The sequence below is a fragment of the Stegostoma tigrinum genome, chromosome 38 (genome assembly GCF_030684315.1).
Source record: "Stegostoma tigrinum isolate sSteTig4 chromosome 38, sSteTig4.hap1, whole genome shotgun sequence".
Taxonomy (NCBI): domain Eukaryota; kingdom Metazoa; phylum Chordata; class Chondrichthyes; order Orectolobiformes; family Stegostomatidae; genus Stegostoma; species Stegostoma tigrinum.
In genome coordinates this window covers 20,353,169-20,423,427 of record NC_081391.1, presented here as the reverse complement: position 1 = coordinate 20,423,427, position 70,259 = coordinate 20,353,169, and the positions used below count along the sequence as shown (strand labels likewise).

At 45.1% G+C, this 70,259-nt stretch overlaps 5 protein-coding genes across 5 annotated transcripts; all 5 read left to right on the top strand.

Moving 5' to 3' along the window:
• Positions 1 to 3,135: 3,135 nt before the first annotated feature.
• Positions 3,136 to 9,353, top strand: LOC132206530 (ferritin heavy chain, oocyte isoform-like). Its single transcript, XM_059640722.1, has 4 exons — positions 3,136 to 3,198; positions 7,576 to 7,710; positions 8,854 to 8,979; positions 9,207 to 9,353. Exons 1-4 carry the CDS (start codon positions 3,136 to 3,138, stop codon positions 9,351 to 9,353), a joined length of 471 nt encoding a protein of 156 aa, XP_059496705.1.
• Positions 9,354 to 19,371: 10,018 nt separating this feature from the next.
• On the top strand, positions 19,372 to 22,180 carry LOC132206529 (ferritin, heavy subunit-like). The gene is made up of 4 exons (XM_059640721.1): positions 19,372 to 19,473; positions 21,099 to 21,245; positions 21,752 to 21,877; positions 22,034 to 22,180. The coding sequence occupies exons 1-4, from the start codon at positions 19,372 to 19,374 to the stop codon at positions 22,178 to 22,180; spliced, it is 522 nt and encodes a 173-aa protein (XP_059496704.1).
• Positions 22,181 to 40,241: 18,061 nt separating this feature from the next.
• On the top strand, positions 40,242 to 42,376 carry LOC132206455 (ferritin, heavy subunit-like). Its single transcript, XM_059640634.1, has 4 exons — positions 40,242 to 40,343; positions 41,244 to 41,390; positions 41,860 to 41,985; positions 42,230 to 42,376. The coding sequence occupies exons 1-4, from the start codon at positions 40,242 to 40,244 to the stop codon at positions 42,374 to 42,376; spliced, it is 522 nt and encodes a 173-aa protein (XP_059496617.1).
• A 2,740-nt stretch (positions 42,377 to 45,116) lies between these two features.
• On the top strand, positions 45,117 to 47,350 carry LOC132206555 (ferritin, middle subunit-like). The gene is made up of 4 exons (XM_059640772.1): positions 45,117 to 45,218; positions 46,030 to 46,176; positions 46,659 to 46,784; positions 47,204 to 47,350. Exons 1-4 carry the CDS (start codon positions 45,117 to 45,119, stop codon positions 47,348 to 47,350), a joined length of 522 nt encoding a protein of 173 aa, XP_059496755.1.
• A 10,866-nt stretch (positions 47,351 to 58,216) lies between these two features.
• On the top strand, positions 58,217 to 60,406 carry LOC132206416 (ferritin, heavy subunit-like). Its single transcript, XM_059640535.1, has 4 exons — positions 58,217 to 58,321; positions 59,049 to 59,195; positions 59,981 to 60,106; positions 60,260 to 60,406. Exons 1-4 carry the CDS (start codon positions 58,220 to 58,222, stop codon positions 60,404 to 60,406), a joined length of 522 nt encoding a protein of 173 aa, XP_059496518.1. The 5' UTR covers positions 58,217 to 58,219.
• Positions 60,407 to 70,259: the final 9,853 nt, after the last annotated feature.

The window sequence follows — 70,259 nt, the reverse complement described above, 5'->3', positions numbered from 1 at the left end:
AATCATTTCAAAAACACTTGCTCCAAGGCCGATATATCAGAACTGAATACTGTTCTCCAGGTGGGGTTCACCCTACACTTTCCACCAGAGTAGCACAACCTTTCTGGTGGCTCGGTGATTTGTACTACTGCCCCGGAGCGCCGCAGACCTGGGTTCAATCCCATCTTCGAGTGGCCGTTTGTGCATTCTCCCTGGGGCTGTGTGGGTCCGCTCTGGGAGCTCCGGGTTCTTCCCACAGTCTAAAGATGTGCACATAAGGTGGACGGGCCGTGCTATGTTGCCTTTAGCAAGCAGGTTAGCCATGGGGAAATGTGGGGTTAGCCTGGGTGCAATGCTCTTCAGAGGATCAGTATGGGCTGAATGGCCTAGTTCCACACTGTAGGGATCCAATGATTTATATTCCAGCTCCACAGCCTTGCAATGAACATTAAAATGCAATTAGCATTTTAATTGCATCTCCCTTCCTCTCTACAAGAGATTAAAAATTTCTGCATGCAGATCCCCAAACACACTCTGCGCCTATTTAGCTCCTTGCTCTCCATTATTTCAGAACACACTGCTTTCTGTGTCTTGGTCTGAAGTACTCTTCCTCAGATTAAATTCTGCTGGTCAATATTGTCTATTTGCTTTATTAGTGCCATCTGGTTTCGGTGTGGCAGAGGGAGGTTTATTGGCAGTGTTCAAGAGGCACTGGGCAATTAAACAGGAACAACTTGCCAGTTTATTGGGAAAGGTAGAATATTCACAGAAAGGGTAAGTGCTGAGAGACTTTGTGCAAATAAGACAGTCTGATTGGCCATCTTCTACAGTATGACAATTCTGTTGCGCTGGCATCAGGATGTACTGGCTCACCTCATCAGGAAACATGGAAAAGTGGCGATAACCAAAGTGAATGAATTAACTACCACTGGAGCAAGGACAGACCTTGAGACAAACCAGGACATCTCTCCCCTTTCCTACTAGCTCCAGATTTAACCAGTAGTTGAAAAAACCCCCACCCTCTGACCTTCTAACAACAGACTTGCAGAGTAGAAGCTGTTATCTTTTTAAATTAAGGCACAAGTGAGTGATATAAGTGGTCTTTGCCTTTCAAATAAAAAAAGACTTGCTTCCTGCAAGATGTAGTGTAAGGGAAGTCACTTGCTGAGGAAAAAAGCCTAAATACATGCTTCAAGTGTGGAAAGACTCACTTGAAGCCTCTGAACAGAGGGATGAGTCAAGCTTTCCTCAAAAAGTAAATAGACACCGTAAGTGCTATTGACCTCTGGCTTTGAGAGTTGAGGTCCATATTTATCAGTACTGCTCCAACAGGGTCTGCAGTCTCACTATTTTGGTGAGACTGCACTTTGTTGCTTGCACTGCTGCAAAAAGGGGGCAATTGCCCCATACATAGCTAAATGCTTGTCCACTCACTGAATCCAAGTATCTTCGGACACTCATCCCTGTTGACATTATCCAGCTGGTCCAAGGTCAGCAAACCACATCCAAGTTGTTGGGAATGGACAAAACAATCTTAGGAAGATATTGGATAGGCTTTAGGCTGAAGAATTACAGAAAGCTAGACAGCTTTGGTTCAATGATTTTTATTTCATATTCAGTACAAGCAAAAGAGAATGCAAGGACCAAGTGATTGTGAAATCCCATTCAGCTGAGTGAGAGCCTGTCAAACAGGTACTCTCCCATGCCATTGGCAGGGGCTCCCAGTCTCTTCAGGTTGGTGATGTGATCTCCCAGCTTCTTGATCATCTTCACTTGCTCATCCAGGTAGTGCCTCTCCAGGAAGTCACACAGCTGGAGAAAGCAAAGCAACGAGTAGCTCACTGAGCAGAAAGCAGCTTTGTACTTCAAATGCTCAGTGCTAGGTGAATAGGTACATTTAACCTGAAGAACCAATGCCTTATCACCTTCAGACAAAAAAGTGAAGTACTCACATGAGGGTCCGTGTGGCCAGAGTCGAGTTTGTGCAGATCCAGCAGACTCTGGCTCACATCCTTCTCCATCTGCAGAGCTCTCTGCATTGCCCCACTCATCCTGCTCTGGATTCTGGAAGAAGGGTTTAGTTCGTCAGAAGCTGCTATGGGCTTTTGTACTAGAACTGAAGGCAGTGCCTTTTGAGGCTACAAAGGCCTGATCGAGGTGTTGCAGATTGTTCTATTCAAATGTTGACGGTGGCTGAGAGGGGCATAACCTGCCACATCTTAACATAAGAAACATTCAGAATCAAAGTGCAAAAGGCACATGTGATGTTCGTGCTGGGAGCTTAAGTGCCTGATGTAGCGTTTGAAGTCAGTCGCTTCCCCATCCAGATGGGGAATTGCTGGTGTCAGAGAGAGTTACTAGACTATTCTACTTCCTAGTCAGTCGCAGGTGCCAATAAGGAAATGCCACACAGCATGTTGCATTCCCCTAAGTGACTCCAGCCTGGATGTTTCCAATGGTCAATCATTGAAGACCACCAGGATGATAGTGAAATATCACTAGGCACTACAGTCCAATGAAGGGTCAAATTCCTTTGCTATTTGAGCATTTTAGAATTCAATTAAATTCCTAAACACCACCCTATCCATGTGGATGGAAACCTTGGTTAAAAACCCAGCAGGTGTCCTAAAACCATGAATTTAAGTCAAGTACATGTCATACAAAGGAGTGCTCATCTCAATCAATTGTTTCTGATCATTCCACAAGCTCCACTGGATTACAAAAAGCCAACAAAAACATTTCAGCCCATGCACTTGAGCAGGTGCAGAGTCAAAGATACAGGCTGATCAAAATGCACAGGCTTCTTGCAAAGTAAACCCTCAAGCTTTCCCCTTGAAAATTAAACAGGGGTTAAAAGTCCAACCTTGATGTCCTGCAGGAGGATTCAGCCTCCACGTTTATTCTGGAATGCCAGTTTCTCAGCATGTTCCCGTTCCTCATGGGACTGCTCCTTGAAGAACTGAGCAAAGTAATGCAGGGCAACATCATCCCAGTCAAAGAAAGAACTGTGGAAGGAGGATTGGACAGAATTCAATTAAAGTAGACCCAGACATTCTAAAAGCCAAGGGCTTGGTTACTCCTTCTCTACCTGGCTTCAAGTTAGAGACTTGGAATTTTAGTCAAATATATTGGCCTCAGCTAGTTTGAAATCTAGTCATGTCTGACCACATGCAAACCCCATCCTTGGATTTGGGGGATCATGTTAAGAAACATGAGATGGTAACAGTCCAGACACAGCAGTAATTTTTTGCTTAGCATTCCACTGACTCTACTTAATGCCACAAAGACTTGCTTCCCTCACTAGTCAGGGAAGGGGTGCAGAAGAACCATCTGAACAGCCTAACATTGACTCTTCACATGGATTAGTAATGTCAGTTCAGGTAAGGAAGATCTGGTCAGTTTTGGGGGCAGTGAAAACAAGATTGATCAGCCAGTTTCTCACCTCAACATTCAGTTTTACCATTAAAGTAAGGAATTAGATTGCTTCTATGGAATAGAATAATTCTTGTTGTCCAACCCACAAATTTAGCCATTTTAAAGAACATGACAGTCACAAATTAGACAACACAGACTTATATCAAGATGTACTTGGCAGGGGAGGCAGCAGTTAGAATTAAATCTTAAAATTACAGATCATTAACACTAGAACTATTTGCTCAGCATATAGTGAATTATTACTAATTTTGAAAAAAGTACCCAAAAGATACAGCACTCACCATGGAGAGGTAAACATAGGAGGAATAGAGCTCCAGGTTGATCTGTTTGTTAACAGCATCCTCACAGTCCTTGTGGTAGTTCTGACACACTTGGGAAACCATCTTCACTATTCCTGCTCACAAGCACCAAGAAAACTCTAGAACTAAGTCTCTCTCTCCCACAGGCTCTTGTATTTATAGTCCTGGGACCATCCTGCAGTCACACAGAGAGAGGCAGAACTGATGATGACTGACAGTTGCTGGTGGCCAATCAGGAACAACCCCTGCATACAGGCACCAATGAGAGAGAGGGGGAGGGTGTGTTAAGCAGAGCTGATCAGAGGTGGAGATGAGAGCCAGGTCTGGATGGTCAACACTATCATAGCACAAGCTTCAATTCCACAAAGCTCACCATGGAGAGGTAAACATAGGAGGAATAGAGCTCCAGGTTGATCTGCTTGTTAACAGCATCCTCACAGTCCTTGTGGTAGTTCTGACACACTTGGGAAACCATCTTCACACCTACTTACAAAAAGCAAACTCAAACAACAGCCTAACCCCACCTCCCATGAGCTCTAGTATTTATGTGAATGGGAATCTGCATTCCAACAGGAAGTTATCACCAATAGTGCTTGGCTATTAGGGATTTCCAATCAGCAGCCTCCCATGAATACAGGCATTAATTAGGGAGAGGTGCTGGGGGGAGCTATGTACAAAGCAGAGCCAATCGGAGTAGTGGGAAACCAGCAGGTTTCAACAGTTTGGGCCATGGGAACAGGAGGAGACCATTCAGACCCTCAAACGTATTTCAGTATTTAATTAGATCTTGGCTGGTCTGCTTTTCAGTTCCATATGAACAACCTTCTTCCATAAAGCAGAATCATAGACTCCCATCACAAATTCACCAAAGATCCTCAGATTGCACCTTCCAAGCAGATGACCATTTCCATCCAGACAGACAAGGGCAGCAGACACATGAGAACACCACCAACTTCAAGCTCCCCTCCGAGCCACTCACCATCCTGACTTGGAAAAATATTGGCGTGCCTTCAGTGTCTCTGGGTGGAAATCCTGGAATTCCCTCTCTAAGGCCATCGGGGTCAATATGGACTGCAGTGGTTCATGAAGGCAGCTGAACCCCACCTTCTCAGGGGAATCTAGCAATGTACAATAAATGCTGGTCCAGTCCATGACTGCCCTTGTCCCGTAGGAGGCCATTTGGTCAATTGTGCTGCACCAGATCCATTGTGCTAATCTCTTGACATGTCCCTGCACATCACCACGATCCCAAAAGAAAACCCAATGCTCTCTTCAAAGCTTCAATTGTACCTGCCTTCCCCACGTCTCCAGGCAGCACATTGCACATACTCACTACATTCTGTGTAAAAATGTTTTTTTTTCCCACTTCAATCTTGCTTTGTTTGCACATCACTTTAACTATCCATTCACGTATCTACTTTTTAAAATTTGTGGACGGGATGAGGGCATTGCTGACTAGGCAGCATTTATTGCCCATCCCTAATTGCCCAGAGGGCAGATACGGGTGAACCACATTGCTGTGGGTTTGGAGTCTCATGTTGGCCATTTGGCAGTATGGCAAATGGCGGTTTCCTTCCCTAAAGGACATTAGAGGACCAGATGGATTTTACCGACAATTGACAATGGACTCATGGTCGTCGTTAGATTCTTCAACTCCAGATATTTATTGATATCAAATTCCATCATTTACCGTGGTGGGATTTGAACCAGGGTCCCCAGAACATGATCTGGGTCTCTGGATTAACAGTCCACAATCATACCACGAGGCCATCGCCGAGTAAAAAATAAATGGGTTACTTAACAACAGCCAAGAATCTCTGATTTGAATGTTCAATGTATTTCCAAGGTTTTGGCAGAGCAAGGTTTAGATTTCCAGTATTGGGTGTGTGAGGAGCACCGTCCCTAATGGATGAGCTCTAACCTTTAGGTCATGCTGCTGTCTACACTGACTTCCTCTTGTCCGAAAATATCCCACCCGAGAACATCGTTTTTCTCTCGTTGACTCTATCAAATCAATTAATCAGCTTCAAATCTTAATAACAATTATTCCATGTTCTTCTGCACTCACAGGAACTTGAGGTTTTAAAAAATGTTGTTTTGGGATGTTGGCATCACTGGCGGGGCGTGTATTTATTGCGCATCCCTAGTTTCCTCTTGAGAAGGTGGTGGTGAGTTGCCTTCGTGAACCGTTGCAATGTCCATCTGGTGCAGATAGACTCAGATTGCCCCTAAGGAGAGAATTCCAGAAATCTGACTGATTTAACACTGCAGTAACACTGAAGGGACGGTAATATATTTCCAAGCCAGGATGGTGGATGGCTTGGAGGGGAACCTGCAGGGGGTGGTGTTCCCACGTATCTACTGCCCTTGTCCGACCAGATGGAAGTGGATGTGGCTTTGGAAGGAGCTGTCAAAATACCTGAATTTCATCTTCAATGCAAATTGCCTTCATTGTTTAACCCTTTCGACCTGTTGTCATCCTGTGCTGCATTCCCTCACAGACTCATAGATCGAGACCTGAATACAGTATCATAGATATGCACTCACTGGCATTTAATAAATGGTAGCAGAACTGTCAGATCAATAACGTGGAGGCATCATTTTAAGGTGAAGAGCAGTAGGTTTAGAGGGGATTTGCCAAAAATATTTTTCACCCAGATGGTGTGATGGGAATCTGGAATGCACCGTTGTGGAGGGTCGTCGAGATGGGAAACCTCAAAACCTGAAGTGTCATTACACTCAAAGCTGTAGTTGAAGTGCTAGAAAGTGAGATGAATGTAGATAGGTCAGCACAGACCTGATGTCTATGGCCCGAATGTCTATCTCTTTGTATTTCTGACAATTCTGTGCCTGTCCACAAGCTCTTTGAATTTCTGGAGATGGATCACATAACCTTCTGGTCACCACCGATTCTGTTCCCCGAATGTCACAGTTTAGCTAATTTCTCTTTCTTGTTCCAAAGTGTATGGCCTCACCCTTCCTCACATTGAGCCCTGCCTGCTGCTGTTTGCTCATTCATTTCAACAATGGCTTGTTGCAAACTTGCAGGTCCCATCCACACCATCCACTTTGTCGCTTAACTTTGTTTTGTCAGGAAATTTGGACATATATCTCTCGAGTCCTTCCTCTACGTCAATCTGTCAATGTGAAACTGAAGCCCATGTGGAGATCCCTGGGAGTGAGAGTCAAATTTTGTCAATCAAAGTTGGCAGCCATTCTGTCTGCCACCTTCCCCCTTCCCAATTCCCAACCCATGTCCAACAGTAACTTCCTATTGTACGTGCATGCATTTTTCCTAATTATGTCATGGATACTCGTCATTGGTGAAATTGATTTTATTTGCTTTGACTGTTCTCAAACTGAGAGCATCAGTCCTCCAGGTCAGAGCTCCCCAATTCACCTTAGGGTTTGACGAGTTTGTAAATGAATATTTCTCCCTGTCCATGATGTTGAATTAAACGACATCTGAAGGTTTGAAGCATCTCTCATCTGGCCCAGAAGAGGTCAGGGACACTGACACTGCTCACAGCAGTTGAGGATAGTACCCTGCACGAGATAGCCTGCAGCAAATCTGCAAATGAACCAGTCACACTGGGAAAACAGAGATAATGGGAACTGCAGATGCTGGAGAATGCAGGATAACAAAGTGTGGAGCTGGATGGACGCAGCAGGCCAAGCAACATCTCAGGAGCACAAAAGCTGGGGAAACAGACAGGATGCCTCTATCGGAATCCTATCACTCCCATTGCTGTTCAGTTTCATACAGACCTGCTGTTTGGATAATGAGTTCTTTCCTGATGTTTGGCAGTAGGGCACAGTTGTTTGTAATGAGCTCAGAGCTGTGTCAGCTGTTAATTTCCAGTGCTTAGGGCAGAAAGTAAAATGTGAGATTAGACCTCCCAGTATAAAACTTGTGGAAAAATGTTTTCTAACCAAGTGCCAGCCAAAGGTAGTTCGCATAAGAGCCAACTGCATTGCTGAGGCTGTGGAGTCACACGTAGGCCAGATCAGGTAAGGGGAGCAGATTTCACTGCCAAAGAAATATTAGTCAAACAGAAGAATGGTAGATATGCAAAACTGTCAAATATTAAACTGCAATGATACAACAGCCATCTCTTCAGGTTTTTAAAGTTTCAGCAAACTCTCAGCTCAAATTTGGAAGAAAAAAGAGCACTGATGTTTGGCAGCCACTAAAATAAGGAACTGCAAAAGCATGTTAAAGAGAAGTGTGTAGTGTCGTGACAGCATCCCTGGTCAGATTTGAACCCCACCTCAGAGGTGATTAACATCCAAAAATGTCAAAGGTCACAGAATCACCTGCCATACACCTAAATATCTTTGACCTGAACAAATTCAGTTATTCAATTACACAAAAGTGTTTCTTCATTACCGAGATTTTATTTGCAAATTCACCGAGAGAATAGAGAAGGTTTCTAAAACATTAACTCCATTTACAGCACTGACGAGATTCTAAAATCCCACTCAGCTCATGGTGAGCCTGTCAAACAGGTACTCTCCCATGCCATTGTCAGGAAATACTTTGCCCTTGTGACTCTTCATCAGAAGGCAATTGAAATGAACCAGAATAGTGAGTGCCCTCTCTGATGAAGGGTCTAGGCCTGAAACGTCAGCTTTTGTGCTCCTGGGATGCTGCTGGACCTGCTGTGTTCATCCAGCCTCACATTTTATTATCTTGGATTTTCCGGAATCTGCAGTTCCCATTATCACAGAATAGTGAGTAGATCTCATTGTATATGACTCTCCTTTCGACAAGGTGAGGTAACGAAAGGTATGAGAGGGAATTTTTGCAGGTGTGGAAAGTAGCAGTGTCCAGCTTTTCTGAATCTGGAAGATGTTTCTAATACCTTGTGATCATTCCCATCGCCACAATAGGAAAGACAGGAATTACTTCCATTGGTACCTATTCTCTGCATGTGAATTCTGAGAATCTATATTCACAGTAGAATGTGTTTAGAAAATTTCTTATTCCCTCAGTACAAAATCTAGGAGTCTTCCTCAAATTAAAATTGGTTTGCAGTACCTCCCTACAATGATGAGGGACAGCTAATTGATCAGATGTAGACTAATGACACAACTGCCTGCTGAGCTGTTCTTTCTGTTCCTGCTTCCCTCCCTCCAGAAGCCAGAGCAGGATAAGTGGGGGAATGGTCTGGAGGCAATGCAGAGAGCTCTGCAGATGGAGAAGGATGTGAACCAGAGTCTGCTGGATCTGCACAAACTCTCCTCTGGCAACACTGACCCTCATGTGAGTTTATAAACTTTCTTCTTGGAAGAAAGTGGTGTGTTTGTGCACTCTCTCTGGGTAAAAATCCAATTACCTTCTTCCAGCCTCCTGCAGGCTGTTAAAACAAACTTTCAAAGGCCTCACCTGAGTGGACCTCCACATGGTGTTGATCGTCTCATCTGTCATGAGAGGTCACTTTCAGACACCTTTCTTGATTTCCCCTGAATTAATTTTGTCTTGTCTTCCAGCTGTGTGACTTCCTGGAGAGGCACTACTTGGATGAGCAAGTGAAGATGATCAAGAAGCTGGGAGATCACATCACCAACCTGAAGAGACTGGGAGCCCCTGCCAATGGCATGGGAGAGTACCTGTTTGACAGGCTCACACTCAGCTGAGTGGGGTTATAGAAGAAATTGGTCCATTAGTGACCTAGTTCTGACAAACACTTTGCCTTCTTCTGTCTGTCATGCCAAATGGAAATACAAGTATTTGTGGTACTGGATTTTGGATTCTTGTGTTTTAAACTACCTGAATTACCAACAGCTAACCAGGAAACTTGACTGAAAAAATCCACAATAGAAATTTCACTCACTTCTATATCTTCCTACAAAGTTAGCATAAATTTTATGTGCATATAGAACATGTGAATTTTCCATGGTAAAAATGTAAGGGACTTGTAAATGAGGTGTTGCCCCTTTCTGTTTAGTGTTACATTTGCTTTCCAGGTGTGTACCACTTCATGACATGCCTTTCATCTCTAGAAGGCATTTGACACTAGGTGTTTCCTTTGTCCTATTCTGCCCTTCTTCCAACAGGAGCAAGGGCCAAGTCAACTTTTTCAGCTCCAACATGGTGAAGCTCTGAAAGCAAAGCACTGGCTTTGCTCAAATAGAAGCCAAGCAGCACAACCAGCATGTATTTGGAAATGTCAGTTTTGGGGACTCAGGTGGGGAGAGTACCTTTTCAATCTGCTTAAGGATATAGTTTTGAATTTGGAAGTTACTAGGTGCAATAAATTATGAACACTGAGGCTACAACTTCTAGAGGCCTTGTCCTTTTGCACTAGCTTTGTTCATTCAGTTTCTAAAAGGGATAAATGAAGGAGTAGATGCCTGTCATTTCCATGAGTGATGCTGGGGAGTGGAAGGCAGGCAGTAATGGAGATGAGAGTAGAAAATTGTGTAATAGTTACAAGGACAGATGTGAATGTTCAGGAGATCCATGCCAGGCCAGATCTCCTCAAAAGGAAAATCACTTAAGTATCTAGCACAAGTATTTTGAAGAGTTAGGTGAGAGGGCTGTTGTGTGTGGGGTCTACGTGGGCTTCCTAAAGACATGTAATGCAGTGCCACGCTGTAGATTTGTGAACAATGTTAAAGCCCCGGTAATGAACGGCACTGCAGTGACAGGGATAGGGAGTTGGCTGCATTACTGGAAACATAAGTGATGGCAAATGGATGCTCTTTGAACGAGGGGGATGGTTTGTAGTGGAGTTCCATGGGTTAGGGGGAGGAGCCAGACTTTTTCAAAAGTAAATGAATGACTTAGACGTTGGTACAGAAGATGCAATTTCAGAATTTGTACATGATAAGAAACTTAACGTGAGGACCATGGTGTAGAACCTCAAAAGGTCACAGACATATTGGTGGAATTGGCAAACAAGTGGCAGATGAAGTTCAAAGCAGGAAAAAATGGTGGGAAAAGCATGTAGAGACAATACAAAATAAAAGGTGCATTTCTAAGGAGGGTCCAGGAGTGAGTGAACTGCATGGTGTAATTGCATTACACAATTGAAGGTGGAAGGACCATCTCCAACACATCCCTCACCTTCCTGGACCTTCTGTTTCCAGCACAGGCAACCACCTATAAACCGATGTCCAGTTCGAGACCTCGGACTCCCACAGCTACCTGGAATACGCCTCCTCCAACCCAACTTCTGCAAAAACTCCATCCCCTATTCCCAATTCCTTTGCCTCTTCCCCCCCATCTGCGCTAAGGAGAGGCATTCCACTCCTGCACATCCCAGATGTCCTCGTTCTTACAGGACCGCCACTTCCCACTTCCCCTTTGCAGTGGGCAAGAATGTCCTCAATTGTGTTTCCCGCAACTCATCCCTCATACACCACCCTCGCGATAACTTCCCCAAGAGAATTCCCCTAGTCCTTGCGTATCACCCGACCAACCTCAAGATTCAACACATCATCCTCCGACATTTCTGCCATCTACAATTAGACCCCCACCACCAAGACATTTTTGCATCCCCACCCTTGTCTGCCTTCTGGAGAGACCACCCTCTCCGTGACTCCCTTGTCCGCTCCACATCCCGTCCAACACCACCACACCCAGCACTTTCCGCTACAATCGCAGGAAGTGCGACTCCTGCCCCCTCACCTCTTCCCTCGCCCCCATCCCAGGCCCCAAGATGACTTTCCATATCAAGCAGATGTTCACCTGCACATCCGCCAATGTGGTATACTGTATCTGCCATACACAGTGTGGCTTCCTCTACATTGGGGAAACGAAGCGAAGGCTTGGGGATGGCTTAGCAGAACACGTCCGCTCGATTTGCAAAAAACAACTGCACCTCCCAGTCGCGAACCATTTCAACTCCCCCTCCCATTCCTGAGACAACATGACCATCCTGGTCCTCCTGCAGTGCCAGACCGATGCCACCCATAGGTTGCAGGAACAGCAACTCATATTTCACTTGGGAACCCTGCAGCCCAATGGTATCAATGTGGATTCCACCAGCTTCAAAAACTCCCCTCACCCCACTGCATCCCAAAACCAGCCCAGCTCATCCCAGCCTCCCTAACCTGTTCTTCCTCTCACCTAGCCCCTCTTCCAACCTCAAGCCACACCTCCATTTTCTACCAAGTAACCTCATCCCGCCCCTTTGACCTGTCCGTCCTCCCCGGACTGACCTATCCCTCTCTAGCTCCCCACCCATACTCTCCTCTCCACCTACCTTCTCCTCGATCCATCTTCAGTCTGCCTACCCCTCTCTCCCTATTTATTTCAGAATCCTCTCCCCATCCCCCTTTTCTGATGAAGGGTCTTGGCCCGAAACATCAGCTTTTGTGCGCCTAAGATGCTGCTTGGCCTGCGGTGTTCATCCAGCTCTACACTTTGTTATCTCAGATTCTCCAGCACCTGCAGTTCCCATTATCTCTGAGGACTGTTTAAGAGAATCGTTTACAAAGCTCGCAGTGCCCTGAGCTTTATTAGTAGGGACAAGTGTACAAGAGCAAGGTGATTATGCTGGACCTGCTTAAGTTTGACTCCAACAGGAATACTGTGTCTCGATCTGCACATCACACTGAAGGAAAGAGTGGAGGTATTGGAGAGAGTGCAGAAGAGGCTTACTGGAATGGCAACAGGAATGAGGAATTTCAGGTGTGAGGATATATTGGAGAAGCTGGGACTTGTCTTTCTGGAAAGCAAACGGCTCAAATTTGGATCCAGAAAGAACAAACAGGGGCATGATATTCCCATTTGTGAAAGGGTCAGGTGCAAGAAGGCACAGGTTTAAAATTGGCAAAAGAAGCTGAAGTGATCTGCGAAAATAAAAACCTTGCAACACAGCGAGTGGATAGGGTGTGAAATGTATAGTCCGAGAGTGTGTTGGAGGCAGGTTCAATTCACGCATTCAAAAGGGAATAGGACTGATATCTGAAAGGGAATAACATGGAGATTACAGGGACAGTGCAGGAGAATGGCAAGAGGTGAAACGCTCAGCGAGTTGGTGGTGGATACGATGGGCCGAATGGTCACCATCAGCACCGTAATAACCGTGTGGCAGTGGGCAGATATGAAAGCCGAATTAAAAAGGCCAGAACGTGCTCAGTTTCCCCCCAAGCCGGCTGGACAACAAAACAGCATGTGTTGTAATACAACAGCATAGACGTGGCATCAGAGCACATTTGGAGCGCTGTGCTGAGCTCTGACAGGGTTATTTGAGGGACCTTAGCACAGATTCACCAGCATTTTCTCAGCCCCAAGCTGGTTACGTTATGAATACAGTTTACATCAACTAGCCTTGTCCTTGCAAGAGTGTGGAAGACTCGAGAACGAATATTATCCAGGTACTTTGGATTCCCAATGGATCTAATCGTGCCGTTAGACAATGTACTGTTTCCTGTGGCGAAATAATCCTGGAAAAGGGGGAATAATCTTCAGATCAAAGCTATGGTAATCAGTGATGATGCTTAATCTCAAACATTACAGTATCACTCCCAACATTCTGCAAGCCCCTTGGACATTTCGAAACTGATTTGTTGAGCTGTGTTAGTTCGCAATATGATGTGATGCAGAACCCAGGCAAAGGTATTAAAAGAAGAGACAGACTTGCACTGATCCAGTTGAATGGGGGAACAGGTTTGAGAGGCTAAGTGCTCTCATTTTCACACAATAATAATCTCAGCCTGACTGTTGCCCAAATCTCTGATTGACTCTGGGTCTCAGCACATTGCCCCACACTCCTTCTCCTCTGTTCATTGGTGACTGGGTTCTTACAGATTCCTGATTGGCTGTCAGAGATTGTCAATCATTGTTAGTGATGTCATTCCCTGGTTGGTGCAGGATGTTCTCTGGAGTATAAATACAAGAGCTTGTGGGAGGGAGATTCAGTTCTAGAGTTGGCCAAGTGATTGTGAGCAGGAACAGTGAGGATGGCCTCCCAGGTGCATCAGAGCTACCACAAGGACTGTGTGGGTGTTGTTAACAAGCAGATCAACCTGGTGCTTTCTTTTTCCTATGTTTATCTCTCCATGGTGATTGTGATGTTCTCTGGATTTATTTCAGATTTAAAGCTGTGGCCTCCTTGTATTGTGGGTGTAGCATCTCTCTGCATCATTCAATTCATGTTAGAATCTTCTGTGGCCTTCCCCTGACCTTGAGAAGTGAATAATCTTTCAATGGTTTGATCCTGATGTATGACCTGAGGTCTGTTTGAGTTCTCATGGGACTACTCCTTGAAGGAATGGGAACATGCTGACAAACTGATGGCATTCCAGAATGAATGTGGGTGCTGGGTCCTCCTGTAGGACATCAAGGTTGGGTTTAATGGAATGTGATCTTGTCCTGATGAAGACTTCTTTAAGCCGAGAATATTATTTCATTTTAATGCTTTGGATATAATCTCTTAGCTGTTGTACACTCTCTTAATGGGATGGAGGTCTTGTTGCTTTTTTCACTGGTTTCTTGCGTTTTAAGTGATGTCTTGTCTCTTGCCATCCAGCCCCACGCTGCCGCTTCAGAAGCCTGACCATGGCAATGGTCTGGAGGAAATGCAGGGAGCTCAGCAGATGGAGAAGGATGTGAACCGGAGTCTGCTGGATCTGCACAAACTCTCCTCTGGCCACACAGACCCTCATGTGAGTTCCTCACTTTCTCTCCAAGAAGCTCCCTGGCCTTTCACTGCTAAATTCAGCATGTAGGGCTGATGGCCTTTAGAGCAACAAACTACCAGGATGACTTTGAAATTACAGGAAAGATGAATGTTTCCAACCTGAAAGTAATCTGTTTGTCTACTCCTGGGGGGAGGGGGAATACAATTATCTCATAACTGCCTCCTGCAGACTGTTAAATCTACAACAGTCCAAACGCATCACCAGAGTGCCCCTCTCCCTCAACATGGTGGTGATTTGTTAAATCTGAATTAAGGGTCACTTCCATATGTCTTCAATGGACTCAACTAACTTGTCTTGTCTTCCAGCTGTGCGACTTCCTGGAGAGGCACTACTTGGATGAGCAAGTGAAGATGATCAAGAAGCTGGGAGATCACATCACCAACCTGAAGAGACTGGGAGCCCCTCAGAAGGGCAAAGGAGAGTATCTGTTTGACACGCTCAGCCTGAGCTGAATGGGGATTCAGCAACTCCATTTCATGTACACTGGTGTTCTAGTGCAAGTGCAGAGTGCACAAAAAAGTCAATGAAAACATTGCCCATGTATCTGACGACTTTGAGTGACTGCTTCATTTATTTGGCTGTTTATTATCTGATTATTAAATCCCTTCGGCTTTTTGCTCTCTGCATTGAATCGATGCTTGCCCTGGCAATTTTTGTTCAGTTTCTGAATCCAGAGACAGAAGAATTTTTGAAGTGAGTAATTGTTGTGGAAATCACAACTGTTAAGCTTTTGGCTTGTTCGCAATGCTCACTATCTGTCTTGTCCTCACTGTGACAATTCTGTAAGAGTAGTCTCCAGTGAATAGCTTCACCAAAATTGCTCCACTCTGTCTGACTGTTAGCCACTTAACTGGTGCCCTCTCCCGAGCAATACTCCAACTTTCCTAAAAGCTGGGTTCATACAAAATAAAAATTGGGGTTGGGGAGTGGTGGGATAGGTGCAGGTGGAACTCTGGATGTGTGTTGATTTAATCAGTTAATGTTTGAGTCTGGTGACTCCACAACTGAAGTCTGTCCCCAGGTACTGCCAGGCCTCAGTTTTGCCAGTAATCTTCTGTTAACTTTACTGGTAGAATCTAAGCATTAAAAATATTCCTTGAGACTGTAACAGCAATAGCATCTGGCATGCAGGTTGCTTTTGTTCCATGCTTCTTTGAGCAAGCAATACACCACTGTTCTAGTTTCCCAAGCTAAGGAATTGGATTTTCTAACAAGTCTCTACTGTCGGAGACTGTGTGAGGAATCTGCTCTCTCCTGTAACAGTGTCTCCTATCCTCAATGCCCACCTTGTAGCATGTGGGACAAATGTGGCATAGTCCCTGTTCTTGCTCCAGCAATCAACTGCTGAGGACAGCTGGTGCAATTGAAGCTACATTTGCAGAGAAGAAGATCCAGGAGCCTCTGGTTCACCTTCTTTATCTGCAGAGTTCCCTTCATTGCCTCGAGGCTTCAGTGGGGGGGTGGGTCAGAGTAGCAGAGACACTTCACTTAATTTGCAGAAAGGCCAACTATCAGCAGTTCTAAACTTTTCTCACCCTTTCAGGGAAGGAAAGCAGTTGGCCGACAGCTGACTCACCACCCACACAGCAATGTAGCTGGCTATTTACTGTTAATCTTTGAGTAAGGAACAGGTAGGGGATAGTGCCAGTGGAGCAGCAGAAGAGGGACTGTTCCACATATTCCACAGAAGCAGGCATAGCCCCTCTTACTGTGGACACCCCAGTACCTCTACGCTTGTATCCCTGCCACTCCCTCATCCACTCTGTACTCCCCATTAACCCCAGCCCTGTTCCCTGCAACTGCAGGAACAGCTACACCATTCCCTGACACCCTCGGCGCCCCACCACCACATCCAGCCCGTGTCTCCATTCAGAACAAAAACAAACAAACCTTCGGCATCAGACACAGATCACCTGCACCTGTTTGAAGTTGGTCTATTGTATCGGCTGCACCCAATGTCGCCACCATGAGGGAGACAGTTTTTCTAGAGCATCTGCGCTCAATGAGCAACAAACAACTTTTTCCAATCGCAAAATGTTTTAACTTCTTTTCCCCCCCTACCAATCCATGGCTGACCTGTCCATCTTGGGTATCCTCCAGTATCACACCAATGTCATTCGCAAACTGGAGGAGGAGCACCTCATTCTGCCTTGGGAGCTTACAGCCCAAGACACTAAATGTGAACCTTATTAACCTCAAGTCTCCTAATCCCATGACCAATCCCCACCTCCTTGACCTGTTCATGTTCATCTTCTTTTCCCACCTCACTGACCACTCCCTACCTGCACTCACCCATCACCATCACATCTACCTTCCCAGTCCCACCCCTCCTCTTTATTTCTGAGTTTCCCCTTCCCCCCCACCCCCAATTTCTCAAGGGTCTCAACCCGAAACATCAGCTTTTCTGTTCCTCTGATTCTGCCTGGGCTGCTGTGTTCCTCCAGCTCCACACTTTGTTGCCTCTACCGGCACCCTGTGCCTTCCACCTTTGAGCCATTTCTGTATCCAAATGGATAATTCTCCCTGGATTCCATGTGATCTCACTTTGCTAAACATCTTACTATGAGCAACATTGTCAAACGCTTCATTGCAGTCCATGTAGATCACGCCCACCACTCTGCCCTCATCATTGCTCTTCATCAAATCTTCAAAATACTCAATGAAGCTCATGAGGCAAAACTCAATCTACAGTCATACCATCTGAATCCTGGAATTCTGTCCAAAATGGCATGATGGATCTCCCTGCTCCAAATGAACAACAGCAATTCAAGAAGACAATAATAATTAGGGAAGTACAATAAATGCTGGGGCAGCCAACAAAACCTTCATCCCATGAGGTAATAAAAGAAAAAGCAAGATGTGATTACTTTCCCCAAGGAGCGAAGCTGGGCCCTTAACTTTTCCTTGGATTATAAATGTTACAGATGAAGAAATGGACTGCCTCAATTCAAATATTTGCTGATGGCATTACATCAAGTGGCACTTTATCATGACAGGAGAATGTTTCAAACTTCCATGGAGTGGGCAAGACTGGCTGATACAGTTCAATAAGGGGAAGTGTGAAGTTATCCACTTCTGACCAAGAAAGATGAGCCAGAGTGTTTTAGAAATGGGAACATCTTCTGCTGGGTTGTCAAAACTAATGATCAAAATGAAACTGAGACAAGTGGACAAAAATGTATTGAAACTAGTGACGAGATATAAAAACACTGAACAAAGAAATTAATTCAATGTCAGTCCTGATCTCAAAGGGATTTGAACACCCCTGGGTGGAGGTTTTTTTGTGAAATTGTCACGTTCTGGTTCAACCACCTCTGGAGATCTCATTTTTGGCAGGTTGGGCCTGAAGATGGTGCAGCAGAGAATTTCCAGAATCAACTCAGAGATAAAGAGCTGGTTAAATGATGATGGCAGCTTGCCCGAGTCCCTCAGTATGGAAGGTTAAGAGATGGCGGTAATTGAAAGTTTTAAGAGCATTCGTGGATTTGACAGGGTAGCTTGTGAGGAATTGTTTAGTCTCAATGGGTCATCCAGGACGTAGGGTCTGGAATGGAAATAGAATCTTCAAATTAGTGCTAAACTGTCCAGGATAATGTCAGAAACAGCTTCTTCACAGAAAGGATAGTGGGTAGTGGACACACACACATGTCCGGTGTCAGTTGAAGACTTCAAAATTAGCATCTCTTGATTTTTATTGGGTAAGATTTGATGTTGGCAATCACTTTATAATTTCAACACAAAAAAATGCAAGAAATGCATTTTGGTCGAAGAAACATGGAGACATGAAGAGATAATACAGGTTCAATGGAACAACGTCAAGGTGAGTACAGGAGCAGAGAGCCCTCAGGATTTAAAACTACAATTCCCTGAAGGTGGCCAGGCAAGATGAAACAGTCATGAAGAAGGCTTATAGGAATCTTGTGTTTTTAAGGAGAGCCCGAGAGTATAAAAGCAAAGAAGTAACGCTACACCACTACACACCATTGGTCAGACCGCATTAGAGTATTGTGTTCAATTCTGGGCACTGTTTGTAAGGGAGGGCATTAAAGCCCTGGGCACTGTGCAAAGGAGATTTGCTGGAATGATACCAGGAAAGATTTTAAAAATTGGCCTTATCTCCTTGGAGCAGAGAAGATTAAAAGATGACCTGATTGAAATGTTCAAAATTATGAAGCAGTTTGATACAGCCCTTCCAGCCTGCTCTGACATTCCATATGATCATGGGTAATCCCTTAACTCAGTACCTTCTTCACACTCTCTCTCCATACCCTTTGATCCCCATAGCCCTATCAGCTACATCTCACTCTTCAAAACCTTCAGTCTTTTGGCCTCAACTGTTTCCTGTCCCACAGAATACAACAGACTCCCCACTGTCTGGCTGAAGACATTTCTCCTCATCTCAATCCCAAACAGACTACTCTGTATCCTGAGACAGCGACCCTTGGTTCTGGGCACATTGGTCATCAGAAACATCCTTCCTGTCTTTGTCCTGTTTGTTTCTGTTACAAATTTCTAGGAAATACCACCAATCTCCGACCTTTCTCTCCAATATTCCAGCAGAACATGCTCAGAAACTGATTCTCCTTCATTGAGCACCTCCTGCAGTTGGTCACAACAAGCTTAGAAAGAAAAGCTTTCCAAATCCAAATCTAATTTTTTGTTCAAACTAGCCATGACCTGACAGAGAGTTCCGGCAGATTGGAGATTCTAAATGACCGACTGCTGATCCAATCACAGAATAACCATCCAGACTTGACAACAATCTGCACCTCTGATCAGCTCTGCCTCATACACCCACACCCTCTCTCTAATTGGTGGGAGGGCAGAGGCGGGGCTAAATTCATGGGAGATTCCTAATTGGCTTTCAGGGAATGTCAGTCATCATTGGTGATGTCATTCCCTCGTTGAGCGTAGAATGTCCCAGGAGTATAAATACTAGAGCATATGGTACAGAGACTTAGTATGAGACTTGTTTACGTGATAGTGAGCAGGAATAGTGACAATGGCTTCCCAAGTGTGTCAGAACTACCACAAGGACTGTGAGGATGCTGTTAACAAGCAGATCAACCTGGAGCTCTATTCCTCCTATGTTTACCTCTCCATGGTGAGGTTTGATTGCTTCAAGACTTAAGGCTGTGATTATAATTGTAATGAGGCTTTTGGTGTTTTCTGGTTCAATGAACTAACTGCAGAATGTATCTGGAGTCTCCTGCTTCCCTGACTGAATCCAGCTAACACACTTAATACTGAACACTTAAATGTAGGTGTTTCTTAAATTGAAACTCACCCTTGAGGGTCCCCTGCCCTTGTTGTTCTTCTGGACAGCGTATGGCCCTCGTTACAGAGGGGTAAGCTGGCTTTGATTTTAACTTTATTTTATTGGCTGAAGAATTTGTATAAAAATCACTCCCCTTGTGGAAACCTTCTCCAATCAACTTCAAGTGTTGCTATTTGATTTGATTGAAACTCTGCATGCCATGTGTGACTTTCTACTTGGGCATCCATGCCGAATAGACTCAAAACTAGAATTGTTCAGTTGGGTGATGAGGGAGCTGACAGACATCTGGCTCTGTTAGTCAACAAGCCAACATCCTGCCTCAGTTGGTCATGTCCGGACCAGCTTCCAGTGCTGAGCAATAGGGATGTCTCATGGCTGTGACTGACTTCATAGGGCACTGTCAGGCCAGTGGTTGCAGTTGGCTTTACTTCCCTTATGGAAAACTAAACCTAATGCCTGCTATTTGGGCCATAATCCATGGGGATGATTTCTCTGCTTTTGTCCTGCAAACATCCCTCCATTCCCTCACCTAACTCTGATGATTCATGATGGTGACTGGGTTACTTTCTGATGGAAGGTCTCTTCGGTGACTGAGCAACTTTCCCACTTTAATATAATAAAATGTGAGGCTGGATGAACACAGCAGGCCAAGCAGCATCTCAGGAGCACAAAAGCTGACGTTTCGGGCCTAGACCCTTCATCAGAGAGGGGGATGGGGGGGAGGGAACTGGAATAAATAGGGAGAGAGGGGGTGGCGGACCGAAGATGGAGAGTAAAGAAGATAGGTGGAGAGGGTGCAGGTGGGGAGGTAGGGAGGGGATAGGTCAGTCCAGGGAAGACGGACAGGTCAAGGAGGTGGGATGAGGTTAGTAGGTAGCTGGGGGTGCGGCTTGGGGTGGGAGGAAGGGATGGGTGAGAGGAAGAACCGGTTAGGGAGGCAGAGACAGGTTGGACTGGTTTTGGGATGCAGTGGGTGGGGGGGAAGAGCTGGGCTGGTTGTGTGGTGCAGTGGGGGGAGGGGATGAACTGGGCTGGTTTAGGGATGCAGTGGGGGAAGGGGAGATTTTGAAACTGGTGAAGTCCACATTGATACCATATGGCTGCAGGGTTCCCAGGCGGAATATGAGTTGCTGTTCCTGCAACCTTCGGGTGGCATCATTGTGGCAGTGCAGGAGGCCCATGATGGACATGTCATCAAGAGAATGGGAGGGGGAGTGGAAATGGTTTGCGACTGGGAGGTGCAGTTGTTTGTTACGAACTGAGCGGAGGTGTTCTGCAAAGCGGTCCCCAAGCCTCCGCTTGGTTTCCCCAATGTAGAGGAAGCCGCACCGGGTACAGTGGATGCAGTATACCACATTGGCAGATGTGCAGGTGAACCTCTGCTTAATGTGGAATGTCATCTTGGGGCCTGGGATGGGGGTGACTTTCCCACTTTGTTTCTTTTTACACAGTTCTCTCGCTTTGACCGGGATGACGTTGCCCTGCGTCACTTTGCTGCGTTCTTCAAGGAGCAGTCCCATGAGGAACGGAAACATGCTGAGAAACTGATGGTATTCCAGAATAAACGTGGAGGCCGTGTCCTCCTGCAGGACATCAAGGTTGGATTCTGTCTTGCAGAGTAAATGCAAATTGTGTAGTTTCCTGATTGTACAATGGCCGTGCTGTTCTAGGCTCCCCTGTACATCTCGTGTTGAGATGAGTGAAGCGTCTTGGTAGAAAGTCTCTACTTGATGTGAGTTGGTTTTGCTAATTCTCACCTTTCTTAAAAATCAACAAATCTGAATGCTCAGAATGAAAGGGTTTTAGCACTGACCTGGCCCAAATGTCAGTTTAGACTATGATACATTACTGTAGACTTGCCTGAATACAGGTCATGTTGTCCGAATGTTTCAGCCAGTTTTTAAATACTGATCTGTCAGCAGTTCTTCATGATGGGTCAAATGTCTGATAATGGTCTCCATGACCTCCTCTGAATTTTGAATTGATTTTTCATCCTTTGGTTGGACTGAGCACAGATTACCATGTGTCTCCATTTTTTTTTTTCAGGCCCTCATGAGAGTTTTGGACCTTCTAACCACACTAATGACTATCTTTCTCCCTCCAGAAGCCAGAGCAGCATGAGTGGGGCAGTGGTCTGGAGGTAAAGCAGACAGCTCTGCAGATGGAGAAGGATGTGAACATGAGTCTGCTGGATCTGCACAAACTCGCCTCTGGCAACACTGACCCTCATGTGAGTTCCTGATGAGATGAATGTTTCAAGGGCGCTAAACAAACTTTCAAATACATCTGAGTGGACCTCCACATGGTGGTCATCGTCACATCTGTCATGGGAGGTCATTTAGACACCTTTTTGATTCCTCTGAATTAATTTTGTCTTGTCTTCCAGCTGTGTGACTTCCTGGAGAGGCACTACTTGGATGAGCAAGTGAAGATGATCAAGAAGCTGGGAGATCACATCACCAACCTGAAGAGACTGGGAGCCCCTGCCAATGGCCCGGGAGAGTACCTGTTTGACAGGCTCACACTCAGCTGAGTGGGATTTTAGAATCCCATCAGTGCTGTAAATGGATTTAGTGTTTTAGAAACCTTATCTACCCTTGTTGAATTGGAAAATAAAATCTCCATAATGAAGAAACACTTTTTGTGAAATTGAATAACTGATTTTTGTCCAGATCCATGATATTTCGGTTGTATGGCAAGTGCTTCTTTGACGTTTTTGACACAGTTGAACCCTCTGCTAATCAATTCATTTTTGGATGTTAATCGCCTCTCGGGTGGGGCACAAACCTGACCATCCTTGTCTAGGGATGCTGCCACTACACCACACTTCTCTTAAACATGCTTTTGCAGTTCCTTATTTTACTGGCTGCCAAACGTCAGTGATCAATTTTCTTCCAAATTTCAGTTGAGAATTTGGAGAGTCTTTAAAAACCGAAAGAGATGGCTGGTGTATCAGGGCAGTTTACTATCTGACAGTTTTGCATATCTCCCATTCTTCTGTTTGACTAATCTTTCTCTGGGAGTGAAATCTGCTACCCTTAGCTGATCTGGCCTGCATGTGACTCGAGTGGCTCAGCAATGCAGTTGGTGCTCATGTGAAATAGCTTCGGCTGGCACTTGGTTAGAAAACTCTTCCACAAGTTTAAGCACTGGCAATTAACAGCTCACACAGCCCTGAGTTTAAGACAAACAACTGGGCCGACTGCCAAACTTCAGGAAAGCACTCATTATCCAAACAGCGGCAGGCTTGCGAGACACACCAGTGATAGAGTCTCTGTTGTATAGAGGTAGGTGGCCATTGCCTTGGGAGTCCGCCACGTGGACTCTCGCTCACATTTTTTTTTTGTGTTGTCGCAAGCATACAATTAAATGAGTAAGGGATCCTGGTGCTTACCCTGGATGTAGCGAACTAACTGAATAGTCATTCTCCATATACTGCAGTGTTCAGAGTCAGTCCTGAGGAGGGCAGGGGTGCACAAGTGAGACATTATCATGTCGGACTTAAATCTGTTACTGGACGTAGATTCTCAGGCTGCAATTTGTTCAACAATTTCCTGCACTCTAAATTGAAAGGACTATATTTTCTGGTGTCAGGAAATACCAAAAGAATTGACTCTGGTCCTGAGATGATACTGCTGTTCCTTTTTTTTCTAAAATCTCGCTTCTCAAATCTAAGAGAAATCCAACAGACAACTTCCTTTCAGAAGAAGGAATGGATGATAGAGCTCCTGAGCTTGATCGGATAAAGCTCCACATGAAACTTAACAGCAATGGGAGTGATAGGATTCTGAGAGAGGCATCCTGTCTGTTTCCCCCAGAGTTGTGCTCCTGAGATGTTGCTTGGCATGCTGTGTCCATCCAGCTCCACACTTTGTTATCCTGGATTCTCCAGCATCTGCAGTTCCCATTATCTCTGTTTTCCCAGTGTGACTGGTTGATTTGCAGATTTGCTGCAGGCTATCTCGTGCAGGGTAATATCCTAAACTGCTGTGATCAGTGTCAGTGTCCCTGACCTCTTCTAGACCAGATGAGAGATGCTTCAAACCTTCAGATGTCGTTTAATTCGACATCATGTACAGGGAGAAATATTCATTTACAAACTCGTCAAACCCTAAGGTGAATCCGGGAGCTCTGACCTGGAGGACTGATGCTCTCAGTTTGAGAACAGTCAAAGCAACTAATATCAATTCTACCAATGACGAGTATCCATGACATAATTAGGAAAAATGCATGCACGTACAATAGGAAGATACTGTTGGACATGTGGTGGGAATGGGGAAAGGGGAAGGTGGCTGACAGAATGGCTGCCAACTTTGATTGACAAAATTTGACTCTCACTCCCAGGAATCTCCACATGGGCTTCAGTTTCACATTGACAGATTGACGTAGATGAAGGACTCGAGAGATATATGTCCAAATTTCCTGACAAAACAAAGTGAAGCGACAAAGTGGCTGGTGTGGATGGGACCTGCAAGTTTGCAACAAGCCATTGTTGAAATGAATGAGCAAACAGCAGCAGGCAGGCCTCAATGTGAGGAAGAGTGAGGCCATGCACTTCGGAACAAGAAAGAGAAATTAGCTAAACTGTGACATTCGGGGAACAGAATTGGTGGTGACCATAAGGTTACGGGATCCATCTGCAGAAATTGCAAGAGCTAGTGGACAGGCACAGAATTGTCTGGAATACAAAGAGCTCGACATTCGGGCCATAGACATCAGGTCTGTGCTGACCTATCTACACTCATCTCACTTTCTAGCACTTCACCTATAGCCTTAAGTGTAATGACACTTCAAGTGCCCATCCATGTACGTTTCAAAAGTTGTGAGGTTTCCCATCTCTACTACTCTCCCACACAGAGCATTCCAGATTCCCATCACACCATCTGGGTGAAAAATGTTTTTGGCAAATCCCCTCTAAACCTACTGCTCTTCACCTTAAAATGATGCCCCCACGTTAATGATCTGACAGTTCTGCTACCATTTATTAAATGCCAGTGAGTGCATTTCTATGATACTGTATTCAGGTCTCGATCTATGAGTCTGTGAGGGAATGCAGCACAGGATGACAACAGGTCGAAAGGGTTAAACAATGAAGGCAATTTGCATTGAAGATGAAATTCAGGTATTTTGACAGCTCCTTCCAAAGCCACATCCACTTCCATCTGGTCGGACAAGGGCAGTAGAGACGTGGGAACACCACCCCCTGCAGGTTCCCCTCCAAGCCATCCACCATCCTGGCTTGGAAATATATTACCGTCCCTTCAATGTTACTGCAGTGTTAAATCAGTCAGATTTCTGGAATTCTCTCCTTAGGGGCACTCTGAGTCTATTTTCACCAGATGGACATTGCAACAGTTCACGAAGGCAACTCACCACCACCTTCTCAAGAGGAAACTAGGGATGGGCAATAAATACACACCCCGCCAGTGATGCCAACATCCCAAAACAACATTTTTTAAAACCTCAAGTTCCTGTGAGTGTAGAAGAACAAGAAATAATTGTTATTAAGATTTGAAGCTGATTAATTGATTTGATAGAGTCAACGAGAGAAAAACGATGTTCTCGGGTGGGATATTTTCGGACAAGGGGAAATAGGTGTAGACAGCAGCATAACCTAAAGGTTAGAGCTCATCCATTAGGGACGGTGCTCCTCACACACACAATACTGGAAATATAAACCCTGCTCTGCCAAAACCTTGGGAATAAACTGAACATTCAGATCCAAGATTCTTGGCTGTTGTTAAGTAACCCATTTAGTTTTTACTCGGCGATGGCCTCGTGGTATGATTGTGGACTGTTAATCCAGAGACCCAGATCATGTTCTGGGGACTTTGGTTCAAATCCCACCATGGTAAATGGTGGAATTTGATTTCAATAAATATCTGGAGTTTAAGAATCTAACGATGACCATGAGTCCATTGTCAATTGTTGGAAAAATCCATCTGGTCCTCTGATGTCCTTTAGGGAAGGAAACCGCCATTTGCCATACTGCCAAATGGCCAACATGAGACTCCAAACCCACAGCAATGTGGTTGACCCTTAACTGCCCTCTGGGCAATTAGGGATGGGCAATAAATGCTGCCTAGTCAGCAATGCCCTCATCCCGTCCACAAATTTTAAAAAGTAGATACGTGAGGGGATAGTTAAAGTGATGTGCAAACAAAGCAAGGGTGAAGTGAGAAAAAAAACATTTTTACACAGAATGTGGAGAGTTTGTGCAATGTGCTGCCTGGAGATGTGGGGAAGGCAGGTACAATTGAAGCTTTGAAGAGAACATTGGGTTTTCTTTTGGGATCGTGGTGATGTGCAGGGACATGGCAAGAGATGAGCACAATGGATCTGGTGCAGCACAATTGACCAAGCGTCCTCCTACGGCACTGTAATTTTTTTGAGTATTCACTTGCAGGACAAGGGCAGTCATGGGCTGGGCCAGCATTTATTGTACATTGCTAGATTCCCCTTGAGAAGGTGGGGTTCAGCTGCCTTCATGAACCGATTGGCTCTGCTTTGTACATAGCTCCCACCAGCACTTCCCCCTAATTAATGCCTGTATTCATGGGAGCTTCCTGATTGGAAATCCCTAATAGCCAAGCACTATTGGTGATAACATTTCCTGTTGGAATGCAGATTCCCATTCACATAAATACTAGAGCTCATGGGAGGTGGGGTTAGGCTGTTGTTTGAGTTTGCTTTTTGTAAGTAGGTGTGAAGATGGTTTCCCGAGTGTGTCAGAACTACCACAAGGACTGTGAGGATGCTGTTAACAAGCAGATCAACCTGGAGCTCTATTCCTCCTATGTTTACCTCTCCATGGTGAGTGCTGTATCTTCTGGGTACTCTTTCAAAGTTATTAATAATTCACTATTCTGAGCAACAAGTTCTGGTGTTAGTGACCTGTAATTTAAGGGTTAATTCTAATCTCTGCCTCCCCTGCCAAGTAAATTGTGATACAAGTCTGTTGTCTAACTTGTCATTGTCGTGTTCTTTTAAACTGGCTAAATCTGAGGTGTCTGTGGGTTTGACAACAAGAATTATTCTAGTCCACATGAGCAATCTAATTCCTTACTTTAATGGTAAAACTGAATGTTGAGGCTGTCTTGGGGTGAGGAACTAGCCGATCAATCTTGTTTTCACTGCCCCCAAAACTGACTAGATCTTTCTTACCTGAACTGACATTACTAATCCATGTGAGGAGTCAATGCTGGGCTGTTCAGATGGTTCTTCTGTACCCCTTCCCTGATGAGTGAGGGAAGCAAGTCTTTGTGGCATTAAGTGGAATGCTAAGGCAAAAATTACTGCTGTCTCTGGCCTCTTAACATCTACTATTTCCTAACATGATCCCCCAAACACAAGGATGGGGTTTGCATGTAGTCAGATGTGACTAGATTTCAAACTAGCTGAGGCCAATATATTTGACTGAAATTCCAAGTCTCTAACTTGAAGCCAGGTAGAGAATGAGTAACCAAGCCCTTGGCTTTTAGAATTTCTGGGTCTACTTTAATTGATTCCTGTCCAATCCTTCCCTCCACAGATCTCTGACTTTGACAGGGACGATGTTGCCCTGCGACACTTTGCTGAGTTCTTCAAGGAGCAGTCCCATGAGGAATGGGAACATGCTGCGAGACTGATGGCATTCCAGAATAAACGTGGAGGCCGAGTCCTCCTGCAGGACATCAAGGTTGGGCTTTTAACCCCCCTGTTTAATTTAAAAGGGGAAAGCTTGAGTGTTTAGTTTGACAGAAGCCTGTGTGTTTTGGATAGCCTGTATCTTTGATTCTGCACCTGTTCAAGTGCATGGGCTGAAATGTTTTTGTTGGCTTTTTCTAATCCAATGGAGCTCGTGGAGTGATCAGAAGCAATTGATTGAGATGAGCACTCCTCTGTATGACATGTACTTGACTTAAATTCATGGTTTTAAGAAACCTGCTTGGTTTCTTAACCAAGGTTTCCATCCACATGGATAGGGTGGTGTTTAGGAATTTAATTGAATTCTAAAATGCTCAAATGGCAAAGGAGTTTGAAGTTTCATTCAACTGTAGTGCCCAGTGATTTTTCACTATCATCCCGGTGGTCTTAAACGATTGACCATTGGAAACATCCAGGCTGGAGTCACTTAGGGCAAGGCAACATTTTGCTTTGCATTCCCTTATTTGCAGCTGGAACTGACTAGGCAGTAGGATAGTCTAGTACTTCACTGACTCCAACAATTCCCCATTTGTATGGGGGAGCGACTGACTTCAAATGCTGCATCAGGCACTTAAGCTCCAGCACTAACATCACACGTGCATTGATTCTGAATTTCTTTTATGTTTAAGATGTGGCAGGTTATGCCCCCCCCCCCCTCTCTCCAAAAGTGGAGGGTGGCAATCTGCAACATGTGGTTCAAGCCTTTTTTAACCTTGAAAGGCACAGCCTTTAGTTCTAGTACAGAAGCCCATAGCAGCTTCTGACTAACAAAACCCTTCTTCCAGAAGCCAGAGCAGGATGAGTGGGGCCATGGTCTGGAGGCAATGCAGAGAGCTCTGCAGATGGAGAAGGATGTGAACCAGAGTCTGCTGGATCTGCACAAACTCGCCTCTGGCCACAAGGACCCTCATGTGAGTACTTCACAATCTCTCTCTCTTTTTTTAATGTCTGAAGGTGATCAAGCATTGGTCCTTGAGGTTAAATGTACCTATTCACATAGCACAGAGCATTTGAAGTACCAAGATGCTTTCTGTTTAGTGAGCTACTCATTTCTTTTCTTTCTCCAGCTGTGTGACTTCCTGGAGAGGCACTACTTGGATGAGCAAGTGAAGATGATCAAGAAGCTGGGAGATCACATCACCAACCTGAAGAGACTGGGAGCCCCTGCCAATGGCATGGGAGAGTACCTGTTTGACAGGCTCTCACTCAGCTGAATGGGGTTATAGAAGAAACTGGTCCATTTGTGACCTAATTCTGACAAACACTTTGCCTTTTTCTGTCTGCCATTCCAAATGGAAATACAAGTATTTGTGGAACTGGATTTTGGATCTTTGTTTTAAAACTACCTAAATTACCAACAGCTAACCAGGAAACTTGACTGAAAAAATCCACAATAGAAATTTCACTCACTTCTATATCTTCCTCTAAAGGTAGCATAAATTGTATGCACACATGGAACATACAAATTTGCCATATGAAAATGTACGTGAGGTGTTTGCTTTTTAGTGTTACATTAGCCTTCCAGGTGTGTACCACTTAGTGCTAGGACTTTCTTCTCTGGATGACACTAGACACTAGGTGCTTCCTCTACCCGTTTTCCAACAGCAGTAAGGGTCAGTAAACTCTTTAAGTTTGCAGACTGTAAGGGCTGTCCCACACCTTCCCAACTGCAGCTTGTGGATTTGTTTGGTTTTTAATTTTGGGCCCTGAGGTTTAGCAGATGAATGATTTCAAGGAATCAGAGTTGGAATCCAAGCTCTTCTGCCTTTCTTCTTCAACACCCCCACCCCCACCTGATTCCTCATTACTTCCTACTTCCTCCTACCCTTCCATACCTCCCAATAGCTTTATATGCACAGCAGCCAATCATTGTTTGGGTCACTTCTTTTCCTCTTGTTTGTCTGAAGTGAAGCTCTCAGCAGGGGAACAGGGTTCAGAAATTGCTGAGGAGGAGAGGTCCTGTTTGTGAACTTTTTTCAGCTCCAACATTCTGAACCTCTGCTTGAATAGAAGCCAAGCAACATATACAGCATCCATTTAGAAATGGCAGGTTAGGGGACTTGGGTGGGGAGTAGATTTCTTAAGTTTGCTTGAGGACTAGTTTCAAAATTGGAAATTAGTAGGTTCAATACATTATGAACACTGAGAGGCTACAACTTCTAGATGCATTGTCCTTTTGCATCAGCTTTTCATTCACTTTCCAAATGGGACAAGTGAAGGAGTAGATGCTCGTCACTTTGACGAGTTACACATTACTAGAAACAGAAGTGCTGCTAATGGATGCTCTCTGGACGAGGGGGATGGTTTGTAGTGGAGTTCCACGGGTTAGGGGGAGGAACCAGGCTTTTGCAAAAGCAAACTAATGACTTAGACCTTGGTATAAAAGATGCAATTTCATACTTTGTACAGGATAAGAAACTTAGCGTGACGGCCATGGTGTAGAACCTCACAAGGGCACAGACATATTGGTGGAATGGGCACGCAAGTGGCAGATGAAGTTCAAAGCAGAAAAAATGGTGGGAAAAGCAGGTAGAGATAATACAAAATAAAAGGTGCATTTCTAAAGAGGGTGCAGGAGTGAGTGAACTGCATGGTGTAATTGCATTACATCGTGGAAGGACCACCTCCAACACATTCCTCACCTTTCTGTCTCCATCGCAGGCAACCACCGACAAACCAATGTCCATTTCGAGCCCACCGACTTCCCCCAGCTACCTGGAATACACCTCCTCCAACCCACCTTCCTGCAAAAACTCCATCCCCTATTCCCAATTCCTTTGCCTCTGCTCCAAGGAGAGGCATTCCACTCCTGCACATCCCAAATGTCTTCGTTCTTCCAGGACTGCCACTTGCCAATTCCTCCTTGTTTTGAGCGAGAATGTCCTCAATCGTGTCTCCCGCATTTCCTGCAATTATTTCCTCACACACCACCCTCACAATAACTTCCCCAAGAGGATTCCCCCTCGTCCTCACATACCACCCCACTAACCTCTGGATACAAATCATCATCCTCCGACACTTCTACCATCTACAATCCAACTCCACTTCCAAAGACATTTTTCCATCCCCATCATTGTCTGCCTTCAGAGAGACCACTCTCTCCGCGACTCCCTTGTCCGCTCCACGCTCATCCATTCCACATTCCCGTCAAACCCCACCACACCCAGCACTTTCCGCTACAACGCAGGAAGTGCTACACCTGCCCCCCACACCTCCTCCCTCACCCCCATCCCAGGCCCCAAGATGACTTTCCACATCAAACAGATGTTCACCTGCACATCCGCCAATGTGGTATACTGCATCTGCTGTACACGGCATGGCTTCCTCTACATTGGGGAAACTCAGCAGAGGTTTGGGGACCACTTTGCAGCACACCTACGCTCAGTTTGCAGTAAACAACTGCACCTCCCAGTCGCGAACCATTTCAACTCCCCCTCCCGTTCCTGAGACAACATGTCCATCCTGGTCTTCCTGCAGTGCCATAATGATGCCACCCGTAGGTTGCAGGAACAGCAACTCATATTCCGCTTGGGAACTCTGCAGCCCAATGGTATCAATGTGAATTTCACCAGCTTCAAAATCTCCCCTTCCCCAACTGCATCCCAAAACCAGCCCAGCTCATCCCAGCCTCCCTAACCTGTTCTTCCTCTCACCTAGACCCTCCTGCTACCTCAAGCCACACCTCAATTTCCTACCTCTTAACCTCACCCGGCCCCTTTGACCTGTCCGTCCTCCCCGGACTGACCTATCCCCTCCCTACCTCCCCACCCATACTCTCCTCTCCACCTACCTTCTCCTCTATTCTTCTTCAGTCCGCCTACCCCTCTCCCTATTTATTTCAGAGTTCCCTCCCCATCCCCCTTTTCTGATGAACGGTCTAGGCCCAAAACGTCATCTTTTGTGCTCCTAAGATGCTGCTCGGCCTGCTGTGTTCATCCAGCTCAACGCTTTGTTATCTCAGATTCTCCAGCACCTGCAGTTCCCATTATCTCTGAGGACTGTTTAAGAGAATCGTTTACAAAGCTCACAGTGCCCTGAGCTTTATTAGTAGGGGCAAGTGTACAAGAGCAAGGTGATTATGCTGAACCTGCTTAAGTTTGACTCCAACAGGAATACTGTGTCTCGTTCTGCACATCACACCTGAAGGAAAGAGTGGACGTACTGGAGAGAGTGCAGAGGAGGCTTCCTGGAATGGCTCCAGGAATGAGGAATTTCAGGTGTGAGGATATATTGGATAGGCTGGGACTTGTCTCTCTGGAAAGCAAACGGCGCAAATACGGATCCAGAAAGAACAAACAGTGGCATGATGTTCCCATTTGTGAAAGGGTCAGGAGCAAGAAGGCACAGGTTTGAAATTGGCAAAAGAAGCTGAAGTGATCTGCGAAAATAAAAACCTTCCAACACAGCGCGTGGATAGGGTGTGAAATGTATAGTCCGAGAGTGTGTTGGAGGCAGGTTCAATTCACGCATTCAAAAGGGAATAGGACTGATATCTGAAAGGGAATAACATGGAGATTACAGGGACAGTGCAGGAGAATGGCAAGAGGTGAAACGCTCAGCGAGTTGGTGGTGGATACGATGGGCCGAATGGTCGCCATCAGCACCGTAATAACCGTGTGGCAGTGGGCAGATATGAAAGCCGAATTAAAAAGGCCAGAACGTGCTCACTTTCCCCCAAGCCGGCTGGACAACAAAACGTCATGCGTTGTATTACAACAGCATAGAAGTGGCATCAGAGCACATTTGGAGCGCTGTGCTGAGTTCTGACAGGGTTATTTGAGGAACCTTAGCACAGATTCACCAGCATTTTCTCAGCCCCAAGCTGGTTACATCATGAATACAGTTTACATCAACTAGCCTTGTCCTTGAAAGATTGTGGAAGACTCGAGAACGAACATTATCCAGGTACTTTGGATTCCTAATGGATCTAATCATGCCGTTAGAGAATGTACTGTTTCCTGTGGTGAAATAATCCTGGAAAAGGGGGAATAATCTTCAGATCAAAGCTATGGTAAGCAGTGATGATGCTTAATCTCAAACATAACATTATCACTCCCAACATTCTGCAAGCCCCTTGGACATTTCAAAACTGATTTGGTGAGCTGTGTTAGTTCAGAATATGACGCGATGCAGAACCCAGGCAAAGATATTCAAAGAAAAGACAGACTCGCACTGATCCAGTTGAATGGGGGAACAGGCTTGAGAGGCTAAGTGCTCTCATTATCACAGAATAATAATCTCAACCTGACTGTTGCCCAAATCTCTGATTGACTCTGGGTCTCAGCACATTGCCCCACACCCCCTCTCCTTGTTCATTGGTGCCTGGGTTCTTGCAGATTCCTGATTGACAATCTCTGACAACCAATCATTGTTAGTGATGACATTTCCTGGTTGGGTGAAGGATGTTTTCCAGGAGTATAAATACAAGAGCTTGTGGTAGGGAGACTTAGTTCTAGAGTTGTTCAAGTGATTGTGAGCAGCAATAGTGAAGATGCCCTCCCAAGTGTGGCAGATCCAACACAAGGCCTGTGTGGGTGTTGTTAACAAGCAGATCACCCTGGTGCTTTCTTTCTCCCATGTTTACCTTTCCATGGTGATAATGGTGTTCTCTGGATTTATTTCAGATTTAAAGCTGTGGCCTCAATGTATTGTGGGTGTAGCGTCTCTCTGCATCATTCAATTCATATTTTAGAATCTTCTGTGGCCTTTCCCTGACCTTGAGAAGTGAATAATCTTTTAATGGTTTGATCTTGATGTATGACCTGGGAAGTCTGTGGGTGTTTTTCTGTACAATGTAATTGGATTTATTCTATTGAATAGTGTTAATCAGTCTAGAGTTAATATGTCTGACTTCTAGAGCGTATGTGACCCTGGACCTCCATCCCAGAGGGAGGAACACTATCACAATCCTGAGTTCTATTTGCTGTCAATACTTCACTAATAAACTCTGCAAGTTCACTCCAGAGCTGAGAATCCTGTTCTGTGTTGGAAGGTTTCCTTGCTGAAGCTGAGCCATTTTCCCTACCCATATGGCCTTTTGGAATGATGAGGTTTTATTTTAATGCGTAATATTTTGTGTCAAGTATGAAATATTCAAGACCCAACTTGTAGGAAGATGATCCTTTCCCTTCCCTCCTGCTTCACAAGGCAAGAAACTCAACCTCCACATATTCTGGTGTTGTTTTTGTTGTGATTGACAAGGGAGGCTTTCCCTTCCAGAACCTGCAGGCCTGACTGAAGAAGCATTTCAGGTAGAGAAGGATCTTTAACAACAAACCCCAATGGGTTTCCCTGTTTACAATCCTTTCACTTTTACTGGGAAGATGTTGTCCTGTGTCACTTTGAGTTCTCATGGCACTGTTCCTCGAAGGAATGGGAACAGCTGAGAAACTGATGGCATTCCAGAATGTGGGTGCATGCTCCTCTAGTAGGACATGAAGATTGGGTTTAATGAAATGTCATTTTGTCCTGAAGAAGGCTGTTTTAAGCTCTGAATATTATAGCATTTTAATGCTTTGGATATAATCTCTTAGCTGTTGTACACTCTCCTAATGAGATGGAGGTCTTGTTGCTTTTTTCACTGGTTTCTTGCGTTTTAAGTGATGTGTCTTGTCTCTTACCATCCACCCCCACGCTGCCGCTTCAGAAGCCTGACCATGGCAATGGCCTGGAGGCAAGGCAGGGAGCTCTGCAGAAGGAGAAGGATGTGAACCAGAGTCTGCTGGATCTGCACAATCTCTCCTCTGGCCACACAGACCCTCATGTGAGTTCCTCACTTTCTCTCCAAGAAGCTTCCTTGCCTTTCACTGCTAAATTCAGCATGTAGGGCTGATGGCCTTTAGAGCAACAAACTACCAGGATGACTTTCAAATTACAGGAAAGATGAATGTTTCCAACCTGAAAGTGATCTGTTTGTCTACTCCTGGGGGGAGGGGGAATACAAATGTCTCATAACTGCCTCCTGCAGACTGTCAAATCTACAACAGTCCAAATGAATCACCAGAGTGCCCCTCTCCCTCAACATGGTATTGATTTGTTAGATCTGAATTGAGGGTCACTTCCAAATGTCTTCAATGGACTCAACTAACTTGTCTGTTCTTCCAGCTGTGACTTCCTGGAGACGCACTACTTGGATGAGCAAGTGAAGATGATCAAGAAGCTGGGAGATCACATCACCAACCTGAAGAGACTGGGAGCCCCTCAGAAGGGCAAAGGAGAGTATCTGTTTGACAGGCTCAGCCTGAGCTGAATGGGGATTCAACAACTCCATTTGTTGTACACTGGTGTTCGAGTGCATGACTTTTTTTTGCACACTCTGCACAAAATGAAAACATTGCCCATGTATCTGACTACACTTATTTGGCTGCTTTTTACCTGATTATTAAATCGCTTTGGCTTTTTGCTCTCTGCGTTGAATCAATGCTTGCTCTGGCAATTTTTGTTCAGTTTCTGAGTCCTGAGTCATAAGAATTTTTTAAATGAGTAACTGTTGTGGAAATCAAACTGTTAAGCTTTTGGCTTTTAAGCAGTGCTCACGGTGACAGTTCTGTAAGAGCAGGCTCCAGTCAATAGCTTCGCCAAAATTGCTCCATTCTAACTGTTAGTCACTTAACTGGTGCCCTGTCCCTAGCAATGCTCCAACTTTCCTAAAAGCTGGGATCAAACACAATACAAACGGCTAGAGTCAGTGGGGCAGGTGCAACTCTGCATTTGTTCATCCACCGGTTAATGTTTGAGTCTGATGACTCCTCAACTGAAGTCTACCCACAGGTGCTGCCGGACCTCAGTTTTGCTAGTAACCTTCACTTAACTTGATTAGCAGAATCCAAGCATTAAAAAAATACTTTTTTAATAAAAAAGGAACAGCAATAGCATCTGGCATGTGCATTACATGTTTTTCCATGCTTCTTTGAACAAGCAATACACCACTGTTCTAGTTTCCCAAGCTAAGGAATTGGATTTTCTAACAACTCTCCACTGTAGGAGACTGAGTGAGGAATCTGCTCTCTCCTGTAACAGTGTCTCCTATCCTCAATGCCCACCTTGTAGCTTGTGGGACAAATGTGGCATAGTTCCTGTTCTTGCTCCAGCAATCAACTGCTGAGGACAGCGGGTGCAATTAAAGCTACATTTGCAGACATGGAGATCCTGTAGACTCTGGTTCACCTTCTTCTCTCTCTGCAGAGTTCCCTGCATTGCATCCAGGCTTTGGGCAGGGGGTGGAGGCAGGGAGAGAGGAGATAGAAAGGAGGGGGAAAGAGTGGAAGAGAGAAGAGACATTTCGCTTAATTGGCTGAAAGGCCAACACTCAGCAGTTCTAAACTTTTCTAACCCTTTCAGGGAAGGTTTGCAGTTGGCCGACAGCTGACTCACCACCCACACAGCAATGTAGCTGGCTATTTACTGTCAATCTATGAGTAAGGAAGAGGTAGGGGATAGTGCCAGTCTGGCAGCACAAGAGGGACTGTTCCACATATCTGACAGAAGCAGGCATAGCTTAGGCTTGTAAGGGCACCCATGGCCCCTCTCACTATGGGGACCCCAGTACCGCTACACCTGTATCCTTGCCACTCCCTCATCCACTCTGAACTCCCCATTAACCCCAGCCCTGTTCCCTTCAACTGTCGGAAAAGCTACACCTGAGCACCACCTCCCGCAACCCCCACCCCCGCCGTGTCTCCATTCAAAATAAAAAAACAAACAAACCTTCAACATCAGACGGGGATAACCTGCACATGTTTGAAGTTGGTCTATTGTATCGGCTGCACCCGATGTGGCCGCCGCTAGATGAGGGAAACAGTTTCTCTAGAGCATCTGCGCTCAATGTGCAACGAAAAACAACATTTTCCAATCACAAAATGTTTTACCATCCCGCCTCCCACTCCATGGCTGACCTGTCCATCTTGGGCATCCTCCAGTATCACGCCAATGTCATCCTCAAACTGGAGGAGTAGCACCTCATTCTGCCTTGGGAGCTTACAGCCCAAGACACTAAATGTGAACCTTATTAACTTCAAAATCTCCTCATCCCATGACCAATCCCCACCTCCTTGACCTGTTCATGTTCATCTTCTCTCCCACCTCACTGACCACTCCCTACCTGTACTTACCCATCACCATCCCACCTACCTTCCCAGTCCCACCCTTCCTCTTTATTTCAGAGCTTCCCCTCCCCCACCCCCTCGCGATTTCTGAAGGGTCTCAACCCGAAACAACAGCTTTCCTGCTCCTCTGATGCTGCCTGGCCTGCTGTGTTCCTCCAGCTCCACACTTTGTTGCCTCTACCAGCACCCTTTGCCTTCCACCTTTGAGCCATTTCTGTATCCAAATGGATAATTCTCCATGGATTCCATGTGATCTCACTTTGCTAAACAGCTTACTATGAGCAACATTGTCAAACGCTTCATTGCAGTCCATGGAGATCACGCCCACCACTCTGCCCTCATCATTGCTCTTCATCACTTCTTCAAAATACGCAATGAAGCTCATGAGGCAAAACTCAATCTACAGTCATACCATCTGAATCCTGGAATTCTGTCCAAAATGGCATTATGGATCTCCCCTCACAAAATGGACAACAGCAATTCAAGAAGACAATAATAATTAGGGAAGTGCAATAAATGCTGGGCCAGCCAACAACACCTTCATCCCATGAGGTAATAAAAGAAAAAGCAAGATGAGATTACTTTCCCCAAGGAGAGAAACTGGGGCCTTAACTTTTCCTTGGATTATAAATGTTCGAGATGAAGAAATGGACAGCCACAATTCAAATATTTGCTGATGGCATTACATCAAGTGGCACTTGAACATGACAGTAGAATGTTTCAAACTTCCATGGAGTTGGGAAGACTGGCTGATACAGTTCAATAAGGGGAAGTGTGAAGTTATCCACTTCTGACCAAGAAAGATGAGTCAGAGTGTTTTAGAAATGGGGACATCTTCTGCTGGGTTGTCAAAGCTAATGATCAAAATGAAACTGAGACAAGTGGACAGAAATGTTTTGAAACTAGAGACGAGATATAAAAACACTGAACAAAGAAATTAATTCAATGTCAGTCCTGATCTCAAAAGGGATTTGAACACCTCTGGGTGGAGGTTCTTTATGAAATTGTCAAGTTCTGGTTCAACCACCTCTGGAGATCTCATTTTTGGCAGATTGGGCCTAAAGATGGTGCAGCAGAGAATTTCCAGAATCAACTCAGAGATAAAGAGCTGGTTAAATGATGATGGCAGCTTGCCTGAGTCCCTCAGTATGGAAGGTTAAGAAACGGCGGTAATTGGAAGTTTTAAGAGCATTAGTGGATTTGACAGGGTAGATTGAGAGGAATTGTTTCTTCTCAATGGGTCTTCTAGGACTGAGCGTATGGAATGGAAATAGAATCTTCAAATTAGAGCTAAACTGTCCAGGATAATGTCAGAAACAGCCTCTTCACAGAAGGGACAGACAGTAGACAATAGACAATAGGTGCTGGAGTAGGCCATTCGGCCCTTCGAGCCAGCACCACCATTCATTACGATCATGGCTGATCATCCACAATCAGTATCCTGTTCCAGCCTTATCCCCATATCCCTTGATCCCACTACCTTTAAGAGCTCTATCCATCTCTTTCTTGAAAGTATCCAGAGAGTTGGCCTCCACTGCCTCCTGGGGAAGAGCATTCCATATATCCACCACTCTCTGGGTGAAGACATTTTTCCTCAACTCTGTTCTAAATGGCCTACCCATTATGTTTAAACTGTGTCCTCTGGTTCTGGACTCACCCATCAGCGGAAACATGCTTCCTGCCTCCAGAGTGTCCAATCCCTTAGGAATCTTATCTGCCTCAATCAGATCCCCTCTCAGCCTTCTAAACTCAAGTGTATACAAGCCCAGTCGCTCCAATCTTTTAACATATGATAGTCCCGCCATTCTGGGAATTGCCCTTGTGAACCTACGCTGCACTCCCTCAATAGCAAGAACATCCTTCCTCAAATTTGGAGACCAAAACTGCACACAATACTCCAGGTGCGGTCTCACCAGGGCCCTGTACACCTGTAGAAGGACCTCTTTGCTCCTATACTCAATTCCTCTTGTTATGAAGGCCAGCATGCTATTAGCTTTCTTCACTGCCTGCTGTACCTGCATGCTTGCTTTCATTGACTGATGTACAAGAACACCTAGATCTCGTTGCACTTGCCCTTTACCTAACTTGACTCCATTGAGATAGTAATCTGCCTTCCTGTTCCTGCCACCAAAGTGTATAACCACACATTTATCCACATTAAACTGCATCTGCCATGCATCCGTCCACTCACCTCGTCTGTTCAAGTCACCCGGTATTCTCATAACATCCTCCTCACATTTCACACTGCCACCCAACTTTGTGTCATCAGCAAATTTGCTAATACTACTTTTAATGTCTTCGTCTATATCATTCATATATATCGTAAACAGCTGCGGTCCCAGCACCGAACCTTGTGGTACCCCACTGGTCACTGCCTGCCATTCCGAAGGGGACACGTTTATCACTACTCTTTGCATCATATAGTGGACACACAAACACAGGCGGGGCGGGGGGGCGGGGGGAGGTCAGTTGAAGACTTCAAAATTAGGATCATTTGATTTTTATTGGGTAAGATTTGATGTTGGCAATCACTTTTTAATTTCAACACAAAAAAATGCAAGAAATGCATTTTGGTCGAAGAAACATGGAGACATGAAGAGATAATACAGGTTCAATGGAACAACATCAAGGTGAGTACAGGAGCAGAGAGCCCTCAGGATTTAAAACTACAATTCCCTGAAGGTGGCCAGGCAAGATGAAACAGTCATGAAGAAGGCTTATAGGAACCTTGTGTTTTTAAGGAGAGCCCGAGAGTATAAAAGCAAAGAAGTAACGCTACACCACTACACACCATTGGTCAGACCGCATTAGAGTATTGTGTTCAATTCTGGGCACTGTTTCTAAGGGAGGGCATTAAAGCCCTGGGCATGGTGCAAAGGAGATTTGCTGGAATGATACCAGGAAAGATTTTAAAAATTGGCCTTATCTCCTTGGAGCAGAGAAGATTAAAAGATGACCTGATTGAAATGTTCAAAATTATGAACCATTTTGATACAGCCTTTCCAGCCTGCTCTGGCATCCCATATGATCATGGGTAATCCCTTAACTCAGTACCATCTTCACACTCTCTCTCCATACCCTTTGATCCCCATAGCCCTATCAGCTACATCTAACTCTTCAAAACCTTCAGTCTTTTGGCCTCAACTGTTTCCTTCCCACAGAATACAACAGACTCCCCACTGTCTGGCTGAAGACATTTCTCCTCAACTCAATCCCAAACAGTCTACTCTATATCCTTAGACAGTGACCCTTGGTTCTGGGCGCATTGGTCATCAGAAACATCCTTCCTGTCTTTGTCCTGTTTGTTTCTGTTACAAATTTCTAGGAACTACCACCAATCTCCTACCTTTCTCTCCAATATCCCAGCAGAAACTGATTCTCCTTCATTGAGCACCTCTCGCAGTTGGTCACAACAAGCTCAGTTTAAAAAGAAAAGCTTTCCAAATCCAAATCTAGTTTTTTGTTCAAACTAACCATGACCCGATAGAGAGTTCCAGCAGATTGGAGATTCTAAATGACCGACTGCTGATCCAATCACAGAATAACCATCCAGACTTGACAACAATCTGCACCTCTGATCAGCTCTGCCTCATACACCCACACCCTCTCTCTAATTGGTGGGAGGGCAGAGGGGGACGAAATTCATGGGAGATTCCTAATTGGCTTTCAGGGAATGTCAGTCATCATTGGTGATGTCATTCCCTCGTTGAGCGTAGAATGTCCCAGGAGTATAAATACCAGAGATTGTGGTACAAAGGCTTAGTGCTAGAGTTTTCTTGGTGATAGTGAGCAGGAATAGTGAAGATGGTTTCCCAAGTGTGTCAGAACTACCACAAGGACTGTGAGGATGCTGTTAACAAGCAGATCAACCTGGAGCTCTGTTCCTCCTATGTTTACCTCTCCATGGTGAGGCTTGATTACTTGAAATTTTAAGGCTGTGATTATAATTGTACTGAGGCCTTGGTGCTTTCTGGTTCAATGAACTACCTGCAGAATGTATCTGGAGTCTCCTGCTTCCCTGACTGAATCTAGCTAACACACTTAATACTGGAACACTTAAATGTAGGTGTTTCTTAAATTGATTCTCCCTGTTGAGTGCCCTCCCCTCATTGTCCTTCTGGACAGTTTATGGTCTTAGCTACAGAGGGGTAAGCTGGCTTTGCTGCTAACTTTAACTTTATTTTGTTGGCTGAAGAATATATAAAAATCACTCTCCTTGTGGAAACTTTCTCCTATCTACTTCTGCATTGTAAGAACTAGCCCAATTAATCAGGTGATCACTCTCTCTCTTTGAGGAGCAAAAGACTATTAGCTCTTGAATGTGAGGTTTGCTAAGTGTTGCAATTAGATTTTCTTAATCTGCATGCCAAGTGTGACATTCTACTTGGGCATCCATGCAGAAGAGACTCAAAATTAGAATTGTTCAGTTGGGTGATGTAGGTAATGAGGTAGCTGACTGACTTCTGGCTCTGTTAGTCAGCAAGGCAACATCCTGCCTCAGTTGGTCAAATCTTGACCAGCTCCCAGTGCTGAGCAATAGGGATGCCTGGCTGTGACTGACTGACTTCATAGGGCACTGTCAGGCCAGTGGTTGCAGTTGGCTTTACTTCCCTTATGGAAAGGGAAACCTAATGCCTGCTATCTGGGCCATAATCCATGGGGATGATTTTCTGCTTTCGTCCTGCAAACATTCCTCTATTTCTCCTACCTAACTTAGATGATTCATGATGGTGACTGGGTTACTTTCTGATTTGAAGGTCTCTTGGGTGACTGAGAAACATTTCCACTTTGCTTTTCTTTCCACAGTTCTCGTACTTTGACCAGGATGATGTTGCTCTGCATCACTTTGCTGAGTTCTTCAAGGAGCAGTCCCATGAGGAGCGGGAACATGCTGAGAAACTGATGGTATTCCAGAATAAACGTGGAGGCCGAGTCCTCATGCAGGACATCAAGGTTGGATTCTATTTCTTGTGAAGTAAATGACATTTTCTGCAGCTTCCTAATTGTACAATGACCTTGCTGTTCTCAACTCTCCAGTATATGTTGAGATGAGTGAAGTGTCTTGATAGAAAATCTCAGCTTGGAGTGAGTTGGTTTTGTGAATCCCCTTCCCTCTAAAGATCATCAAATCTGAATGCTCAGAATGAAAGGGCTTTCAAACTGAAATGTCAGTTGGAATTATGATACGCTGTTGTAGAGCCATCTGAATAAAATGACTTCATACTACAATTCAAGGTCTGATCCTTCAGTCTACAATGATGGATCAAATGTCTGATAATGGTCTCCATGATCTTCTGTGAATTGTGAATTATTTTTAATCCTTGGTTTGGATTTGGCACAGATTACCACATGTCTTCATTTTCTTGCCTTTGTACGTGTCTTGGACCTTCTAACCTCACTAATGACTGTCTTCTCCCTCCAGAAGCCAGAGCAGGATGAGTGGGGCAGTGGCCTGGAGGCAATGCAGAGAGCTCTGCAGATGGAGAAGGATGTGAACCAGAGTCTGCTGGATCTGCACAAACTCGCCTCTGGCCACATGGACCCTCATGTGAGTTTTTCAGGCTGAAGCACTTCTGTTTTGGGTTAAATTGGAAGGATTATCTGAGCCGAATCGAATGGTGTCCACTTTGAATAGCCCTGTTCATGTCTCCATTCCATGGTGCCATAAAGTGTATCTATGATGCTGTTGTACACTTCCTGTGATTTAGTGAAGTTGCATCTGTCTCCTCTGGTCTAGAGGATGGCTGAGCTTTGAAATGCGAAGGAAAATGCTCAACATTTTTTTCTTCCAGCTGTGTGACTTCCTGGAGAGGCACTACTTGGATGAGCAAGTGAAGATGATCAAGAAGCTGGGAGATCACATCACCAACCTGAAGAGACTGGGAGCCCCTGCCAATGGCATGGGAGAGTACCTGTTTGACAGGCTCACACTCAGCTGAGTGGCAGTTTGGAATTGCTTCACTATTGTACATGAAAGCAGAATTATTTGTATCGGTTTCTCTATTGCTGCATGTGGAAATAAAATATTCACTCAACTACGTTCTCCTGTGTAACTAATTCCTAGACTGATCATCAAACATTTACCTTCCCCCCCACCCCTCCCCCGTGATGTGGCTACAGTGAAGTACAAGGCAGGGGTCTGAATGTAGGCCATCAGCTTCCTTGACTCCTGTCTACCATTTAATACAATCCTGCAGGTTTTCCTTCCACACCACGAGTGCATCTGCCTTTTTCTCAGCTCCTGAAAACCTGACTGCACATCTGTCTCTTCCTTTAATTGGTTCAGCTTTCTTTTCATTCAGGGGCCACTGCATTCCAGCCTAACGAATGCCAGTGCATGACCCTGCCCAGGAGGTTAAACCTCTCCTTTGCCATAAACTGGCTAGGGTATCCCTTAACTTGAGCCACAAGGCTCTAACTGGACAATCTGCTTGCATGTCTTGCTCAACAATCAGAGCTACGCACATCCTTCTGAAACCTTAGCAAGTAAGAGATTAAATGAGGGAGATGAAAGAGTGCCTTTGTTTCATTTTAAAAAATTCCAGCTTACTCTCAGGAGAGTTTGGATTACATTATTCTTAGGGGCACAGTGTGCGATACTCTTGCCGCTGTATCAGCCTCCACACTCTGATCCTTTGGTCATAAAAGCAAAGGGAAATGCTTAATATCTCAATCGGAGCTTTGCTCAATTCATGCCTGAGGGGACCCAGGTTTCTCTTGTGCTGGGTTTCTCTTGTAGAATACAAGCTGCTTCCTTTTACTGGCCTAACTCCATATCCTCACTCTATCGGTCAAGGACATGAGTCGATAAGGTGGGCTTTCTCCGACAACAGCTTTGTGGTCATCGTTAGACTAGTTCCAAAGTAGCTGAAATGAATGCAAAGTTGCAGTATAATTCATAGGTGACTTTCTGCATTCACCATTTAATGATAATGTCATTAGCTTGTGACTACAGTCTTTGTTCGGATCTGTCGGGCATTTCCAAGCGTTGCAAGTGGGACTGAAGATTTGTGGATGTTGACAACCTGGAGACAAAACAGGTTTTAGGAGAAACTCAGCTAGTCCACTAGCATCCATAGAGAGAGAGAGAGACACCGAGTAAGCATTTCAAGTACGGTGACGCTTCAGAACACAGTTGAATGTTTCCTCTGCTCTTGATCCCCATCTGTCTCTGTCAGCTGCAATGTTAAGTAGTAACAGATCAGGAAGGACCTTGTTACCGCATTCAGGGTCTGGGACAAATCTGCTTCAGGCTCACTCTGCAAGGGCGTGGGGGACAGTGTGTAAGTCAGGTGTTTACATATAAGATTGGCATCAACCCACCAGGATTGCCGAAAGTTCTAATCATTTCGCAGACACTAACTGTGAAACATCTTTGGCCAGGGCGACATCTGATTCCTTGCTGCTGGCAACTTTACTCGTCAAGCCCTAAGCTTCATTAATCTCCAGTCAATGCAGAAATGCATGTGTTACTTAGTCAAAATACTTATCATCCCAAACAGCAAACTGATACACACTGACTGTGGACTCTCCGAAACAGGTCGGTATCGGACTGTCGATCGGCAATTTGTGTGTAACCTGGTGTCATGGATGGGCTATTACATTTCTTCACCAAGACAGTGGGAGAGCCTGTGGAATCTGCAACCACGGTACACAGTTGAGACCAAAGCATTGATTTCAAATTGTTGGATCTAGTGCTTGGGGCTAAAGGGATCGAACGATATGGAGGGAAAGCAGGAACACACTGTTGGGTTTGCTGGGATCAGCCATGATCATATAGAATGGTGGAGCAGGCTCAAACGGCTGAATGGCCTCCGCCTGCCCTTGTGTTCTAGGTTTCGATGTTTCTGTCTCTTCCCCACAGGGTCCTCTGACGTCCATATATTTCCATGTGACATTGACAAAAGAATAGAGATCTCTCTCACGCTTCCTGATGGCATTCTATTAGTTGGCACGATAGTACCATGAACAGGCAGAATATTATCAACAACATCAATAACATGTGAGGAAAAGCAAACTTGCACCAAGATAAATGAGAGTTTTGTCAAAGCAACAGAGCTAGGAACTGAAGAAAAGCACAGAGTTAGGATACAATGTGTAGAAATGACTTAAAAACTCACAGTCTGCAGCAAAATTGAACTGAAAAGGCTCACAGCAGTTTAGTCATCATCTCGATGGAGGGAGAGGACTAGAATGTACAGGCTATGTCAATATTGTATGCAGTACAGAATATACTATATGTGGAGTATATTACTCTGATTTTGGCCCTGGAGTGAGTTTTGTTTCAGTCATTTCATAGAATATGGCTGTTGCTAATGATGCCAACCACTGATATCCATTCATAATTGCTGTTAGGCCGAGTGGCCTGACCCCATTCCAGAAGCAAGATAAAAGTCAACACATTGCTTTTGGCCCCCAGTCACCTTCAGGCTTCCTTCAGCTCCTGGGACCAATCACAGATTTGCTGCCATTTCAAAACTGATTGGCTCTGAGTATCTCACTCCACCCCATTCCCCTCATTGGTGCCTGGATGCATGCCAATTCCTCATTGGCTGTCATCATTGGTGGTGTCATTCCCTGGTTGATTGCAGGATGACCCAGGAGTATAAAGAAAAGAGTTCGTAGGAAAGGAGTTCAGTTCTGGAGGTGTTGAGGTGATAGTGAGCAGGAGTAGTGAAGATGGCTTCCCAAGTGTGTCAGAACTATCACAAGGACTGTGAGGATGCTGTTAACAAGCAGATCAACCTGGAGCTCTATTCCTCTTATGTTTACCTCTCCATGGTGAGGCTTGATTGTCTGCATTGTAAAATGAGACAATGCATTCAAATGTAAATCTGATAAGACCTAGAAGTTCTCCTCTTTAATAAGCAGAGTGTTGAAATCTAAATTACTCCTTCTGAGAGTGGTTCTCTTTGGCTGGGTATCATAATCATTAGCATCTGCATAATGTAGATATAGGTCACTTGTCCAATTGAGTCCATCTCAAGAGCACTCCCACCTACTGTACCCTTGTGACCCTGCACTTCTCATGGCTAACCCACCTGCCCTGGCCACTATGGGCAATTTAGCATAGCTGGTCAACATCATCTGCCCATATATGGGCAGTGAAAGGAAACCCACATCTTTGGAGAGAATGTGTGAACTTCACATGCACAGTTTTAATCAAACCCTGGTCCCTGGCACTGTGTGGCAGTAGTGCTAACTGCTGAGCCTTACTGCACAATTGGTTAGCATCCTCCTCTGTCTTTTATGTTCTGAAGTGTATGGTGTCAGGAAAAGTCTAATGTTCATGTCCATGTTTAATACTGGATGTTTCCATGAAGCAATTACAGTATTAGATTATATTATAGTCTCTAATTATTGGGTTCCTTTTGGGGAGGAGCTAGTGTTGCTGACTTGAGTAGGGTGGTGGGGGAAGGAGGAGAGGAATGTTTGTCTGGAGATGATGTGTAACATCAATGCTGTGATCAATTGTCACCTGTTTATTTTTTAAGTGACTTGTGATACAGTCAGTTGTTAAATAGCTTACTATTTTACTCTTTTAGCTGGTGATGAAATTTTAGTCTTGCCTTCTGTTCCCTTCTGCTTACAGTTCTCTTACTTTGACCGGGATGATGTTGCCCTCCGTCACTTTGCAGAGTTCTTCAAGGAGCAGTCCCATGAGGAACAGGAACATGCTGAGAAACTGATGGCATTCCAGAATAAACGTGGTGGCCGTGTTCTCCTGCAGGACATCAAGGTTGGGGTCTATCTCTTGTAGTAAATGCAAATTGTGTTGTTTCTTGCTTGTGCAATGGCCTTGGTGTTCCAGACTCCCCTGTACATCTTGTGTTGAGATGAGTGAGGTGTCTTGATAGAAAGTCTCTGCTTGATGTGAGTTGGTTTTGCTAATTCTTTCCTTTTCTGAAAGATCAACAAATCAGAATGAAAGGGTTTTAGCACTGAACTTGCCCCAATGACAGTTTAGACTGATACATTACTGTAGACTAGCCTGAATACAGGTAACTTCATCCCAATGTTTCAGTCTTTAGCCCTGATCTGTCAGCAGTTCTTAATGATGGATCAAATGTCTGATAATGGTCTCCATGACCTTCTGTGAATTGTGAATTGTTATTAATCCTTGGTTTGGATATGGCACAGATTACCACATGTCTTCATTTTCTTGCCTTTGTACGAGTCTTGGACCTTCTAACCTCACTAATGACTGTCTTCTCCCTCCAGAAGCCAGAGCAGGATGAGTGGGGCAATGGTCTGGAGGCAATGCAGAGAGCTCTGCGGATGGAGAAGGATGTGAACCAGAGTCTGCTGGATCTGCACAAACTCACCTCTAGCCACATGGACCCTCATGTGAGTTCCTGATGGGATGCATGTCTCGAGGGAGCTCAAGGTGACATGGGAATCTGCTATTCCTGTTCTACAAGCATAGGCTTGCTATTGTCCCAGTGTTTGAGAGCAGCAGCCATCCTGAACATAGATGTCAGTCACTGATATGTGCTTTGCTGACTTGGTGAGAGGCGTAAGTGTTTAGAACTTCCACCCAATTCTGTGAAATGGCAGTTTGATCCCTGGTGGGTAAACTCAGGTTTCTGTCACCATTTCTGCATTTGCAAAGTTGCAAATAAAGCTATTCCAGTCTGTTCATTGTTTCTGGAGAGCAAGCTGCTCTCAAATACCAGCACTTGTTCACACTTATATCACTGCAAAAGCGCAATGGTGTGATTGTTGATGTGTCTGCTCTAACATTACATTCTGGCTCCTTGTTCCAGCTGTGTGACTTCCTGGAGAGGCACTACCTGGATGAGCAAGTGAAGATGATCAAGAAGCTGGGAGATCACATCACCAACCTGAAGAGACTGGGAGCCCCTGACAATGGCATGGGAGAGTACCTGTTTGACAGGCTCTCACTCAGCTGAGTGGGGTTATAGAAGAAATTGGTCCATTTGTGACTTAATTCTGATGTCCACTTTACCTTTTTCTGTCTGCCATTCCAAATGGAAATACAAGTCTTTGTGGAACTGGATTTTGGATCTTTGTTTTTTTAAACGACCTAAATTACCAACAGCTAACCAGGTAACTTGACTGAAAAAATCCACAATAGAAATTTCACACACTTCTATATCTTCCTCTAAAGGTAGCATAAATTTCATGCACATATGGAACGTACGTTTTATTCATGGCAAATTTGTAAACGAGGCGTTTCCCCTTTCCTTTTAGCGTTACATTAGCCTTCCAGGTGTGTACCACTTAGTGACATGACTTTATTCTCCGGACGACATTAGACACTAGGTGCTTCCTCTGCCCTCCTTCCAACAGCAGCAAGGGTCAAGTGAACTCTTTCGAAGTATGCCGACTGCAAAGGCTGCCCCCATCTGCAGCTTGTGGACTTGTTCTGTTTCTTTTGGGGACTGAGGGTTAGCAAATGAATGATTTAAAGGAAGCAGAGTTGGATTCAAAGCATTTTTTTTGTCTTCCTTCTTTCTTCTTCAACACCACCCCCCTCTTTCCCCCTGATTTCTCATTACTACTTATCCCCTCCTACCCTTCCATACCTCCCAATAGCTTCATGTTCACAGCAGCCAATCATTGGTTGGGTCACTTCTTTTCCTCTTGTTTGTCTGAAGTGAAGCTCTCAGCAGGGGAATAGGGTACAGAAATTGCTGAGGAGGAGAGGTCTTATTTGCAAACTCTTTCAGCTCCAACATTGTTGAGCTCTCCTTCAATAGAAGGCAAGCAACATATACAGCATGTATGTGGAAATGGCAGGTTAGGGGACTTGGGTGGGGAGTGGATCTTTTATATCTGTGTGAGAAATTGTTTTGACATTGGAAATTAGTAGCTGCAATAAATTATGAACACTGAGAAGAGGCAACAACTTCTCGATGCATTGTCCTTTTGCATCAGCTTTTCATTCTGTTTCCAAATGGGATAAGTGATGGAGTAGACGCCTGGCATTTCCATGAGTGATGCTGGGGAGTGGAAGATAGGAAGTAATGGAGATGAGTTGAAAATTGCGTAATAGATACATGGATGAATATGAATCTTTTCTGAGATCCATGCCAGATCTCCTCAAAAGGAAAATCACTTTCAACTATCTAGCACAAGTATTTTGAGGAGATAGGCGAGAGGGCTGTTGTTCGTGTGGTCTACGTGGGCTTCCTAAAGACATATAATACAGTGCCACACAATGTTCAAGCCCCTGTAATGAACGGCAGCGCAGTGACAGGGATATGGAGTTGGCTGCATTACTGGAAACATAAGTGATGCCAATGGATGCTCTTTGGACGAGGGGGTGGTTTGTAGTGGAGTTCCATGGGTTATGGGGAGGAGCCAGGCTTTTCTAAAGTTAGCTAATGACATATAGCCTGGTATAAGGGATGCAATTTCAGAGTTTGTACATGATAAGAAAATAAGAGTGAGGACCATGGTGTCGAACCTCAAAAGGGCACAGACATATTGGTGGAATCGGCAAGCGAGTGGCAGATGAAGTTCAAAGTGGGAAAAGCATGTAGAGACAATACAAAATAAAAGGTGCATTTCTAAAGAGGGTGCAGGAGTGAGTGAACTGCATGGTGTATTTGCATTACATCATTGAAGGTGGAAGGACCATCTCCAACACATCCCTCACCTTCCTGGACTTTCTGTCTCCATCGCAGGCAACCACCTACAAACCGATGTCCGTTTCGAGCCCACCGACTCCCACAGCTACCTGTAATACGCCTCAACCGACCCACCTTCCTGCAAAAACTCCATCCCCTATTCCCAATTCCTTTGCCTCTGCCCCATCTCCTCCAAGGAGAGGCATACCACTCCTGCACATCCCAGATGTCCTCGTTCTTACAGGACCGCCACTTCCCCCTTGCAGTGGGCGAGAATGTCCTCAATCGTGTCTCCCGCATTTCCCACAACTCATCCCTCACACACCACCCTCGCAATAACTTCCCCGAGAGGATCCCCTAGTCCTCACATACCACCCCACTAACCTCTGGATATAACGCATCGTCCTCCGAAACTTCTGCCATCTACAATCTAACTCCACCACCAAAGACATTTTTCTATCCCCACCATTGTCTGCTTTCGGAGAGACCATTCTCTCTGCGACGTCCTTGTCTGCTCCACACTCCCGTCCAAACCCACCACACCCAGCACTTTCTGCTACAACCGCAGGAAGTGCTGCACCTGCCCCCACACCTCCTCCCTTACCTCGATCCCAGGCCCCAAGATGACTTTCCACACCAAAGAGATGTTCACCTGCACATCCGCCAATGTGGTATACTGCATCTGCTGTACACGGTGTAGCTTCCGCTACATTGGGGAAATGCAGCAGAGGCTTGGGACCACTTTGCAGAACACCTACGCTCAGATCGCAGTAAACAACTGCACCTCCCAGTCGTGCACCATTTCAACTCCCCCCTCCCATTCCTGAGACAACATGTCCATCCTGGTCCTCCTGCAGTGCCATAATGATGCCACCCATAGGTTGCAGGAACAGCAACTCATATTCCGCTTGGGAACTCTGCAGCCCAATGGTATCAATGTGGATTTGACCAGCTTCAAAATCTCCCCTCCTCCCACTGCATCCCAAAACCAGCCCAGCTCGTCCCAGCCTCCATAACCTGTTCTTCCTCTCACTGAGCCCCTCCTCCTACCTCAAGCCACACCTCCATTTCCTACCTACTAACCTCACCTGGCCCCTTTGACCTGTCCATCCTCCCCGGACTGACCTATCCCCTCCCTACCTCCCCACCCATACTTTCCTCTCCACCTACCTTCTCCTCTATTCTTCTTCAGTCCGCTTACCCCTCTCCCTATTTATTTCAGAATTCTCTCCCCATCTCCCTTTTCTGATGAAGGGTCTAGGCCCAAATGCTGCTTGACCTGCTGTGTTCATCCAGCTCTACACTTTGTTATCTCAGATTCTCCAGCACCTGCAGTTCCCATTATCTCTGAGGACTGTTTAAGAGAATCGTTTACAAAGCTCGCAGTGCCCTGAGCTTTATTAGTAGGGGCAAGTGTACAAGAGCAAGGTGATTATGCTGAAGCTGCTTAAGTTTGACTCCAACAGGAATACTGTGTCTCATTCTGCACATCACACTGAAGGAAAGAGTGGACGTACTGGAGACAGTGCAGAGGAGGCTTACTGGAATGGCTCCAGGAATGAGGAATTTCAGGTGTGAGGATATATTGGAGAAGCTGGGACTTTTCTCTCTGGAAAGCAAACGGCTCAAATTCGGATCCAGAAAGAACAAACAGGGGCACGATGTTCCCATTTGTGAAAGGGTCAGGTGCAAGACGGCACAGGTTTAAAATTGGCAAAAGAAGCTGAAGTGATCTGCGAAAATAAAAACCTTCCAACACAGCGAGTGGATAGGGTGTGAAATGTATAGTCCGAGAGTGTGTTGGAGGCAGGTTCAATTCACGCATTCAAAAGGGAATAGGACTGATATCTGAAAGGGAATAACATGGAGATTACAGGGACAGTGCAGGAGAATGGCAAGAGGTGAAACGCTCAGCGAGTTGGTGGTGGATACGATGGGCCGAATGGTCACCATCAGCACCGTAATAACCGTGTGGCAGTGGGCAGATATGAAAGCCGAATTAAAAAGGCCAGAACGTGCTCACTTTCCCCCCAAGCCGGCTGGACAACAAAACAGCATGGGTTGTAATACAACAGCATAGAAGTGGCATCAGAGCACATTTGGAGCGCTGTGCTGAGCTCTGACAGGGTTATTTGAGGGACCTTAGCACAGATTCACCAGCATTTTCTCAGCCCCAAGATGGTTACGTTATGAATACAGTTTACATCAACTAGCCTTGTCCTTGCAAGAGTGTGGAAGACTCGAGAACGAATATTATCCAGGTACTTTGGATTATTAATGGATCTAATCGTGCCGTTAGAGAATGTACTGTTTCCTGTGGCAAAGTAATCCTGGAAAAGGGGGAATAATCTTCAGATCAAAGCTATGGTAATCAGTGATGATGCTTAATCTCAAACATTACAGTATCACTCCCAAAATTCTGCAAGCCCCTTGGACATTTCGAAACTGATTTGTTGAGCTGTGCTAGTTCGCAATATGATGCGATGCAGAACCCAGGCAAAGGTATTAAATGAAGACTCAGACTCGCACCGATCCAGTTGAATTAGGGGACAGGTTTGAGAGGCTAAGTGCTCTCGTTATCACAGAATAATAATCTCAACCTGACTGTTGCCCAAATCTCTGATTGACTCTGGGTCTCAGCACATTGCCCCACTCTCCTTCTCCTCTGTTCATTGGTGACTGGGTTCTTGCAGATTCCTGATTGGCTGTCAGAGATTGTCAATCATTGTTAGTGATGTCATTCCCTGGTTGGTGCAGGATGTTCTCTGGAGTATAAATACAAGAGCTTGTTGGAGGGAGACTCAGTTCTAGACTTGTCCAAGTGATTGTGAGCAGGAACAGTGAGGATGGCCTCCCAGGTGCATCAGAGCTACCACAAGGACTGTGAGGGTGTTGTTAACAAGCAGATCAACCTGGTGCTTTCTTTTTCCTGTGTTTATCTCTCCATGGTGATTGTGGTGTTCTCTGGATTTATTTCAGATTTAAAGCTGTGGTCTCCTTGTATTGTGGGTGTAGGATCTCTCTGCATCATTCAATTCATGTTAGAATCTTCTGTGGCCTTCCCCTGACCTTGAGAAGTGAATAATCTTTCAATGGTTTGATCTTGATGTATGACCTGAGAAGTCTGTTTGTTTTTCTTTTTGTTCAATGTAATTGGATTTATTCTATTGAATAGTTAGAGTAAGTCAATTTGCCCAGAGACCTGATCTCTTACTTCTAGAACATATGTGACCCTAGACCTCCAATCCCAGAGGGAGGAACACTCTCAATCTCTGGGTCTATTTGCTGTCAATACTTTACTAGTAAGCTTTGTAAGTTCACTTCAGAGTGGGGAACTCTGTTCTGTGTTGGAAGGTTTCCTCACTGAAGCTGAGCCATTTTCACTTAACCATATGGACTTTCAGAATGATGAGGTGTCATTTAATGCTTAATATTTGGAGTCAAGTATGAAATATTCACGCCCCCCCCCGCAACTTGTAGGAAGATGCTTGTTTCCCTTCCTTCCTGCTTTACAAGGAAAGAACCTCCACATATTCTGGTGTTGTTTTTGTTGTGATTTACAAGGGAGGATTTCCCTTCCAGAACCTGCAGGCCTGACTGAAGAAGCATTTCAAGTAGAGAAGGATCTTCAACAGCAAACCCCAATGGGCTTCCCTGTTTACAATCCTTTTACTTTTACTGGGAAGATGTTGCCTGTGTCACTTTGCTGAGTTCTCATGGGACTACTCCTTGAAGGAATGGGAACATGCTGAGAAACTGATGGCATTCCAGAATGAATGTGGGTGCTGGGTCCTCCTGTAGGACATCAAGGTTGGTTTTAATGGAATGTGATCTTGTCCTGATGAAGACCTCTTTAAGCCTAGAACAGTATTTCATTTTAATGCTTTGGATATAATCTCTTAGCTGTTGTACACTCTCTTAATGGGATGGAGATCTTGTTGCTTTTTTCACTGGTTTCTTGCGTTTTAAGTGATGTGTCTTGTCTCTTACCATCCACCCCCACGCTGCCACTTCAGAAGGCTGACCATGGCAATGGTCTGGAGGAAATGCAGGGAGCTCAGCAGATGGAGAAGGATGTGAACCGGAGTCTGCTGGATCTGCACAAACTCTCCTCTGGCCACACAGACCCTCATGTGAGTTCCTCACTTTCTCTCCAAGAAGCTCCCTGGCCTTTCACTGCTAAATTCAGCATGTAGGGCTGATGGCCTTTAGAGCAACAAACTACCAGGATGACTTTCAAATTACAGGAAAGATGAATGTTTCCAACCTGAAAGTGATCTGTTTGTCTGCTCCTGGGGGGAGGGGGAATACAATTATCTCATAACTGCCTCCTGCAGACTGTTAAATCTACAACAGTCCAAACGCATCACCAGAGTGCCCCTCTCCCTCAACATGGTGGTGATTTGTTAAATCTGAATTAAGGGTCACTTCCATATGTCTTCAATGGACTCAACTAACTTGTCTTGTCTTCCAGCTGTGCGACTTCCTGGAGAGGCACTACTTGGATGAGCAAGTGAAGATGATCAAGAAGCTGGGAGATCACATCACCAACCTGAAGAGACTGGGAGCCCCTCAGAAGGGCAAAGGAGAGTATCTGTTCGACAGGCTCAGCCTGAGCTGAATGGGGATTCAACAACTCCATTTCATGTACACTGGTGTTCTAGTGCAAGTGCAGAGTGCACAAAAAAGTCAATGAAAACATTGCCCATGTATCTGACGACTTTGAGTGACTGCTTCATTTATTTGGCTGTTTATTATCTGATTATTAAATCCCTTCGGCTTTTTGCTCTCTGCATTGAATCGATGCTTGCCCTGGCAATTTTTGTTCAGTTTCTGAATCCAGAGTCAGAAGAATTTTTGAAGTGAGTAATTGTTGTGGAAATCACAACTGTTAAGCTTTTGGCTTGTTCGCAATGCTCACTATCTGTCTTGTCCTCACTGTGACAATTCTGTAAGAGTAGTCTCTCGCGAATAGCTTGACCAAAATTGCTCCACTCTGTCTAACTGTTAGCCACTTAACTGGTGCCCTCTCCCTAGCAATACTCCAACTTTCCGAAAAGCTGGGTTCATACAAAATAAAAATTGGGGTTGGGGAGTGGCGGGATAGGTGCAGGTGGAACTCTGGATGTGTGTTGATTAAACCAGTTAATGTTTGAGTCTGGCGACTCCACAACTGAAGTCTGTCCCCAGGTACTGCCAGGCCTCAGTTTTGCCAGTAATCTTCTGTTAACTTTACTGGTAGAATCTAAGCATTCAAAATATTCCTTAAGACTGTAACAGCAATAGCATCTGGCATGCAGGTTGCTTTTGTTCCATGCTTCTTTGAGCAAGCAATACACCACTGTTCTAGTTTCCCAAGCTAAGGAATTGGATTTTCTAACAAGTCTCTACTGTAGGAGACTGTGTGAGGAATCTGCTCTCTCCTGTAACAGTGTGTCCTATCCTCAATGCCCACCTTGTAGCGTGTGGGACAAATGTGGCATAGTCCCTGTTCTTGCTCCAGCAATCAACTGCTGAGGACAGCTGGTGCAATTAAAGCTACATTTGCAGAGAAGGAGATCCAGGAGCCTCTGGTTCACCTTCTTTATCTGCAGAGTTCCCTTCATTGCCTCGAGGCTTCAGTGGGGGGGTGGGTCAGAGTAGCAGAGACACTTCACTCAATTTGCAGAAAGGCCAACTGTCAACAGTTCTAAACTTTTTTCACCCTTTCAGGGAAGGAAAGCAGTTGGCCGACAGCTGACTCACCACCCACACAGCAATGTAGCTGGCTATTTACTGTTAATCTTTGAGTAAGGAACAGGCAGGGGATAATGCCAGTGTAGCAGCAGAAGAGGGACTGTTCCACATATCCCACAGAAGCAGGCATAGCCCCTCTTACTGTGGACACCCCAGTACCTCTACGCTTGTATCCCTGCCACTCCCTCATCCACTCTGTACTCCCCATTAACCCCAGCCCTGTTCCCTGCAACTGCAGGAACAGCTAAACCATTCCCTGACACCCTCGGCGCCCCACCACCACATCCAGCCCGTGTCTCCATTCAGAACAAAAACAAACAAACCTTCGGCATCAGACACAGATCACCTGCACCTGTTTGAAGTTGGTCTATTGTATCGGCTGCACCCAATGTAGCCACCATGAGGGAGACAGTTTTTCAAGAGCATCTGTGCTCAATGAGCAACAAACAATATTTTCCAATCGCAAAACGTTTTAACTTCTTTTCCCCCCCTACCAATCCATGGCTGACCTGTCCACCTTGGGTATCCTCCAGTATCACACCAATGTCATTCGCAAACTGGAGGAGTAGCACCTCATTCTGCCTTGGGAGCTTACAGCCCAAGACACTAAATGTGAACCTTATTAACCTCAAGTCTCCTAATCCCATGACCAATCCCCAACTCCTTGACCTGTTCATGTACATCTTCTTTTCCCACCTCACTGACCACTCCCGATCTGCACTCACCCATCACCATCCCATCTACCTTCCCAGTCCCACCCCTCCTCTTTATTTCTGAGCTTCCCCTTCCCCCTCCCAGTTTCTCAAGGGTCTCAACCCGAAACATCAGCTTTTCTGCTCCTCTGATGCTGCCTGGGCTGCTGTGTTCCTCCAGCTCCACACTTTGTTGCCTCTACCGGCACCCTGTGCCTTCCACCTTTGAGCCATTTCTGTATCCAAATGGATAATTCTCCCTGGATTCCATGTGATCTCACTTTGCTAAACAGCTTACTGTGAGCAACATTGTCAAACGCTTCATTACAGCCCATGTAGATCACTCCCACCACTCTGCCCTCATCATTGCTCTTCATCACTTCTTCAAAATACTCAATGAAGCTCATGAGGCAAAACTCAATCTACAGTCATACCATCTGAATCCTGGAATTCTGTCCAAAATGGCATTATGGATCTCCCTGCACCAAATGGACAACAGCAATTCAAGAAGACAATAATAATTAGGGAAGTGGGCCAGCCAACAAAACGTTCACCCCATGAGGTAATAAAAGAAAAAGCAAGATGTGATTACTTTCCCCAAGGAGCGAAGCTGGGGCCTTAACTTTTCCTTGGATTATAAATGTTACAGATGAAGAAATGGACTGCCTCAATTCAAATATTTGCTGATGGCATTACATCAAGTGGCACTTTATCATGGCAGGAGAATGTTTCAAACTTCCATGGAGTTGGGAAGACTGGCTGATACAGTTCAATAAGGGGAAGTGTGAAGTTATCCACTTCTGACCAAGAAAGATGAGCCAGAGTATTTTAGAAATGGGAACATCTTCTGCTGGGTTGTCAAAACTAATGATCAAAATGAAACTGAGACAAGTGGACAAAAATGTATTGAAACTAGTGACGAGATATAAAAACACTGAACAAAGAAAATAATTCAATGTCAGTCCTGATCTCAAAGGGATTTGAACACCCCTGGGTGGAGGTTTTTTTGTGAAATTGTCACATTCTGGTTCAACCACCTCTGGAGATCTCATTTTCGGCAGATTGGGCCTGAAGATGGTGCAGCAGGGAATTTCCAGAATCAACTCAGAGATAAAGAGCTGGTTAAATGATGATGGCAGCTTGCCCGAGTCCCTCAGTATGGAAGGTTAAGAGATGGCGGTAATTGAAAGTTTTAAGAGCATTCGTGGATTTGACAGGGTAGCTTGAGAGGAATTGTTTCATCTCAATGGGTCATCTAGGACGTAGGGTCTGGAATGGAAATAGAATCTTCAAATTAGTGCTAAACTGTCCAGGATAATGTCAGAAACAGCTTCTTCACAGAAGGGATAGTGGATAGTGGACACACACACACACACACACAAACACACACACACATAAAAACACACACACACACGTGGGGTGTCAGTTGAAGACTTCAAAATTAGGATCATTTGATTTTTATTGGGTAAGATTTGATGTTGGCAATCACTTTATAATTTCAACACAAAAAAATGCAAGAAATGCATTTTGGTCGAAGAAACATGGAGACATGAAGAGATAATACAGGTTCAATGGAACAACGTCAAGGTGAGTACAGGAGCAGAGAGCCCTCAGGATTTAAAACTACAATTCCCTGAAGGTGGCCAGGCAAGATGAAACAGTCATGAAGAATGCTTATAGGAATCTTGTGTTTTTAAGGAGAGCCCGAGAGTATAAAAGCAAAGAAGTAACGCTACACCACTACACACCATTGGTCAGACCGCATTAGAGTATTGTGTTCAATTCTGGGCACTGTTTCTACGGGACGGCATTAAAGCCCTGGACACGGTGCAAAGGAGATTTGCTGGAATGATACCAGGAAAGATTTTAAAAATTGGCCTTATCTCCTTGGAGCAGAGAAGATTAAAAGATCACCTGATTGAAATGTTCAAAATTATGAACCATTTTGATACAGCCCTTCCAGCCTGCTCTGACATCCCATATGATCATGGGTAATCCCTTAACTCAGTACCTTCTTCACACTCTCTCTCCATACCCTTTGATCCCCATAGCCCTATCAGCTACATCTAACTCTTCAAAACCTTCAGTATTTTAGCTTCAACTGTTTCCTGTCCCAGACAATACAACAGACACCCCACTGTCTGGCTGAAGACATTTCTCCTCATCTCAATCCCAAACAGACTACTCTATATCCTTAGACAGCGACCCTTGGTTCTGGGCACATTGGTCATCAGAAACATCCTTCCTGTCTTTGTCCTGTTTGTTTCTGTTTCAAATTTCTAGGAACTACCACCAATCTCCTACCTTTCTCTCCAAGATCCCAGCAGAAACTGATTCTCCTTCATTGAGCACCTCTTGCAGTTGGTCACAACAAGCTTAGAAAGAAAAGCTTTCCAAATCCAAATCTAGTTTTTTTTTCAAACTAACCATGACCCGATAGAGAGTTCCAGCAGATTGGAGATTCTAAATGACCGACTGCTGATCCAATCACAGAATAACCATCCAGACTTGACAACAATCTGCACCTCTGATCAGCTCTGCCTCATACACCCACACCCTCTCTCTAATTGGTGGGAGGGCAGAGGCGGGGCTAAATTCATGGGAGATTCCTAATTGGCTTTCAGGGAATGTCAGTCATCATTGGTGATGTCATTCCCTCGTTGAACATAGGATGTCCCAGGAGTATAAATACTAGAGCATATGGTACTGAGGCTTAGTATGAGACTTGTTTACGTGATAGTGAGCAGGAATAGTGACAATGGCTTCCCAAGTGTGTCAGAACTACCACAAGGACTGTGAGGATGCTGTTAACAAGCAGATCAACCTGGAGCTCTATTCCTCCTATGTTTACCTCTCCATGGTGAGTGCTGTATCTTCTGGGTACTTTTTCAAAGTTATTAATAATTCACTATTCTGAGCAACAAGTTCTGGTGTTAGTGACCTGTAATTTAAGGGTTAATTCTAATCTCTGCCTCCCCTGCCAAGTAAATTGTGATACAAGTCTGTTGTCTAACTTGTCATTGTCGTGTTCTTTTAAACTGGCTAAATCTGAGGTGTCTGTGGGTTTGACAACAAGAATTATTCTAGTCCACATGAGCAATCTAATTCCTTACTCTAATGGTAAAACTGAATGTTGAGGCTGTCTTGGGGTGAGAAACTAGCTGATCAATCTTGTTTTCACTGCCCCCAAAACTGACTAGATCTTTCTTACCTGAACTGACATCACTAATCCATGTGAGGAGTCAATGCTGGGCTGTTCAGATGGTTCTTCTGTACCACCTCCCTGATGAGTGAGGGAAGCAAGTCTTTGTGGCATTAAGTAGAGTAAGTGGAATGCTAAGGCAAAAATTACTGCTGTCTCTGGCCTCTTAACATCTACTATTTCCTAACATGATCCCCCAAACACAAGGATGGGGGTTGCATGTGGTCAGAAATGACTAGATTTCAAACTAGCTGAGGCCAATATATTTGACTGAAATTCCAAGTCTCTAACTTGAAGCCAGGTAGAGAATGAGTAACCAAGCCCTTGGCTTTTAGAATTTCTGGGTCTACTTTAATTGATTCCTGTCCAATCCTTCCCTCCACAGCTCTCTCACTTTGACAGGGACGATGTTGCCCTGCGACACTTTGCTGAGTTCTTCAAGGAGCAGTCCCATGAGGAACGGGAACATGCTGCGAAACTGATGGCATTCCAGAATAAACGTGGAGGCCGAGTCCTCCTGCAGGACATCAAGGTTGGGCTTTTAACCCCCCTGTTTAATTTAAAAGGGGAAAGCTTGAGGGTTTACTTTGACAGAAGCCTGTTTTGGATAGCCTGTATCTTGATTCTGCACCTGTTCAAGTGCATGGGCTGAAATGTTTTTGTTGGCTTTTTCTAATCCAATGGAGCTCGTGGAGTGATCAGAAACAATTGATTGAGATGAGCACTCCTCTGTATGACCTGTACTTGACTTAAATTCATGGTTTTAAGAAACCTGCTTGGTTTCTTAACCAAGGTTTCCATCCACATGGATAGGGTGGTGTTTAGGAATTTAATTGAATTCTAAAATGCTCAAATGGCAAAGGAGTTTGAGGTTTCATTCAACTGTAGTGCCCAGTGATTTTTCACTATCATCCTGGTGGTCTTAAACGATTGACCATTGGAAACATCCGGGCCGGAGTCACTTAGGGCAATGCAACATTTTGCTTTGCATTCCCTTATTTGCAGCTGGAACTGACTAGGCAGTAGGATAGTCTAGTACTTCACTGACTCCAACAATTCCCCATTTGTATGGGGGAGCGACTGACTTCAAACGCTGCATCAGGCACTTAAGCTCCAGCACTAACATCACATGTGCATTGATTCCGAATTTCTTTTATGTTTAAGATGTGGCAGGTTATGCCCCCCCCCTCTCTCCAAAAGTGGAGGGTGGCAATCTGCAACATGTGGTTCAAGCCTTTTTTAGCCTTGAAAGGCACAGCCTTTAGTTCTAGTACAGAAGCCCATAGCAGCTTCTGACTAACAAAACCCTTCTTCCAGAAGCCAGAGCAGGATGAGTGGGGCAATGGTCTGGAGGCAATGCAGAGAGCTCTGCAGATGGAGAAGGATGTGAACCAGAGTCTGCTGGATCTGCACAAACTCGCCTCTGGCCACAAGGACCCTCATGTGAGTACTTCACAATCTCTCTCCTTTTTTTTGTCTGAAGGTGATCAAGCATTGGTCCTTGAGGTTAAATGTACCTATTCACATAGCACAGAGCATTTGAAGTACCAAGATGCTTTCTGTTTAGTGAGCTACTCATTTCTTTTCTTTCTCCAGCTGTGTGACTTCCTGGAGAGGCACTACTTGGATGAGCAAGTGAAGATGATCAAGAAGCTGGGAGATCACATCACCAACCTGAAGAGACTGGGAGCCCCTGACAATGGTGTGGGAGAGTACCTGTTTGACAAGCTCACACTCAGCTGAATGGGGTTATAGAAGAAACTGGTCCATTTGTGACCTAATTCTGACAAACACTTTGCCTTTTTCTGTCTGCCATTCCAAATGGAAATACAAGTATTTGTGGAACTGGATTTTGGATCTTTGTTTTAAAACTACCTAAATTACCAACAGCTAACCAGGAAACTTGACTGAAAAAATCCACAATGGAAATTTCACTCACTTCTATAGCTTCTTCCAAAGGTAGCTTAAATTGTGTGCACATATGGAACATACAAATTTGCCATATGAAAATGTACATGAGGTGTTTGCTTTTAGTGTTACATTAGCCTTCCAGGTGTGTACCACTTAGTGCTAGGACTTTCTTCTCTGGATGACACTAGACACTAGGTGCTTCCTCTACCCTTTTTCCAACAGCAGTAAGGGTCAGTAAACTCTTTCTAAGTTTGCAGACTGTAAGGGCTGTCCCACACCTTCCCATCTGCAGCTTGTGGATTTGTTTTGTTTTTAATTTTGGGCCCTGAGGTTTAGCAGATGGATGATTTCAAGGAATCAGAGTTGGAATCCAAGCTTTTCTGCCTTTCTTCTTCAACGCCCCCACCCCCACCTGATTCCTCATTACTTCTTACTTCCTACCCTTCCATACCTCCCAATAGCTTTTATATGCACAGCAGCCAATCATTGTTTGGGTCACTTCTTTTCCTCTTGTTTGTCTGAAGTGAAGCTCTCAGCAGGGGAACAGGGTTCAGAAATTGCTGAGGAGGAGAGGTCCTGTTTGTGAACTTTTTTCAGCTCCAACATTCTGAAGCTCTGCTTGAATAGAAGCCAAGCAACATATACAGCATCCATTTAGAAATGGCAGGTTAGGGGACTTGGGTGGGGAGTAGATTTCTTAAGTTTGCTTGAGGACTAGTTTCAAAATTGGAAATTAGTAGGTTCAATACATTATGAACACTGAGAGGCTACAACTTCTAGATGCATTGTCCTTTTGCATCAGCTTTTCATTCACTTTCCAAATGGGACAAGTGAAGGAGTAGATGCTCGTCACTTTGACGAGTTACTCATTACTAGAAACAGAAGTGCTGCTAATGGATGCTCTCTGGACGAGGGGGGGATGGTTTGTAGTGGAGTTCCACGGGTTAGGGGGAGGAACCAGGCTTTTTCAAAAGCAAACTAATGACTTAGACCTTGGTATAAAAGATGCAATTTCATACTTTGTACATGATAAGAAACTTAGCGTGACGGCCATGGTGTAGAACCTCACAAGAGCACAGACATATTGGTGGAATGGGCACGCAAGTGGCAGATGAAGTTCAAAGCAGAAAAAATGGTGGGAAAAGCAGGTAGAGATAATACAAAATAAAAGGTGCATTTCTAAAGAGGGTGCAGGAGTGAGTGAACTGCATGGTGTAATTGCATTACATCGTGGAAGGGCCACCTCCAACACATTCCTCACCTTCCTGTCTCCATCGCAGGCAACCACCGACAAACCAATGTCCATTTCGAGCCCACCGACTTCCCCCAGCTACCTGGAATACACCTCCTCCAACCCACCTTCCTGTAAAAACTCCATCCCCTATTCCCAATTCCTTTGCCTCTGCTCCAAGGAGAGGCATTCCACTCCTGCACATCCCAAATGTCTTCGTTCTTCCAAGACTGCCACTTGCCAATTCCTCCTTGTTTTGAGCGAGAATGTCCTCAATCGTGTCTCCCGCATTTCCTGCAATTATTTCCTCACACACCACCCTCACAATAACTTCCCCAAGAGGATTCCCCCTCGTCCTCACATACCACCCCACTAACCTCTGGATACAAATCATCATCCTCCGACACTTCCACCATCTACAATCCAACTCCACTTCCAAAGACATTTTTCCATCCCCATCATTGTCTGCCTTCAGAGAGACCACTCTCTCTCCGCGACTCCCTTGTCCGCTCCACGCTCATCCATTCCACATTCCCGTCCAACCCCACCACACCCAGCACTTTCCGCTACAACGCAGGAAGTGCTACACCTGCCCCCCACACCTCCTCCCTCACCCCCATCCCAGGCCCCAAGATGACTTTCCACATCAAACAGATGTTCACCTGCACATCCGCCAATGTGGTATACTGCATCTGCTGTACACGGCATGGCTTCCTCTACATTGGGGAAACTCAGCAGAGGTTTGGGGACCACTTTGCAGCACACCTACGCTCAGTTTGCAGTAAACAACTGCACCTCCCAGTCGCGAACCATTTCAACTCCCCCTCCCGTTCCTGAGACAATATGTCCATCCTGGTCTTCCTGCAGTGCCATAATGATGCCACCCGTAGGTTGCAGGAACAGCAACTCATATTCCGCTTGGGAACTCTGCAGCCCAATGGTATCAATGTGAATTTCACCAGCTTCAAAATCTCCCCTTCCCCAACTGCATCCCAAAACCAGCCCAGCTCATCCCAGCCTCCCTAACCTGTTCTTCCTCTCACCTAGACCCTCCTGCTACCTCAAGCCACACCTCAATTTCCTACCTCTTAACCTCACCCGGCCCCTTTGACCTGTCCGTCCTCCCCGGACTGACCTATCCCCTCCCTACCTCCCCACCCATACTCTCCTCTCCACCTACCTTCTCCTCTATTCTTCTTCAGTCCGCCTACCCCTCTCCCTATTTATTTCAGAGTTCCCTCCCCATCCCCCTTTTCTGATGAAGGGTCTAGGCCCAAAACGTCATCTTTTGTGCTCCTAAGATGCTGCTCGGCCTGCTGTGTTCATCCAGCTCAACGCTTTGTTATCTCAGATTCTCTAGCACCTGCAGTTCCCATTATCTCTGAGGTCTGTTTAAGAGAATCGTTTACAAAGCTCGCAGTGCCCTGAGCTTTATTAGTAGGGGCAAGTGTACAAGAGCAAGGTGATTATGCTGAACCTGCTTAAGTTTGACTCCAACAGGAATACTGTGTCTCGTTCTGCACATCACACTGAAGGAAAGAGTGGACGTACTGGAGAGAGTGCAGAGGAGGCTTCCTGGAATGGCTCCAGGAATGAGGAATTTCAGGTGTGAGGATATATTGGATAGGCTGGGACTTGTCTCTCTGGAAAGCAAACGGCGCAAATACGGATCCAGAAAGAACAAACAGTGGCATGATGTTCCCATTTGTGAAAGGGTCAGGAGCAAGAAGGCACAGGTTTAAAATTGGCAAAAGAAGCTGAAGTGATCTGCAAAAATAAAAACCTTCCAACACAGCGAGTGGATAGGGTGTGAAATGTATAGTCCGAGAGTGTGTTGGAGGCAGGTTCAATTCACGCATTCAAAAGGGAATAGGACTGATATCTGGAAGGGAATAACATGGAGATTACAGGGACAGTGCAGGAGAATGGCAAGAGGTGAAACGCTCAGCGAGTTGGTGGTGGATACGATGGGCTGAATGGTCGCCATCAGCACCGTAATAACCGTGTGGCAGTGGGCAGATATGAAAGCCGAATTAAAAAGGCCAGAACGTGCTCACTTTCCCCCAAGCCGGCTGGACAACAAAACAGCATGTGTTGTAATACAACAGCATAGAAGTGGCATCAGAGCACATTTGGAGCGCTGTGCTGAGCTCTGACAGGGTTATTTGAGGAACCTTAGCACAGATTCACCAGCATTTTCTCAGCCCCAAGCTGGTTACATTATGAATACAGTTTACATCAACTAGCCTTGTCCTTGAAAGATTGTGGAAGACTCAAGAACGAACATTATCCAGGTACTTTGGATTCCTAATGGATCTAATCATGCCGTTAGACAATGTACTGTTTCCTGTGGCGAAATAATCCTGGAAAAGGGGGAATAATCTTCAGATCAAAGCTATGGTAAGCAGTGATGATGCTTAATCTCAAACATAACATTATCACTCCCAACATTCTGCAAGCCCCTTGGACATTTCAAAACTGATTTGGTGAGCTATGTTAGTTCAGAATATGACGCGATGCAGAACCCAGGCAAAGATATTCAAAGAAAAGACAGACTCGCACTGATCCAGTTGAATGGGGGAACAGGCTTGAGAGGCTAAGTGCTCTCATTATCACAGAATAATAATCTCAACCTGACTGTTGCCCAAATCTCTGGTTGACTCTGGGTCTCAGCACATTGCCCCACACCCCCTCTCCTTGTTCATTGGTGCCTGGGTTCTTGCAGATTCCTGATTGACAATCTCTGACAACCAATCATTGTTAGTGATGACATTTCCTGGTTGGGTGAAGGATGTTTTCCAGGAGTATAAATACAAGAGCTTGTGGTAGGGAGACTTAGTTCTAGAGTTGTTCAAGTGATTGTGAGCAGCAATAGTGAAGATGCCCTCCCAAGTGTGGCAGATCCAACACAAGGCCTGTGTGGGTGTTGTTAACAAGCAGATCAACCTGGTGCTTTCTTTTTCCTATGTTTATCTCTCCATGGTGATAATGGTGTTCTCTGGATTTATTTCAGATTTAAAGCTGTGGCCTCAATGTATTGTGGGTGTAGGATCTCTCTGCATCATTCAATTCATATTTTAGAATCTTCTGTGGCCTATCCCTGACCTTGAGAAGTGAATAATCTTTTAATGGTTTGATCTTGATGAATGACCTTGGAAGTCTGTGGGTGTTTTTCTGTACAATGTAATTGGAATTATTCTATTGAATAGTGTTAATCAGTCTGGAGATAATATGTCTGACCTCTAGAGCGTATGCGACCCTGGACCTCCATCCCAGAGGGACGAACACTATCACAATCCTGAGTTCTATCTGCTGTCAATACTTTACTAATAAACTCTGCGAGTTCACTCCAGAGCTGAGAATCCTGTTCTGTGTTGGAAGGTTTCCTTGCTGAAGCTGAGCCATTTTCCCTACCCATATGGCCTTTTGGAATGATGAGGCTTCATTTTAATGCTTAATATTTGGTGTCAAGTATGAAATATTCAAGACCCAACTTGTAGGAAGATGATCCCTCCCTTCCCTCCTGCTTCACAAGGCAAGAAACTACACCTCAATCTATTATGGTGTTGTTTTTGTTGTGATTTACAAGGGAGGCTTTCCCTTCCAGAACCTGCAGGCCTGACTGAAGAAGCATTTCAAGTAGAGAAGGATCTTTAACAACAAACCCCAATGGGTTTCCCTGTTTACAATCCTTTCACTTTTGACTGGGAAGATGTTGTCCTGTGTCACTTTGAGTTCTCATGGCACTGTTCCTTGAAGGAATGGGAACAGCTGAGAAACTGATGCCATTCCAGAATGTGGGTGCATGCTCCTCTTGTAGGACATGAAGATTGGGTTTAATGAAATGTCATTTTGTCCTGAAGAAGGCTGTTTTAAGCTCTGAATATTATAGCATTTTAATGCTTTGGATATAATCTCTTAGCTGTTGTACACTCTCCTAATGAGATGGAGGTCTTGTTGCTTTTTTCACTGGTTTCTTGCATTTTAAGTGATGTGTCTCGTCTGTTACTATCCACCCCCACGCTGCCGCCTCAGAAGACTGACCATGGCAATGGCCTGGAGGCAATGCAGGGAGATCTGCAGAAGGAGAAGGATGTGAACCAGAGTCTGCTGGATCTGCACAATCTCTCCTCTGGCCACACAGACCCTCATGTGAGTTCCTCACTTTCTCTCCAAGAAGCTTCCTGGCCTTTCACTGCTAAATTCAGCATGTAGGGCTGATGGCCTTTAGAGCAACAAACTACCAGGATGATTTTCAAATTACAGGAAAGATGAATGTTTCCAACCTGAAAGTGATCTGTTTGTCTACTCCTGGGGGGAGGGGGAATACAAATGTCTCATAACTGCCTCCTGCAGACTGTCAAATCTACAACAGTCCAAACACATCACCAGAGTGCCTCTCTCCCTCAACATGGCGGTGATTTGTTAAATCTGAATTGAGGGTCACTTCCAAATGTCTTCAATGGACTCAACTAACTTGTCTGTTCTTCCAGCTATGACTTCCTGGAGAGGCACTACTTGGATGAGCAAGTGAAGATGATCAAGAAGCTGGGAGATCACATCACCAACCTGAAGAGACTGGGAGCCCCTCAGAAGGGCAAAGGAGAGTATCTGTTTGACAGGCTCACCCTGAGCTGAATGGGGATTCAACAACTCCATTTGTTGTACACTGGTGTTCGAGTGCATGACTTTTTTTTTGCACACTCTGCACAAAATGAAAACATTGCCCATGTATCTGACTACACTTATTTGGCTGCTTTTTACCTGATTATTAAATCGCTTTGGCTTTTTGCTCTCTGCGTTGAATCAATGCTTGCTCTGGCAATTTTTGTTCAGTTTCTGAGTCCTGAGTCATCAGAATTTTTTAAATGAGTAATTGTTGTGGAAATCAAACTGTTAAGCTTTTGGCTTTTAAGCAGTGCTCACGGTGATAGTTCTGTTAGAGCAGGCTCCAGTCAATAGCTTCGCCAAAATTGCTCCATTCTAACTGTTAGTCACTTAACTGGTGCCCTGTCCCTAGCAATGCTCCAACTTTCCTAAAAGCTGGGATCAAACACAATACAAACTGCTAGAGTCAGTGGGGCAGGTGCAACTCTGCATTTGTTCATCCACCGGTTAATGTTTGAGTCTGATGACTCCTCAACTGAAGTCTACCCACAGGTGCTGCCGGACCTCAGTTTTGCTAGTAACCTTCACTTAACTTGGTTAGCAGAATCCAAGCATTAAAAAAATACTTTTTTAATAAAAAAGGAACAGCAATAGCATCTGGCATGTGCATTACATGTTTTTCCATGCTTCTTTGAACAAGCAATACACCACTGTTCTAGTTTCCCAAGCTAAGGAATTGGATTTTCTAACAAGTCTCCACTGTAGGAGACTGAGTGAGGAATCTGCTCTCTCCTGTAACAGTGTCTCCTATCCTCAATGCCCACCTTGTAGCTTGTGGGACAAATGTGGCATAGTTCCTGTTCTTGCTCCAGCAATCAACTGCTGAGGACAGCAGGTGCAATTAAAGCTACATTTGCAGACATGGAGATCCTGTAGACTCTGGTTCACCTTCTTCTCTCTCTGCAGAGTTCCCTGCATTGCATCCAGGCTTTGGGCAGGGGGTGGAGGCAGGGAGAGAGGAGATAGAAAGGAGGGGGAAAGAGTGGAAGAGAGAAGAGACATTTCGCTTAATTTGCTGAAAGGCCAACACTCAGCAGTTCTAAACTTTTCTAACCCTTTCAGGGAAGGTTTGCAGTTGGCCGACAGCTGACTCACCACCCACACAGCAATGTCGCTGGCTATTTACTGTCAATCTATGAGTAAGGAAGAGGTAGGGGATAGTGCCAGTCTGGCAGCACAAGAGGGACTGTTCCACATATCTGACAGAAGCAGGCATAGCTTAGGCTTGTAAGGGCACCCATGGCCCCTCTCACTATGGGGACCCCAGTACCGCTACACCTGTATCCTTGCCACTCCCTCATCCACTCTGAACTCCCCATTAACCCCAGCCCTGTTCCCTTCAACTGTCGGAAAAGCTACACCTTAGCACCACCACCCGCAACCCCCACCCCCGCCGTGTCTCCATTCAAAATAAAAAAACAAACAAACCTTCAACATCAGACGGGGATAACCTGCACATGTTTGAAGTTGGTCTATTGTATCGGCTGCACCCGATGTGGCCGCCGCTAGATGAGGGAAACAGTTTTTCGAGAGCATCTGCGCTCAATGTGCAACGAAAAACAACATTTTCCAATCACAAAACGTTTTACCATCCCCCCCGCCTCCCACTCCATGGCTGACCTGTCCATCTTGGGTATCCTCCAGTATCACGCCAATGTCATCCTCAAACTGGAGGAGTAGCACCTCATTCTGCCTTGGGAGCTTACAGCCCAAGACACTAAATGTGAGCCTTATTAACTTCAACATCTCCTCATCCCATGACCAATCCCCACCTCCTTGACCTGTTCATGTTCATCTTCTCTCCCACCTCACTGACCACTCCCTACCTGTACTTACCCATCACCATCCCACCTACCTTCCCAGTCCCACCCTTCCTCTTTATTTCAGAGCTTCCCCTCCCCCACCCCCTCGCGATTTCTGAAGGGTCTCAACCCGAAACATCAGCTTTCCTGCTCCTCTGATGCTGCCTGGCCTGCTGTGTTCCTCCAGCTCCACACTTTGTTGCCTCTGCCGGCACCCTGTGCCTTCCACCTTTGAGCCATTTCTGTATCCAAATGGATAATTCTCCCTGGATTCCATGTGATCTCACTTTGCTAAACAGCTTACTATGAGCAACATTGTCAAACGCTTCATTGCAGTCCATGGAGATCACGCCCACCACTCTGCCCTCATCATTGCTCTTCATCACTTCTTCAAAATACTCAATGAAGCTCATGAGGCAAAACTCAATCTACAGTCATACCATCTGAATCCTGGAATTCTGTCCAAAATGGCATTATGGATCTCCCTGCACCAAATGGACAACAGCAATTCAAGAAGACAATAATAATGAGGGAAGTGCAATAAATGCTGGGCCAGCCAACAAAACCTTCATCCCATGAGGTAATAAAAGAAAAAGCAAGATGAGATTACTTTCCCCAAGGAGGGAAACTGGGGCCTTAACTTTTCCTTGGATTATAAATGCTACAGATGAAGAAATGGACTGCCACAATTCAAATATTTGCTGATGGCATTACATCAAGTGGCACTTGAACATGACAGTAGAATGTTTCAAACTTCCATGGAGTTGGGAAGACTGGCTGATACAGTTCAATAAGGGGAAGTGTGAAGTTATCCACTTCTGACCAAGAAAGATGAGTCAGAGTGTTTTAGAAATGGGGACATCTTCTGCTGGGTTGTCAAAGCTAATGGTCAAAATGAAACTGAGACAAGTGGACAGAAATGTATTGAAACTAGAGACGAGATATAAAAACACTGAACAAAGAAATTAATTCAATGTCAGTCCTGATCTCAAAAGGGATTTGAACACCTCTGGGTGGAGGTTCTTTATGAAATTGTCAAGTTCTGGTTCAACCACCTCTGGAGATCTCATTTTCGGCAGGTTGGGCCTAAAGATGGTGCAGCAGAGAATTTCCAGAATCAACTCAGAGATAACGAGCTGGTTAAATGATGATGACTGCTTGCTGAAGATCCTCAGTATGGAAGGTTAAGAGACGGCGGTAATTGGAAGTTTTAAGAGCATTAGTGGATTTGACAGGGTAGATTGAGAGGAATTGTTTCGTCTCAATGGGTCATCTAGGACGTAGGGTCTGGAATGGAAATAGAATCTTCAAATTAGAGCTAAACTGTCCAGGATAAAGTCAGAAACAGCCTCTTCACAGAAGGGACAGACAGTAGACAATAGACAATAGGTGCTGGAGTAGGCCATTCGGCCCTTCGAGCCAGCACCACCATTCATTACGATCATGGCTGATCATCCACAATCAGTATCCTGTTCCAGCCTTATCCCCATATCCCTTGATCCCACTACCTTTAAGAGCTCTATCCATCTCTTTCTTGAAAGTATCCAGAGAGTTGGCCTCCACTGCCTCCTGGGGAAGAGCATTCCATATATCCACCACTCTCTGGGTGAAGACATTTTTCCTCAACTCTGTTCTAAATGGCCTACCCCTTATGTTTAAACTGTGTCCTCTGGTTCTGGACTCACCCATCAGCGGAAACATGCTTCCTGCCTCCAGAGTGTCCAATCCCTTAATAATCTTATCTGCCTCAATCAGATCCCCTCTCAGCCTTCTAAACTCAAGTGTATACAAGCCCAGTCGCTCCAATCTTTTAACATATGATAGTCCCGCCATTCTGGGAATTGCCCTTGTGAACCTACGCTGCACTCCCTCAATAGCAAGAACATCCTTCCTCAAATTTGGAGACCAAAACTGCACACAATACTCCAGGTGCGGTCTCACCAGGGCCCTGTACAGCTGCAAAAAGACCTCTTTGCTCCTATAC

Excerpts from the sequence above, each read along its gene's own strand:
- LOC132206455 (XM_059640634.1), top strand. The coding sequence starts at position 40,242 with ATGGTTTCCCAAGTGTGTCAGAACTACCACAAGGACTGTGAGGATGCT. Across the intron at positions 40,344-41,243 it reads CCTATGTTTACCTCTCCATG|TTCTCGTACTTTGACCAGGA; the intron begins GTGAGGCTTGAT and ends TTCTTTCCACAG. Across the intron at positions 41,391-41,859 it reads TCCTCATGCAGGACATCAAG|AAGCCAGAGCAGGATGAGTG; the intron begins GTTGGATTCTAT and ends TTCTCCCTCCAG.
- LOC132206529 (XM_059640721.1), top strand. The coding sequence starts at position 19,372 with ATGGCTTCCCAAGTGTGTCAGAACTACCACAAGGACTGTGAGGATGCT. Across the intron at positions 19,474-21,098 it reads CCTATGTTTACCTCTCCATG|TTCTCTCGCTTTGACCGGGA; the intron begins GTGAGGTTTGAT and ends CTTTTTACACAG. Across the intron at positions 21,246-21,751 it reads TCCTCCTGCAGGACATCAAG|AAGCCAGAGCAGCATGAGTG; the intron begins GTTGGATTCTGT and ends TTCTCCCTCCAG.
- LOC132206416 (XM_059640535.1), top strand. The coding sequence starts at position 58,220 with ATGGCTTCCCAAGTGTGTCAGAACTACCACAAGGACTGTGAGGATGCT. Across the intron at positions 58,322-59,048 it reads CCTATGTTTACCTCTCCATG|CTCTCTCACTTTGACAGGGA; the intron begins GTGAGTGCTGTA and ends TTCCCTCCACAG. Across the intron at positions 60,107-60,259 it reads CTGGCCACAAGGACCCTCAT|CTGTGTGACTTCCTGGAGAG; the intron begins GTGAGTACTTCA and ends TTCTTTCTCCAG.
- LOC132206530 (XM_059640722.1), top strand. The coding sequence starts at position 3,136 with ATGTCTGACCACATGCAAACCCCATCCTTGGATTTGGGGGATCATGTT. Across the intron at positions 7,711-8,853 it reads CTGAGGCTGTGGAGTCACAC|AAGCCAGAGCAGGATAAGTG; the intron begins GTAGGCCAGATC and ends CCCTCCCTCCAG. Across the intron at positions 8,980-9,206 it reads CTGGCAACACTGACCCTCAT|CTGTGTGACTTCCTGGAGAG; the intron begins GTGAGTTTATAA and ends CTTGTCTTCCAG.
- LOC132206555 (XM_059640772.1), top strand. The coding sequence starts at position 45,117 with ATGGCTTCCCAAGTGTGTCAGAACTATCACAAGGACTGTGAGGATGCT. Across the intron at positions 45,219-46,029 it reads CTTATGTTTACCTCTCCATG|TTCTCTTACTTTGACCGGGA; the intron begins GTGAGGCTTGAT and ends TTCTGCTTACAG. Across the intron at positions 46,177-46,658 it reads TTCTCCTGCAGGACATCAAG|AAGCCAGAGCAGGATGAGTG; the intron begins GTTGGGGTCTAT and ends TTCTCCCTCCAG.